This window comes from Benincasa hispida, chromosome 9 (assembly GCF_027475165.1).
Source record: "Benincasa hispida cultivar pf3 chromosome 9, pf3_genome.v1.1, whole genome shotgun sequence".
In the NCBI taxonomy this organism is placed as follows: domain Eukaryota; kingdom Viridiplantae; phylum Streptophyta; class Magnoliopsida; order Cucurbitales; family Cucurbitaceae; genus Benincasa; species Benincasa hispida.
The window spans coordinates 3,438,061-3,509,167 of record NC_143486.1 but is presented as its reverse complement, the minus strand read 5'-3'; the positions used below and the strand labels follow the sequence as shown (position 1 = coordinate 3,509,167).

The window sequence follows — 71,107 nt, the reverse complement described above, 5'->3', positions numbered from 1 at the left end:
CTATTTGGATCCAACAAACGGTTCTAAAGTTGGAGAATAACGGAGAAGACTCTAGCAGTAGTTCACAAACCGTTCGTGATCAGAATTGTTCGAGGGTTGAATCAATTTGAAGTTTCTTTGTTGTATTTCTAAAACCCTATTTTTCTTAGTTATAAACTTGCATTCTTTAATCCTAAAATTAATGTAGTTAGACGGTTTAGAATCCTAATTACTTTCGCATGCTTGTAGTTTACTCTTACAATTAGTATCAGAGCATATTTTAAGCATTCAATTTGCATTAATTTTGCATGTTACTCAGATTATGTTTTTTAAAATTGTTTTCAAATTTTGTGATTCAAACGACACGACACAGATTTTAAAAATATTTCTATGTTTTTATTAAATCTAAATTTTAAAAATTAGAATTATATTAAATAAAGATAAAAACATTTAGAAACATAGTATATCATATTATAAACTCAATTATTTTTTTTTAAAGTAAGATATGTAACATGTATTATAAATTATATAATATTATAAAATAATAATTATATAAATTTTTTTAAACATAAATCATATTCCTAAATTAATTAAAAATAATTTATTGTCAACTAAATATTAGTGAATAATTCTATAGTATCATGCCAACAAAAACGTAGCTCAATTGCATGGTGTTTATACTATTGACCTCAAGGTTTGAGGTTCAATTCTCCCACCCCACATTAATTACAATACTTTTAAAAAAAAAATCTATAGTATCAAAAACATTTTAAACAACTGTTTAAATTAAATATCAATTTATAAATCTGCTACCAAACACAATCTGAAAACGTGAAATCAACTTTTTTGTCATTGAATCTCTTATTCTCTAACAAACAAGCCCTTTAACACCTCGGATTTTCTTTACCCTATTCTTCCCTTCCTCCATTTGCTTTCTTAATTTTCTACCTTGGCGTCAAGTCCATTCCTGATTAGCCTGTGTATTTTGACTCACACTTCTTTGAATTCTCAACAAAATCGTATATCAAACCGAACCCATTGGATTTCCCACCACCATTGATGTGATGGCTAAGCTCATCACATCAATGGTGACTACTTTGTCCGCCATGGCTTAAGATGCTCCAAAGAGGATGGAAACCTTAGAGCTCGAAGAAGGCGAAGGTGCAGAGCAATGACGAATAATAACAATAAATGATGTCTCATTTAAAAACACTACTCCAACATCCTCAAAACCTAGAATTCAAGGACATAAGAACTAAGAATCAAAATAATAACAATAAGAATAAATAAGAAGATAATGCATTTGGAAACAAATGAAGATAACAATTTGGCTTCTCAAACTAAGAAGATAAATGCTTCTGAGGACAAATGAATAACAACAATTTCATCCCTCTTAAACTGATAAGACAATGTCACTATAGACAAATGTAGAGAACACTTACTGAGCATTCTAACCAAAGAATGCAGTTCATATAAGTAATCTTTTGAGGATCAGAACTCTGAGTAGTAAGCAACACAGTTTTTTCTTAATCCAACGATTGCAAGGGTGGGGGATTGAACCTCAGACCTTAAAGATCAGAGCACGTGCTAATACCATTGAGATAAGGCATAAGCAAAACAGATTTCAGCATACGGATGATACAATACTAAGAAAAATATAAAGAGTCAAATGATTTTTCAACTGTTTCCATGAACCCTACTCGATTGGGCCGGCTGCAAATTTATTTTGTGAAGAAGCTCAAACTTCATGGTTTGCAGATATTATTATTACTGAGAACCTGAAAAGCTTGGATCTCATCGGAACTATTGAGGTTGAGCCTCAAATTTCAAGCACTTTTCAGCTCACTAGTATAATTCATTAGGATTTTCTTTGCTTTGAATGAGAGGAACGCCATCTGCTCTCCAAATTATCCTTTCGTCACACAATGCTGCAACTACCTCGACATAAAGACGATGCTCCTCCTTAAGAATCCTAGCTGCTAAATCTTCTGCTGAATCATTTGCAAGCACAGGAACCACTCTTTGAGCAAGAATCCGTCCAGTGTCAAAGTGCTCATCAACCAAATGAATTGTTGCACCCGAAAATCGAGCTCCTGAGTCAATCACTGCCTTGTGCACCTTCATTCCATAGTACCCTTTGCCTCCAAAAGCAGGAAGAAGTGATGGGTGTATATTTACTATAGATTTGGAGTAAGCTTGGATCAATTCAGGGGGTATAAGTTTTAGGTATCCAGCAAGAAGAACGAAATCAATCTCAAAACTTCCGAGGGTAGCTACGAGGTCAGATGCAGATAAGCCATGGGGTTCATCTTTTGTTTTGGGAAACAAAATAACTGGAATACTCTTACTTCTTGCATATTCAGCACCGCCACAGCCACTTTTGTTAGTAACCACAACAACAATTTCTCCATGAATTGATCCTTCAAGAGAGGCCTCGTTTATTGAACGAAAATTGGAGCCTCCACCGGAAACAAAAACAGCAAGTTTCTTCTTCCTAATCACAGTTCTTGAAACTTCCCCTTCGAGACTGGCATTCACAATCATTTGACCATTCTTTCTACAGGTAATATTCTTCCTGAAACAAACACTATGCAAAGTGGAATGATGGGTTTGAACAAAGGAACGAGAATAACAAGGAGAAGGAAGCTTCGAAAGGAACGAATGATTGGGAAATCGGATCAACGAAACAGACGGAGTTGGGCAAACCCGATAGAGAGAATATTGAACTTCCATTTTACCTAAACCAACAACAGAGTCGTGAAGGAGTGAGTAATGCAAAACTAGGATCGATTTTGAGTGGGCTAGTGTCGAAACGCGCCGAAAAGGAAGAAAACGGCAATAGAAGCTGCTGGAACACAGAAAACAGAGAGTTGCTGGTCAGAATCACGTCGCCGACTGTGGAAGGTATTGCTCGCGGGTTTGGATGTCGCTGTGTCGCCGTGGTTTCGTCGGAGCTGCTTGATTCTGCCGGAGAAGAAAGTGAACAGGTGGGAAGGTTGTCCGGCTAGGAAGAAGATTGCTAGGGCTTTCTAATCATCTATTTTTCTTAATCCCTTTTAATTCTCTTTGCTTTATTCTTTTTCAATAAAAGAAAATGCTCCAATTTTGAGGATTTTTTTTTTTAAATAATGTTTTTTTAATAAATAATGACAAAAATAGGGTTAGGAGGAAAATATTTTAAAAAATAGGTGTTTTGGAGGGTAGTGAAATCGTGTACCCGGTACACGATTTCCATGTGACAAGTGCATTTTCCAGTCAGCTGACCACGTCAGCTGACTGGTTGACCGGTCAAACGAACTCATGTATCGGTACACGAGTTCGCTTATGAGTTTTACAATTAATAGTTCTTTTGAGTTTTAAAATGTTTGCATAATGAGTTTATGTTTATGTTTGTATTATTTTTTTGTTTGTATTAATAGTTCTTTTGTTTAAAGTATAAAAATTAGGTTCAACATCAGAATTTTATCAGAACATGCATAATTGAGCTTAGAACATTATATGATTCAAGGTTCAAAGTTCAAAGATTGAGAGAGCGAGATTGTGGGAGAGAGCAAGATTTGAGAGAGCGAGATTCTGAACAAGATTGTGAGAGAGAGCGAGATTGGAGAAAGCGAGATTCTAAGCGAGATTGTAAGAAAGAGCGAGATCTGAGCGAGATTGTAAGAGAGAGCGAGATTGTAGGAAAGAGCGAGATTCTGAGCAAGATTGTGGAAGAGAGCGAGAATCTGAGTGAGATTGTAAGAGAGAGCGAGATTCTTAGCGAGATTGTGGGAGAGATTCTGCCACACGATTTCACTACCCTAAATCTGTCCATACTTTTCCAAAACACCTATATTTGAAAATATTTCCCTCCCAACCTTATTTTTGGGACCTTTAATATTAATATTGTTGTTTTCAAAACTTATCATAGAAATATTGTTGTTTTGAAATTTATTAGAGAAATATTGTTGTTTTGGGAGTTCGAGGCTAGAAGTCGAAGGTTGAGGATTCGACTAATGTAGAGGTTGAACGTTGAGAACTCGACAAACAAACAAAAACTTGGAAACAATACGTAAATTAGGAGTTTCGACAAACAAAGAAACACTTTAGGGTTGTCGAGGGTAGAAGTTTCGACATACATGGAAATCTCGCTAATTTTGTGATGAGGATCTCGCTCTAGAAGGGAATCTCGCTAATTTTGTATAGTCTTGACATACATAAGTCGAAACTTCAACCCTCGACAAGGAAGATAAGTGGGTGAAACAGATTGTAAGAGAGAGCGAGATTGTAGGAGATAGCAAGATTGAAGGAGAGTGGTCATGACTAATGCTCTTTACACAATCAGGATAAGCTTAGTCTAATTAATCCTATGCAATCATCACATATCCTCAACATTCCTCATACATACGTTGTTAAAAGGTTTTAATTAATTTAACCATGAGAACTATCATAAGAACTATCATTAATAGATGTTATGTTATCATTAATTAGTACACTTTGAATTAACTCAAGATATTACATATCTGTAAGGTAAAATGTTCAAACTTCCATTTTTTATATAATTAAACTAAAAACAAAGGTTTAGTTATGCAAGTTACCACGCTCGAGAATGGACTTTCATCTAACATGATTTACATACAAACAAAATAACCAAAATTCTGATAAATTATCTCAGTAGGCAACGACTGAGATAAATTCAATGATCGAATATAACGGCGAAAGATTGATTCTCAGAGATGGGTTTGTATATTACTTCGATTAGAGTTTCCATTCTCAAAGATTGTAGGAAAGAGCGAGCTTGAGAGAGCGAGATTGTAGGAGAGAGCGAGATTGAGAGAGCAAGATTGAGAGTATCTCGCTGAACATCTCGCTCTCTCTGAACATCTCGCTCTCCTACAATCTCGCTGAACATCTCGCTCTCTCAATCTCGCTCTCTCCTATTGTATATTCAATTTTTTTATATTATAAAGTTGTACATTATTCTTTTAATTAAATTTTACATTATTATTTTAATTAAGTTGTATATTGTTCTTTTAATTAACTTGTACATTATTCTTTTAATTAACTTGTACATCATTCTTTTAATTAACTTATACATAACTTTTAATTAACTTGTCTTGTACGTTATTCTTCTAATTAAGTTGTACATTATTCTTCTAATTAAATTGTACATTATTCTTTTAATTAAGTTGTACATTATTCTTTTAATTAAGTTGTACATTATTCTTCTAATTGAGAAACAAATATTTTTTAAATTGAGAAATAAATATTTTTTATTTTCAGATCATGACTTTAAACCTAGGACCTGTTGATCCCAATGTTTTGTATGACTAATCCATTCATCGATCATCTGTTGTATGGTGAGATCGTACTACTAGAGAAATATCTTGCAGGCGTCGAGAGGTAGTTCTCCAGCGCACTATCCTGCTCCACCCTCGAATACTACCGCTACTGCGCACATATGGATTCTATGGGGTTGCTAGATTAGTATTTATTCAGTTGGACTGGCATCTGATCACATCTTTGGTCGAGAGATGGAGGCCCGAGACACATACATTCCATATGTCTGTTGGAGAGTGCACTATCACTTTATAAGACATAGAAGTGTTGTTGGGGTTACCTGTTGACGGTGAGCTGGTCACCAGAGTGATATACGATGACTGGTTAGAAGTTTGTCAATTGTACCTCGGTGTGACCCCACCTGCCGACAAGATTAAAGGATCGAGGTTAACTTTAATATGGTTAGAAACACAATTTCGTCAGCTCACAGATGATGCAGACGAGTAAACCGTCATAAGATATGCACGAGCATATATACTACAAATGATGGGTGAAAATCTGTTTTCAAATAAATTAAGTCATTTTGTTCACTTGATGTTCCTGCCACTGTTAGCTTATCTCCATGATGCGGGGCGGTATTCGTGGGGTGGAGCATGCTTGGCATGGTTGTATAGACAACTATGCAAAACAACAAGACTTGAGGTTCGAGAGATAGTTGGGCCTCTCATGCTTTTGCAACTATGGGCTTGGGAGCGATTTCCAACAATGGCTCCACAGCTACATGTTAATGACGCTCAGTTAGTTGGACAAGCCTACAGTTCTCGGTATGTTGTTTTAATTCAATTTAATTTTTATATCACTGATCTAGTTAATTTAAATTCTAAATTATCAATTTAAAAATTTAGGTGGAGAGACAAATTTTTTGTGACTAGGACAGCCACACATGTAGTCAGCCAGTATAGATACATGTTTGATATGCTTCAACCTGAACAGGTACATTACACTGAACCTAATTGATTATTTTATACACATTTTTATTGTATTTGTCTTTAATATACTCTAATATAATATTTTGTGTTTCAGGTTATTTGAGAGCCGTAAAAAATCATTATGCATACTTTACCTAATTTTTGTACGAATGGTCAAAACATATGGCGGACGATGAGTCCTCTCATGTGTTTTCACATTGATGAATGGCATATTCCTGACAAAGTGATGAGACAATTCGGTTTTCAGCAGGATGTCCCATCGCCTTGTAATACTGAACTTGTACGACATGATATTGACCTAAGGACTGGAGATTGGTCCAAAAATGTTGCACATTTGGTAGTGGATGGCACTATCATGCAAGGTTTATTGCAGTGGCGGTTTCTCTTAAACAGCTTGACACAGATATCACTCCATAATATGTTCATTAGTATAATAATATCACAAGGCGTTATGTCACTCATCCGGGAGCAGTTGTGGGTCATCTGGTAAATGAATATTATGTAATTATTTTTAATTTAAATTCATTTTAAATATTGTCTAATTATTTTATAATTCATAGAGATTGAACAACCGTAGACTCCGTGAGGTTGCGAATGATCCGAACCAGGTTCTTACTATATGTAGTGACAACCAAAGCTATATAGAGGAAATTCATTTTATGTACGATATACCTATTGTTCCTCCACCAGCTTCTAGACGTAGAGAACCTGTTCGGGAAGAGGATGAGTTTGATGAGGTTGCACATAATGTGGAAGAGTTGCCCCCTATGATGCAGACGTAGAGTCAAACTGATTATGTTAGTTCGATGATGATGATGCCAACATTTGGTTCAGGACATTATGACTCAAAGGCTGGTCCTTCGCCTTCATACTTGCATGGACATGGTTGGGGTCGTGGAGAGCATAATGAATATTTATATTATGAAGTGCCTGCAGAGATACCAGAGCAACATCAAGAAGAACCCGAGCAACCTCAAGTTCGAAGTCGACGACGACAACCAGCTCGAAATCGACAACGTCCGCCTTATAGGACACATTGATTTTTGTAATTATTTTTATATAAATGAGATATTTAATTTACATTTTTTTTATTTTTATGAGATATTATTTGTTTAATTTATTCTCTTTATATATTATGAATAGTAATTATTTTGATATAAAAGCTTTTAAATGTCACTGACATAAATAATAACATCGGATAGTCTAAAGCTAAAAAGTTAGGTAAAAAAAATTCAATATTCAAATTTATATATTTTAGATAATAATTTGGGGACATAATAAATCAAATCAACACTCAAGACCTTCACATGCAAGTCTATAAATAAGACTAATTGATATAAAGAACAGAAATTTTAATCACAGTAATGAGGTCAATAGTTTAAAAGATTTTACAATAATGATCTTGGATTCCTTTTGTACATTTGGTACCAAGATTTTGATGGAGTTTTTTTTTCTTTTTTTTTAAATTATAAATAATAAAAAAATATTTTTAGAAATTATTTTTATAAAATGAAAAATTAAAGAAAAAAATGAAGAAAGAAAGAAAAAGGTGGAATGGGGAATTAAATAAAAAAAAAGGGAAATTTGTACGGATATCTCACTCTTACTAACATCTCGCTCTCGCTCAAAATCTCGCTCTCGTTCTCAGGATCTCGCTCTCTCGAACTCTTGCTCTCTCTCAAAATCTCGCTCTCTCTCAAATCTCGCTCTCTCTCATAATCTTGCTCTCTCTTACTCTTCCCTCTATCGTTCTCTCCCAATACAAAATTATTTATAACACATTAAATAATTATGAGTGTTATGAGGAAGGTCTTTTGTTCTTTCCACATCAAATCACTTGAGATGAAAAAACTACCCTTCATAAAGTTTCCCAAAAAAAACGGACCAAAAAAGAAAAAAATTGGAAAATCCCAAGTTAAGAAGCTTCGTGCCAAATATGCATCAATGAATCGGTTAGAAAGAATAACATATCAAGCTGGAAACTCCCAAGTTAAAAAGAAAAAAACTGGAAACTCTCGCTCTCTCTCAAAATCTCGCTCTCTCAGATCTCGCTCTCTCTCTTACTCTTTCCTCTTTCGTTCTCTCCCAATACAAAATTATTTTTAACACATCAAATAATTATGAGTGTTATGAGGAAAGTTTCCGGAATGAGGAAGGTCTTTCGTTCTCTCCACATCAAATAATTATGAGGAAGGTCTCCGGAATGATAATTAAACAGACTCAATAATAATGTTAGGGAAAGGTCGAGGGTTCAAAGTTCAACATACAAAAAATACGAAAGGGGAAGGTCGAGGGACAATATTTTTACAAATAGTTTGAAAACAACAATATTTTCCTAAATAGTTTATAAAAGGACAATATCCTTTTAATTTTTCCTTATTTTTGTCATTATTTATTAAAAAAGCATTATTTAAAAAAAAATAGTTTAAAACCCGCCATTATCTTATTTTCCAATTTGAAAGCCCAAATTAAACTCCAAAAAATTTGGAAAATTTAAATGAATAAAAATAATAATTTCTTTTTCCTTTTTCGCATTAGGCCAAATTTGTATAATTAAACCATAGGTATTGGAATGAAAGATTATAATTAAAAATCTATTTTTACAATGTTTTAATAATTTAATTTAGCTAATTCAAGCGAAGCTCTAATTGTTCAAATTAGAATCAATGATAAAATAGTTAAAATGAATAAGTAATAAAAAATTAGTTTTTTTTTTCATGCAAGTGGTTATTTAAACCCATCCGATTGAAAAGCGGCAACATGCGTGTAGTAAAAGAGATATGCTTACACCACCAACACACTTTGGATTCTCATTTAGAACGTCTTGGTATTTATACCCTCTAGGAAAATCTAAATCTATTCATGTGGGACAAAACTTCCCACTTCCCTTGACTTTTCCTACGAGCCTAAGCTCAAAAAGTCATTTCCAACAATCCTCACAAATGATTGTTACAGAAAAGTTAACAAGTAAACAATATCAAAGATTATTTTGAAAAAAAATTGTTATGAGCAAATAAAGGAGATCAAACTTAAACATCAATATCTAACGATTTGAATTGATGCATAGTGAAGTAGGGCAATAACCTTATTAGAGAAAGTGAATTACCTTTTGAACTTTCAATAACACTAGTTGAGACCCCTAGAACACATTTTACTCCTGATCCTTTTCTTGATTAAGCGATATATAGTGTGCTTATTATGACCATACATATAAACCTCGGGTCACTGGGAAAGCTCAAGAAAGAGACCTTTAAACTCTTTCATAAAAGACGGTCAAACCTTCACTATCACGTTAGATGCTTCATCAAGTTTGTTAGAGACAAACCACTCAAATTGAGCTATGAGGACTTGGTCATCTAGCTTGTGTCAAGACCATCTTCATCAAGTCTGTGAAAGACAAACCACTCAAATACTGAGCTATGAAGATTTCATCATTATCCATCAACTTCATATCAGGACCACCCAAAGAAAGGCTACAGATCGTTAAAAGGTTATTATTATCTGTAAAGTTCATCCTAAGACCACCCACATAACGAATTATGGACCATCAAGTCTATCGAAACAGACCACCGAAAAATAAAGGGTTATGAACCATCAAGTCTATCACAATAGACCACCCAAAAAAAAGGTTATAGAATCCTATAAGGGTTTAAGCCTCATATTTACTGATGATTCTAAAATTATTTTCATTGTTAGGCCTTTGGTCAAAGGATCAACCAAATTTTTCTCAGACCTCACAAATTCCAAGGAAATAATTCCTCCTTTTAGCAATTTTTTTACAACTCCATGTCTAAGATGTATATGTCTCCTTTTCCCATTATATATAATATTTTTGGCAATACCTATGGCAGCCTGTGAATCACAGTGCACAAAGACTAGTATTGATGCCCTACACAATGGTACATTTCCTAGTAGACTTCTAAGCCATTCAACCTTCTGTCCTGCTAGTTCTAGAGCAATAAATTCAAATTCCATAATGGATCTAGCTATGCAAGTCTGTTTTGCAGACTTCCATGCTATTGCTTCTCCTCCGAGTAAGAATACATATCCACTTGTCGAATCGATCTCGTCATAATCAGATACCCAGTTTGCATCACAATAACCTTCTAATACAGCAGGGAGTTTGTTAAAATGCAAACAATAGTTCATAGTGCCCTTAAGATAATAGACGATGAAGAGCACTCCAATGGTCCTTTTCAGGATTATGTGTATATCTACTCAATCTACTCACAACATATGTAATATCAGGTCTAGTATAGTTCATTAAAAACATAACACTACCTATGATGTTTGCATATTCAGACTGAGATACATTATCTCATTTATTTTTCTTAAGACTTATACTAGCATCATATGGAGTTCTTGCAGGAGGATCATCAAAACAGTCAAATTTCTTTAGTAATATTTCAATGTAGTGTGATTGGCATAGAGAAAAATCATTTTTAGTTTTTCTTATCTTAACACCAAGTATTACATCAGCTTCCTCGAAATCTTTCATTTCAAAATGTGACGATAATACAATTTGGTATTACGTATCATCTCTATGTTTATTCCAAAGATAAGCATATCATCTACATACAAACATATAATCACATATTCAGCTCCAAACAACTTTGAATAAACACACGTATCTGAGGAGTTTAAATCCATTATTTATCAAAGTATCATTGAATTTTCCATACAATTGTTTGGGAGCTTATTTAAAACCGTAAAGAGATTTTTTCAATTTTACATACTTTGTTTTCCTGACCGACGACTATAAAAACTTCAGACTATACCATTTAGATTTCTTCTTCTATATCACGATTGAGGAATGTTGTTTTTACATCCATTTGGTGAATTAGAAGTCTGTGGATAGCAACTAGTTCAATCAAGGCTCTAATTGTAGCTATTTTTGTTACAAGGGAATATGCGTCAAAGTAGTCAATACCTTATTTTTATGTATACCCTACTACTACCAATCTAGCCTTGTATCTTTCAACTGAACCATCTGACCTCATTTTCCTTTTGAATATCCATTTACACTTAACAGGTTTACTTCCTTTTGGAAGATCTAATAAGTTTCAAGTTTGATTCATGATTAGAGAATCCAGTTCACTCTTAATGGTTTCCTTCCATAAACTAGAGTCTACAGAACTTAAGGCTTCTTGGTAAGTTTTAGGATCCTCATCTATTAAATACATATATGCAAACCGATAATCAATATAATTTGGCCTCTCAACTAAAAAAGTAGTTAAAAATTAGGACCAAAATTTTTCTCAGTTCTCTGGCTCTGATTTCTTTTAGGTTCTATATCATGCATTCTATCCATAGTACTAACATCTACAATTCAGACATACTACCAGAAAGCTATATTATTTCCTATTTCATGCATACTACTAAACGAGGAAGGTATGGAAACAAAACCATTCTCACAATTAGTCATTCTAATAGATTCAATGTTTCCCTTTTTCAATGGAAAAACATGCTAAAAAAATTATGCATCCCTATATTCACATACAAATCTATCATTCAAGCACATAAATTTGTATGCAGGACTATCTTGTGCATAACAAATAAACACACAATCAAAAGTTTTAGATCCTACTGTAGGTTTCTTGAATACAGGGTATGGTACCTTAGCTAAACATCTCCACACCCTCAAGTAAGAGAGATTAGGTGCATGTCATTTTCAAAGTTCGTAAGGTGTCTTATCTAGTTTCTTATGAGGTACTCTATTAAGAATAAAATAGGCAGAAAGCAAAACTTCTCCCTATATGTTATTAAACAATCCAAAACTTAACAACATAATATTCATCATCTCCTTAAGAGTTATATTTTTATGTTCTACTATACCATTTTGTTGTGGTGAATAAGGTGCAGTAAATTCATGAATAATGTCATTTGATTCACAAAATTATTTAAGTGCATTATCACCGTATTCACCACCTCTATTTGATTTTAACCTGTTAATCTTCTTATCTAATTGATTCTATTATATTTTTCGTCATTTTGTCATACCTACAATGGACTTGATAAACCCTTTCCCACCGTTGTAATCTAACCTCCTCAAGATAGGCCGTCACACCAGGATATTGATAGAGCTTAGCCCAATACATCTGAAATTCAGACATTCTATAAGCTTTCGTCACTAGATAGAAGTGTGGGATTATGTCCTTATTCTTGAATTTGTCCACCAAATTATTCCGAATATGGTATATACACAGGGCATGAAATGCATCAAGGAATATACTTGCAACAGCCTTTGCAATTGAGATGTGACGATTTGATATAATCACTAAATTGGGAATGTCTTCTATCGAAGCCTTCAAATAAATCATGGAGTCATGAACCAAGTCCATGATGCATCGTTCTCACCATCTACAATACTGAAGGCGATAGGATATATGTTGTTATTTCCATCGATAGGATATATGTTTTTATTTCCATCGATACACGTTGCTATTAACAACATACCTTTGTATTTCTTATGCAAATGGGTCCTATCAACAATGTTACTGGGTGGATGCAGTTTAGAAAACCCCTGATACACGGACGAAGTGCCATGAAGACATACTTAAAGTATTGTCTGTTCTCTACTTCAACTTCAAATATGGTACCCGGATTTGCAAGCTTAAGTGCCTCGCCATATGCCCTAACAATAGCATATGATTCTTCTGGCGACCCTCGCGCATACACCAATTCGTACTCTCTAGCGCGATAAGCCTGTCCGTAACTTATGTTCACTCCATAATCTCATCACCAAATCATACAAAGATGCGAAGTAGCATCATTGATCTACAATGAGATGAACAAATCATTGATAAGCGAACAATCGGTTTTACATTACTATGCGATCGTGTATAAATTACTATGTGATCATATATAAATTACTATGCCACCGTGAATAAATTACTACATGATCGTTTGTAATTTATTATACAATTGTGTAGTAAGCGATTGCAAAGTAATGTATAAACGATCGTATAGTAATGTATAAAGGATCGCATAGTAATGTATAAATGATCGTCTTGTAATTTAATTCTAAACGACACTTATATTGTAATGAACGATTGTGTATGTATTACTACACAATCGTTTATAATTTTCTAAACGACTGTGTATAAATTACTACACAATCGTTTATAATTTACTATACGATCGTGTAGTAATTTATACACGATCGCATAGTAAACGATTGCATAGTAATGTATAAATGATCGTATTGTAATTTAATGCTAAAAGACACTTATTATGAAAGCGATCTGGGAGAAGAAATCGTACTTTGAATGAACGGCTGAAGAAACTATTGAGGGAAGAAAAAATGTGGACTGAATCTGACGATGAAAGCGATCAACAAAGATGTAGGGCTGAACTCTGAGAGAAAGCTATAAGAGAATTGTTGGTATTGGTGTCCTAATTCTTCTACACAATCGTTTATAATTTACTATACGATCGTGTAGTAATTTATACACGATAGCATAGTAAACGATTGCATAGTAATGTATAAATGATCGTATTGTAATTTAATGCTAAAAGACACTTATTATGAAAGCGATATGGGAGAAGAAATCGTACTTTGAATGAACGGCTGAAGAAACTATTGAGAGGAGAAAAAATGTGGACTGAATCTGACGATGAAAGCGATCAACGAAGATGTAGGGCTGAACTCTGAGAGAAAGCTATAAGAGAATTGTTGGTATTGGTGTCCTAATTCTCCTAGAGTCTCGTTGTTTGTAAAGATACACATTATTTAATGAATAAAACATGTGTTATTTAATTCTTGCATTTACTCATATCCAATAAACAAAGCTCTTTGGTTATCTTATGTGAACTTAAGCATGTATATGTGATACATAAGTGGATTATGCCTTAAGTGATAACCTAAAAAAGTCTATAGTATAAGAATTAAAGTGGGATACCTGATCCTGGTGACACCACGGATACAGCCCACTTTGTAGAAGTTTGCAAGTGTTGTAAACTACTACAGATGGTAGATCCTAACCATTCATGTCGAGACGTGCGAGTGGGGGTGTCCTATACAAAGAGTTTGTATAAGACCTGAACCACGAGATGACTAGACTCTGTATATAACGTCGTTGATACTAGAGACTTGCATCTCACCTAAATGACCATAGGTGACACGACCTCAATCCTGAGTGTTTTGGGAACTCATGCCTTTGAGGGCGGTCCTTTGATTAGTATGGGTGAGAATGGCCAGATTGCCAACTCAACATGCCTACCTTTTTGGGGACTTGTCTGATCTAGGAGCTGGGAACTCAATCCACAAGATGGAATTCACTTCTTTCCCGAAGCAGGGATAAATAGAGAGATTTCTCCCTTAAGAACTGATTTCGGGGCTTGAACATAGTGGCCACATCTTCTCTTTGGAAGAGAGGACTCAGTCATAGTAGGACTATGACTTATGTTCATTAGATGAATTAATGGTATTTAAGGAGTTAGATGTAACTATAGGGGCATTAATGATTATTGGCCCAGCTGTACTTACGAGCGATTTGTGAAGGGTTGTCGCACTACTGATTGGTTAAGATGGTCACATAATATACATGATAAGTTGGTTATCATTTATAATTATAAAAATATTAATTATTGGATAATTAAATCTTTTTCTCTAATAACCAATTGAGTAGGAGTTTATTGGTGGTTCATGGTAATCATAAGTTAAAAGGAAAGTTGTTTTCCTAATTTTAATAAGTTCTTACAAAAGGTTGAAAATTTGTTTTGAGTTTTCTCTCACGCAAAAAGAAACTCACGGAGCTTATCAAGTAAATACAAATTTACTAAGCGACAGCTTGAGCGAAGTAAACGATCATGTAGTGTTTTGTAGGCTACAGACACTGAGCTAAACGATCGCTTAGCTTTAGCTAAATGATTGAGCATCGACCTATGCGATAGGTTTCTGTCTTCTCCCACTTGCCCAATCGTGTACACGATTGTTCATTCCTCCTTCGTTTGCCTCAATCCAAGTCTGAACAGAGTCCACCCTCCAGATTCTCACACCGAGAATACCAAGGTAACCTTCTTGGTGGTGTCATACTTAACTCGACATCGTTGAGGTTCTATAGAGGCCGTTCGTGTTTGTGACCGAGGCGATCGCTGAGTTCGAGTGTGAAGTGTTTGTGCGGTGTTGCGATCGTGTTGTTAGAGCGTTCGAGGTTGCTGTGTTCGAGCGTTCGTGAGTAAGGAGCGTGGAGACAAGTCTACAAATGTTCGTAGAGATATTTCTCCTTGTTCATTTGAGTTTTCATGCTGTAATTTCCGTAACGATTGCATAATTGTATGTTTTGTGTAAGACTGTAATTTGTAATGTTCATTTATGATTGTAATTTGGAATGGTCTATTTTTTGCTACTCATGGAAATCTCGAGTTCGATCTCCTTCAATTGGTATCAGAGCCAGGTTGTTCTGATATTCCAAATTACAACTCTGTTTTGAACTCATTTTTCAGTCGCGGTGGGTTTTTGCATTTATGGTTAATTGTTTTTTGCATTTGTGGATGAGTTGATGAATGTTTCGATTTAATTGCCTTTTGTTAAAGCTTTCTATAATTAAAAAGGGTTAATTGTAAGAACCCATGTGTTTTTAGGCTAATTAACTTTGCAATCGAGTCTGTAATTCAAAGTTTGAGTTTGTCGAGTCCTTCGTGATGAAGCTTCGAAGCATGGAGATGCGGTTCTCAACGAAGAAGAAGACTAAGCGTTGGTCGTATCGTGTAGCCTCAGGTAAACGATTATTGGGATTTAACTAAGCGATCGTTTAGATTTTTCTAGATGATCGTGTAATATTTTCTAAATGATCTTTTAGCTAATGCTAAGCGATGGGGTAAATCGTTTACTCTATCACATAACGTTGGTTACCCGATCGCGTAGGCGCTGGAGATAGACGATCGTAGTGGGAGCATGTGATGCTCGTCGTTTAGTAAAAGGCGCGCGCTAGACAATTGTGTAGTTAGCAAGCTTCATTACTTAGTTACTACCTACTCGATCGCGCGTATGCAATAGGGAGGCGCTAGCTAAGTGATCGCTTAAGCGATGGTGCTTCGTGGCATCATAGTCGTTTAGACGATCGCGGAAGGCGGGCATTGTGCGGAGCGCGCTAAGTGATCGTGTACCTCAAGCTTCATTGCTTAGTAAAGTTACACGATCGTTTAGATTTTTCTAAACGATCGTGTAGTATTTGCTCAACGATCGTTTAGCTTTGGGAGCACTGGTAAGCGATAGAGCAAAGTGTTTGTTTTATCGTGTAGACAATCACAGGGTACTTAGTACACGATGGTTGAAGATGCGATGCTTTGCTCGAGCGGTTTAAGACCCGATTCGCTTGTTTGAACCAGAGACTCTTTGTCTTTGTAATAGTTAGCTTTCTTTTTGTGATTTTAAGGCAATTTTCCCCGGTTCATCAACATTGGTTTATCATGCATGTGATGTATGGTGTTAATATGCCAAAATGTTTGTCATGTAGTTTAAAACTCACCTTAGATTGTGCAATTATTCATGCATCATGTATTATAAATGTTATAATATTGCATGAAAAAATTACTTGACAACATGCACATGCATCATGAAATATAAGAGTTATATTTTGCATGCAGTGCGCATTATCATGCATCATCCTTTTATTATAGTCTAAGGGTGAATGGAAGTATGTTTTGCTTGTTTCATTGTTGATTTGTATAAGTGTTATATAAAAAAGTAGCAATGAATGGACAATCCATTGAGCATGACACTTAGGCTGTTTATAATCGTTATGAATGCCTTACATGTGTTAGCTTCGCATTGTAGTGGTTGTTTTCGTTTATAAGTGTTATAAAGGAAATTAGACCTAAAATCAATAATTCAAAGTTACATGTGGACTTAGGGTGAACTCAAGTTTTTAAAAGGGTTTTAAAATTGGATTGAGATAGACCTAAGTTCAAGTGGTTCTAAAGAGTTTAGTAACCTAGATTAATCTTTTAAAATCAGTTTAATAGGATTAAATTGGTTGAAATAAAAGATTAAATTTGTTGTAAACCTATCTATAAGGGACCTTTTGTCTAAGGCGGGTTCTGGCTAGGTTGGGGTTCTTAAGTTGACGGAAACATAACACCCCTACCTGGGAACCTACCTAGAAAGGTGAATTAGATAGATTTTCAAAGACTCTGTTAAAGAGTTTAATGGATGATGATCAAAAGTTGTTTCACTATCCAAGGTAAAAGTTATTCTTAGGCAAACCTAAAAGTCACTTAGTTAAAATCCTTAGCCGTGTTTTTTCTAAGTAAACTAAACCGTAGGTTATAAAATACTCAGTGGGAGGAAGAGGCAGATCTGATATGTCTATGATTTCACTCATGTTTCTCCTTGTATGTTCACATTATGAGATTCATGCTTGGCCTCGTGATGCCCTGGATGAATCCCCCTTCGGATGGTGTTTGCATGAGTCAATATCAAGGTGAACGGAGAGAGTGTTTATAGTAAGTGGGTGAAGGGTGTGTGTCAACACATCCTATGGTCTCTATCATTGGTTCACACCGTGAGATCATTCTGTACTCCCTCGTGTTGCCTTTGAGCGTCCTCCTTCGGATGGGTTTTGTGCAGTTGGTCAAGATCAAGGTGAACTCCAGAAATGGATAGGGTCGCTTTAGGTTTTGCCCCAATCAGATTTTTCCCTTCGAATTGGCCTTTTGGGATGGACCTTTAGGGCCTAAAATGGCGGGTTACACTTATGGGAGATTGTTAAGTAAGTTAATGATCTCTTGGCTAAATCAATGATGGCTAGTCGTTATAGGATCAAGAGTTGTTCTGGTATTAATGACTAGTTGAGAACTTCTCAATTCAGAGGAGGGATAACTGACCTCCTTTCGGCGGCTTTTGTCCTAACCCTTTGAAGCGTCATTATGAAACTAGATATCACACGAGGTTCATGTTAGTTTTGCTAAAACCTTATTGGATGTTGTTTTGTTTTACAACGGGTATTTGCTTAAAACCTAACATAGGTCAATGTGTTTTTCTTTTCAGCAACTCGTTAGTATTTCCTTTTAAAGCTTTTAAAATGACCGATTACTTATAGTGGAAAGAATCGTGTGAAACGAGTTCCGTGGCAAACAACCTCGATCCCACTACTCTTCAAAAAAGAAGACACGACAGTAAATATGATTTATTGGTCTTTGAGACATGTTTGGTAGAAAATGATGATTCTGCCTGGATCCTTGATTCAAGTGCTACCAATCATGTTAGTTCCTCTTATCAAGGATTTAGTTCATGGCAAAAGTTTCCATAAGAAGAGTTGACTCTTCGAGTCATTACTGGTGAGGTTGTTTCAGCTGTTTTTGTAGGCAGGCTGAAGTTATTTGTTGACGAGAAATGTTATCTATTACTGGCTAATGTTTTTTTAGTTCCTCATATTAAGAGGAACTTAATCTTGGTTTCTTGTCTCGTTGAACAAGGCTACACCATCTCCTTTTCTGAGAATAAAATGTTTATTTTCAAGAATGAAATGGAGATTGGTTATGGTTCAATTGAAAATAACTTACATGTACTAAGGTCGTTAGTCATAAAAGCCTTGTTTAATATTAAAATCTTCAGTACGGCAACAACAGCTAAAGACCAAAGGTTTCTGCTATGGAAAATGCCCATCTTTGGCATTTGCGGTTAGGTCACATCAACCTCAATAGGATTGAGAAGTTGGTGCAAAGTGGACTTCTAAAGAGTTTAGAAGAAAACTCCTTGCCGGTATGTGAATCATGCCTCGAAGGCAAGATGCCCAAATGATCTTTTACTGGAAAAGGTTACAAAGACAAGGAAGCCTTGGAGCTTGTACATTCAGACCTCCGTGGTCCAATGAATGTTAGAGCTCGAGGTGGGTATGAATATTCCATCTCATTCACAGATGATTATTCAAGGTTTGGGTATATCTTCCTAATGCAATGTAAATCTGAAGCCCTTGACAAGTTTAAAGAGTATAAGGCTGAAGTTGAAAACTTGTTAGGTAAGAAGAGAAAAACACTACGATCTGATCATGGTGGAGAGTATATGGACCTCTAATTCCATAACTATATGATAGAACATGGGATTGCGTCTCAACTCTGGACCCCAAGTATACCTCAGTAGAATGGTGTATCAGAAAGGAGAACAGAACCTTGTTGGACATGGTTCGGTCTATGATGAGTTATGCTAACCTTCCAGACTCGTTTTGGGTTATGCAGTGCAGACTGTATGTTATATCCTGAACAACATTCCCTCAAAAAGTGTTTCTGAAACACCTTTTGAGTTATGGAGAGGTCGTAAAGGTAGTTTACACCACTTCAATATTTGGGGTTGTTCTACACATGTGCTAGTGACTAACCCAAAGAAGTTGGAACTGCGTTCGAAGATTTGCCTCGTTGTAGGCTACCGCAAGGAAACGAGAGGTGGTTACTTCTATGATCCAAGTAAAAACAAAGTGTTTGTCTCTATAAATGCTATCTTCTTGGAAGAAAACCACATGAGGGATCATAAGCCACGGAGTAAGCTCATTTTGCGTTAGATCTCTAGTGAGACTGAGACTACGAGGGTTCAACAAGAGTTATTGAACAGACCGACAGATTAACAAGAGTTGTTGAGGTCGGAACGTCTAGTCAACCAGCTCAAGAGTTGAGATTGCCTTGACATAGTGGGGGGGTTATGAACCCACCAGATCACTACATGGGTTTGATTGAAGCCCAAAACGTCATTACGAATGATGAGGTTGAGGATCTGTTGTCTTTTAAGAAAGCAATGGAGGATGTTGACAAAGATGAATGGGTTAAGGCCATGAACCAGGAAATGGAGTCTATGTACGTCAATAACATCTGGGAGCTTGTTGATCCACCTGATGGGGTAAGACCTATTAGTTGTAACTGGATCTATAAGCGAAAGAAAGGTGTAGATGGAAATGTGCAAACTTTTAAGGCTAGACTTATGGCAAAGGGTTATACCCAGGTTAAGGGAGTTGATGATGAGGAAACTTTCTCACCTGTTGTCATGCTTAAATCTATCAGGACTCTATTGTCCATAGCCACATTTTATGATTATGAAATATGGAAAATGGATGTCAAGACTGCCTTTCTTAATGGTAATCTTGAGAAGACCATCTATATGACTCAACCAGAGGGGTTCGTAGTTCCAGATCAAGAGCAAAGGGTTTGCAAGCTTAATAGGTCATCAGATCATCTTGAGAAGACCATTTATGGGCTGAAACAAGCCTTAGATCTTGGAACATCAGATTTTACACTACTGTCAAGTCGTTTGGCTTTGAACAGAACGTTGATAAGCCTTGTGTTTACAAGAAGATCATCAATAGTTCAGTAACTTTCCTGGTACTGTATGTGGATGATATCCTGCTCATTGGGAATGATGTAGGGTATCTGACTGAAATTAAGAATTGGCTAGCTGCCTAGTTCCAAATGAAAGATTTTGGTGAGGCTTAGTATGTTCTAGGGATTCAGATCATTCAGGATCGTAAGAACAAACCGTTAGCCCTGTCTCAGGCATCGTTTATTGATCAAATGTTGATCAGGTACAAGATGCAGGATTCCAAGAGGGGTTTATTACCCTTCAGGCATGGAATCGTTCTGTCTAAGGATCAATGTCCTAAAACACCTCAAGAAATTGAAGAAATGAGATGGATTCCCTATGCTTTTGTTATAGGAAGCTTAATGTATGCAATGTTGTGTACTAGACCCGACATTTGCTATAAAATAGGGATTGTCAGTCGGTATCAGTCCAATCCAGGATTTGATCACAGAACGACGGTCAAGAAAATCCTCAAGTATCTTCGGAGAACGAGAGACTACATGCTTGTATATGGAGAAAAAGATCTGATTTTTATAGGATACACAGACTTTGACTTTTAAACCGATAGAGTTCTCGTAAATCGACATCGGGGTCAATGTTTACTCTGAATGGAGAGGTTGTAGTCTGGCAAAACATCAAGCAAGGATACATCGCGAACTCCACTATGGAAGCCGAATACGTAGTCGCTTGTGAAGCAACTAAAGAGGCTGTTTGGCTGAGGAAATTCCTTATAGATTTGGAAGTTGTTCCAAATATGGATTTGCCTAACACACAGTATTGTGATAACAAAGAAGCTGTGACAAATTCGAAGGAGCCTTGGAGTCATCATCGGGGTAAGCACATCGAACGGAAATATCACCTGATTAGGGAGATTATGCATCGCGGTGATGTGATAGTCACGAAGATCGCATCAGAGCACAACGTTGCTAATCCCTTTACAAAGGTCTACACGGCTAAAGTGTTCGACGATCACCAAAAGAGTCTGGGTCTGCAGGACATGCGGCATCTTGTCTAGGGTAAGTGGGAGATGATATTGGGGTATGCCCTAGTTTATTGTATATTGTACATTAGTCTCCCGAGTCATTAGAACAAGTGGGAGATTGTTGAGATTGGTGTCCTAATTCTCCCGGAGTCTCGTTGTTTTACAAAGATACACATTGTTTAATGAATAAAATAAATGTTATTTAATTCTGGCATTTACTCATATCCAATAAACAAAGCTCCTTGGTTATCTTATGTGAACTTAAGCATGTATATGTGTTATGCAAGTAGATCATGCCTTAAGTGATAACCTAAATAGGTCTGTAGTATAAGGATTAAGGTGGGATACCTAATCCTGGAGACACTACGGATACGATCTGCTTTGTAGAAGTTTGCAAGTGTTGTAAACTACTACAGATGGTAGATCCTAACCATTCATGTGGAGACGTGCGAGTGGGGGTGTTCTATACAAAGAGTTTGTATGAGACCTGGACCACGAGATGACTAGACTCTGTATATAACGTCGTTGATACTAGAGACTTGCATCTCACTCAAACGACCATAGGTGACACGACCTCAATCCTGAGTGTTTTGGGAAATCCTGCCTTTGAGGGTGGTCCTTTGATTAGTATGGGTGAGAGTGGCCAGATTGCCAACTCAACATGCCTACCTTTTTGGGAACTTATCTGATCTGGGAGCTGGGAACTCAATCCATAAGATGGAATTCACTTCTTTCTCGAAACAGGGATAAGTAGAAAGATTGTTCCCTTAAGGGCCGATTTCGGGGCTTGAACATAGTGGCCACAACTTCTCTTTGGAAGAGAGGACTCAGTCATAGTAGGACTATGACTTATGTTCAATGGTACTTAAGGAGTTAGATGTAACAACAGGGGCATAACGATTATTGGCCCAGCTGTACTTACGAGCGATTTGTGAAGGATTGTCACACTGCTGATTGGTTAAGATGGACACATAATATATCTATGGTAAGGAGAGTTCAGTTGTCGGTCTTTAGTGGAGTGCCTGGGAGTTAATGGATAGTGGATCCCTTGACTAAAGAGTTTAGTTAGTTATTCACGTATCGTTGGAGCTTCGAGTTACAGGTCCATAAGGTCCCCTTGGTAGCTCAATGGATTCAGTTGAGAATTAGTTATTGGTGTTGATTTGAATTGTTCAAATTGACAAGAGATTTTTTTATTATATATGATATAATCAGTATGATGTATGAGATACATCTAGTGGAGGGTTGATGTAAATGAGATTTACATTAAGTACCGTGGAATAGAAAAAGAGCTATGGTTTATATGTTTCACGAGATGAAATATTAAAACTATAGGTTATAAATATAATATGATAAGTTGATTGTCATTTATATTTATAATAATACTAATTATTGGATAATTAAATCTTTTTCTCTAATAACCAATTGAGTGGGAGGTTATTGGTGGTTCATGGTAACCGTGAGTTAAAAGAAAAAATATTTTCCCAATTTTAGTAAGTTTTTACAAAAAGTTGAAAAATTGTTTTGAGTTTTCTCTCTCGCAAAAGAAACTCACGGAGCTTGTCAAGTAAATACAGATTTACTAAACGACAGCTTGAGCGAAGTAAACGATCATGTAGTGTTTTGTAGGCGACAGACACTAGCTTTTGCTAGACGATCGTTTAGCTTTTACTAGACGATCGCTTAGCTTTAGCTAAACGATTGGGCATCGACCTATGCGATAGGTTTCTGTCTTCTCCCACTTGCCCAAGAGTATACACGATTGTTCATTCCTCCTTCGTTTGCCTCAATCCAAGTCTGAACAGAGCCTGCTCTCTAGATTCTCACATCGAGAATACTAAGGTAACCCTCTTGGTGGTGTCATACTCAACTCGACACCGTTAAGGTTCTGTGGAGGCCGTTCGTATTCTTACTAGAGTGTTCATGACTGAGGCAATCATTGAGTTCGAGTGCAAAGTGTTCGTGCGGTGTTGCGGTCGTGTTGTTCGAGCGTTCGAAATTTCTGTGTTCGAGCGTTCGTGAGCAAGGAGTGTGGAGACGAGTCTACAAATGTTCGTAGAGATATTTCTCCTTGTTCATTTGAGTTTTCATGTTGTAATTTCTGTAACGATTGCATAACTCTATGTTTTGTGTACGACTGTAATTTGTAATGTTCATTCATGATTGTAATTTGGAATGATCTATTTTCCACTGCTCATGAAAATCTCGAGTTCGATTTCCTTCAAGAACAATGAGAGAATTTCAAGGGGAGTTCAACGACAGAAAGTGAATAATAAAAGTGATGTTCCATTCTCTTCACTGCTATTTGAAGAATATTAGTTGGGAATAAATATTTTGGTGGAATGTTGGTGGTGTATTGAATGCACATTGAATGAAAAGTTGGAAAAATCGTTGAAGGAAGAAGAAATGTGGTGCGGTCTGAAGGCTTTTTAAAAACTGGGGGTAATTTTGGAATTTCGCATGGGCAAAAGGTCAGTGGTAGAAAATTTTTTGGGTTTTGGGTCATTTTGTGAAATTTTCCACTCCCCAAGATTTTTTTCTCCTTCAACAACCAACGCCACCGCTGTTAGTCGCCAATCAAATGCCGCCTCTCCGCTGCAAACCATTGCCATTCGCAGATGTGTCACTGGTCGTTTGCTTCAGTCAACCTTCATCATGCATCGATGGACGGGATCCCAACGATCTCGCGTTTCAGGGATATTGCACGTTCGTCTCTAAGCGGTTCCAACATTGCCTCAACCTTACTTGTCGTCGTGGATCTCACTGGAATGGGTGGTGTTGGTGAGGATTTAGTTATTTAGGTAAAGTTTTGAGATTTTCTTGAGGATCTTGTTTACCCATTGAAGGTTTGGCCTATTATTTGGTTTGGTTTTGTTGTTTTTTTTCCTTTTTTTTCTTTTTTTTTTTATTTGAAATCGAAGTGTAGAGGTAGTAGAGTTGCTATCCAATAGGTGTTAAAGGTTGATTTTGGCAAGATTCGGTAAAATTTAAGCCTAGATGGCCCTTTTGTGGATTAATTTTAGTTGCTAAAAATTTTGGGTAAATTTATTTGGAATGATTTAGGTAAGTTCCTAAAGGTTTAACTTTTGTTGTTGTTGTTGTTCATGGCCTAGAGTTGAGTTCAAGATTGTGAAGTTAGATAGAGAGGTTGTTTGCTTGAAGAATTATTATTCTAGCTTCATATTGAGGTAAGTGACTTTAATATCGGAACGCCTTTGTGTGCCACACTCTAGTTCCTTAGTTTCAATTGGATTAAGTAAATTTGAAGCATGTTTTAGACCTTAAAAATATGTTATATGTATGAATGATTGAGTTATGTGCATGTTAGAACTATGAGATTGTACTAATGATTATGTTGTGGGACCCATAAAAAATGTTATATGATTCATGTTCGGTAGGTAACAATTGCCCTTATAACATTAGCCATGTTTTCTTGATCCTTCGAGTTCACTACTATGTTACCGAGAGTTGACGATTTCCCTACCACATTACCGTGATCCTTTGGGTTCACTACCATGATCAACACCGTGATCCTCCAGGTTCACTACCATATTCAGCTTCAGGGATTGACAGGTTCCCTACCATGTTTGTGTGTCTTCAGCTCATCAGATACATGTTAGAATGTTCACTAGATGGTCATCCATGTTTTCATGTTCTCATGTTTCTTTGATGAATTACAATATGTTTATCCCACCAGTATGCATGTATCTGAAGATATGCATAGCATGACCTCGGTAGTGAGGTTACTTACTGAGTATTTTATACTCATTTTTTATTATGTTATGATTTTCAGGTAAGGGTAAGGACATATCGGCAAATGACAAAAGAAATCTGTGACCATGCCATCGGAACCCAACAGATGCTTTTGCTCATGTTTTCATGTTTTAAATTTCACTTTTACTATTTGAATTCAGAGCTTTTTGCACTGTTAGATGTTTTAGAATAAATTTCCAATGTTGTTTATAATCTTAAGGGTACCTCGATCAAATATTTCCAGTTATAATTTCGAAAATGGATATCCTTTCCCACAAAGCGGTAAGCTTTTTGGAACCCTAGTTTTGGAGTATAGATTTAATAAAAGTTATTTATTTTATGAAATTCATTTAATTTTAGTCAGTTCATAAGCATAGTCGTTTTGAGATGTATGCATATATGTAGTAACTACCTAGTACAAGTCCGAGGGAGTCAAGTAGTTATATATGGATTTCACTATGAAGAGTAAAATAATAAAATGAGCAACATAATAGGTTAAGGATTATATCATACAACCAATCTTTTTAAAAATCAAATGATTATCAAACGAATGGAGTCCTACTCATTAAAACATCTATCTCTGAATTTGGAGTAAAATCAGTTAGAAAATGAGAGGTTGAAGGATATGGCTTGACTCACGCTGCGGACGATAGCACTTAGACAAGGTAAATGATAGCTCAATCAAGTAGATGATAGGTAGCAAATGACAGTGGCAAGCCAAGTTTTCCTTTATGATTTCTTGTATTTGAAATGTACATAGGTGATGTGTTTATACAATATGGAATCCTTAATTTGGGAATATAAAAATAACTCAACAAATACAAATGGTTAGAGATTTTGTTGTAACCAACTTATTCCTTTGGTAAGTCCTATTCTTTTGGTAGATAAACAAGACTTACCGAGTTTGGAACGAAAATGGAAGAACTGTGAGTGTGTTAAGGGCTTAGTGAGGCAGTCAGCGATTTGGTGGAGGATGGGACATAACGAACGAAGTGAATATCGATCTCAATGTGCTTGGTCCGCACATGAAACATCAGATTGACGGCTAAAGCACTAGCGCTGAGGTTGTCACACCACAGAACTGAAGCTGACTTATGTTTGACACCAATCTCAAACAGTAGTTGTTGCACCCGGATGATTTCTCCAGAGGCATGAGTGAGCGCTCTATATTCAGACTCTGTACTGGACCGAGCGACAACAAATTGTTTCTTGGAGGACCAGGAGATAAGATCCAAGGAAGATGCAATAAGCAGTAACTGATTTTCGATCGTCTATGTTGGCCGCCCAATCGACATCGGAGAAGTCCGAAACAGAGAGGTCGGGCCCATGTTGAATATAGAGGCCAAAGTGTCGAGTGCTACTGACATATCTTAGAACTCTCTTCATCGCTTGCCAGTGAACGTCCGTAGGTTGCTTTAAGTACTGGCTTAGATGATTAACCGCATATGTAATGTCAGGTCTCGTGGTGGTTAAGTACTGTAGGGCGTCAATCATGCTCCGATAGATATAGGAATTGTCAAGAGGAGTGACATCGGAGATAGAAAGTTGCTTATTTAGAACACTTGGAGAGGATGCCGGTTTTAGATCTCTAAGGTTAAAGTGGTGAAGTAGGTCCTCAACATACTTTTCCTGATTCAGTAGAGCTCCATTGGGGACATTGTGCAGTTGGACTCCAAGGAAGTAATAGAGTTGGCCAAGATCTTTTAAAGCAAACTTGGAGTCCAAGGTTGTTACAAGCTTGTTGATTGCCTGCTAATTAGTGCCGGTGATAATTACATCATCAATATATACTAGTAAGAGTATCAAGGCAAAAGTGCTCTAATATATGAAGAGAGAGATGTATTAGACTTAGCATTCTGAAAGCCCCAGCTACATAGTGTTGTTTTCAATGTGTTGTTCCAGGCCCTTGACGCTTGTTTGAGGCCATATATGGCCTTGTGTAAGCGACAGACATGATTTGGTAGTTGAGGATAAAAAAATCCTTGTGGTTGGCGCATGTAAACTTCTTCATCGAGGACGCCATTAAGAAAGGTGTTATTGAAATCTAACTGTCTCAACTGCCACCCTTTGGATACCGCAAGGCTAATGACGATCCGGATGGTAGATGCCTTGACCATCAGACTAAACCTCTCAAAAAAATCGATGCCCGAGTTTTGATGGAAGCCTTTTGCTACGAGGCGTGCCTTATAGCATAGAATGAAGCCATTAGGACTCTGTTTGATTCTAAATACCCATTTATTGCCAACAACGTTCATTGATGGTGGTGGAGGAACCAAAGTCCAGGTCTGATTGTTCACTAGTGCTTGAAATTCATCACTCATTGCTTTGTTCCACTACATGGTTTTGAGCGTATCACTGACTCGGGTAGGTTCGGTTAGGGACCAGTCTTTTTGGGTTTAGGAGGATAGTATTTTGGGTTTGAAGATGCCTACTTTTCCTCGGGTAATCATGGGATGAGTAGACATGGACATAGTATGTGGGACAATATCGGGTGAAGACTGGGTAGGGGACGATGAAGGTGAACTATCGGTGGGTTGGGCGGTAGGCGATGGTGAGTTAACGATCGCTGGGTAAATTATCGGTAGGTGAATAATTGTTGGGTGAGCGATCGCTGGGTAAGCAACTGGTGGGTAGACGATCAATGGGCTGGTCACTAGACGATGAGGGTAAACGATCGTCGGGTACACAATTGGTGGGTAGACGATCAGATGAAGGAGTGGGAAGGTTGGGCTGTCTGTAGAGGTATTAGCTTGTGATTGGGTGTGGGTTGCAATTGGTGAGAGGGCATGGAGTCACTGTGCGGTGTGACCTGACTGAGGGGCAGCCAGGAAAGTGGGTGGACTGCAACTGCTTGCTTGGCTAGTCTGCAAGCTGAATGAGACACCTGACAAGGAAAGTCCATTTCATCAAACACAACATGCCGAGAGATGAATAGCCTGCCATTAGGGTTGAGGTTTTTAGCATTTGTGATTCATAGCCGGACTGAGATAGATCCACTTCTCTGTGTGATAGCTCAACTTATGTGAATTATACAGTCTCAAGTAGGGGAAACATGCACACCCAAATATTCGAAGCTCTTCAAACCTAAGCTTCTTTTAAAACATCACTTCCATTGGAGACTGTCCATTTAGGATAGGGGTAGGAAGGCCATTAATCAGTAGGGTTGAGTATAAGAATGCATCCCACCAATGATGTGAGGGAAGATATGTTTGGGCTAGTAAAGTTAGCCCTGTCTCAACTATGTGTCTGTGCTTCCTCTCAGCCCTTTCATTTTGTGCTGATGTATATGGACAGGTGTATTTGGAATCAATGCCAAGCTGATAACAGACTTTGTGTATCTTGACAAATTCTCCGCCATTATCTGACTGTAGAGACTTGATCAGTGTACTGAACTAAGTTTGTACCATGGTGAGAAAGTGTTGAAAAGCTGCCAGTGTGCCACTTTTTAACCTCAGAGGATAGATCCATGTGTATCTGTTGTGATCGTCAACAAAGATAGCATAATATTTGTACCCATATGTTAATAAGAGAGGAGCTGGACCCCACAAATCAGTGTGTATAAGTTCAAAGGTTGTAGATGCTCTTGAGTTAGAGTTAGGGAAGGCTAAAGAATGCGATTTTCCATAGCTACAAGAATCACAAAAGTTAAGCTCTTCATTAGATAACATAGGGAGATTACAACTTTTGATAATAAACTCTAGTGTTTTTGACGAAGGATGGCCAAGCCTTCTATGCCACGTAATCTTAGACACCCTATGTTTCGAAGATATGCTAAGAGCAGACAGATCTTTATTCTTGTGCACTGGTTGCGATGGTACTCTGTTTTCTACTGACTTTGAGTTGATTTCTGCACCCTCTAACTAATACAATCCATCTTTAAGCATTCTTTTCATTATCGTTTGTCTCATACCCTTGTCCTTAACAAGATAGTAATCCGTGTGAAATTCAATAAACACGTTATTGTCTTTTGTTAGCTTAGATATACTGACCAAATTTTTTGCTATGGCAGGCACACATAACATATCATTCAGTTTCAAAGTGCAGGCATCACTAGACAGACATGCAGTTCCAACATGAGAAATTTCTAGAGTATTACCATTAGCTACAGTGACTGCTTCAGTACCTGAGTGTTCAGTCGGATTGCCAAGATTGTTGAATTCTGAGGTAACATGATTAGAGGCACCACTGTCAGTATACCAATTTGCATCAGTCATGTTTTCTTGTCTTGTCAGAAAGGGTTACTCCCATAAGTAGCGGCTAGGGTTGTTGGGTGAGGTTGTGTGTTTTTGGTCTGATTGTTGGGGAAGAGTTGTCCCTTGTTTTGAGGAGAATTGGGAACAAAATCTCTGTTATACCTGTTGAAGCTGTAGAACGCTATGTGCCCCACCTTCCCACAGACTTGACACACAGATTTATTGTTGTTTCTTCCCCTGCCTCGACCTCTGCCATGGCCACCACCACCTCGTTGTCCTCCCCCAGTAGACTGATTGCTGCTATTAGACTTGTTGTTTTGGTTGACATGTTTAATGTTTGTCAGCATACCAATTTGCATCAGTCATGTTTTCTTATCTTGTCAGAAAGGGGTTACTCCCATAAGTAGTGGCTAGGATTGTTGGGTGAGGTTGTGTGTTTTTGGTCTGATTGTTGGGGAAGGGTGTCCCTTGTTTTGAGGAGAGTTGGGAACAAAATCTCTATTATACCTGTTGAAGGAGTAGAACGCTATGTGTCCCACCTTCCCACAGACTTGACACACAGGTTTGTTGTTGTTTCTTCCCGTGCCTCGACCTCTGCCATGGCCACCACCACCTCGTTGTCCTCCCCCAGTAGACTAATTGCTGCTATTGGACTTGTTGTTTTGGTTGACATGTCTAGTGTTTGTCAGCATACCAATTTTTATCAGTCATGTTTTCTTGTCTTGTCAGAAAGGGGTTACTCCCATAAGCAATGGCTAGGGCTGTTGGGTGAGGTTGTGTGTTTTTGGTCTGATTGTTGGGGAAGGGTTGTCCCTTGTTTTGAGGAGAATTGGGAACAAAATCTCTGTTATACCTGTTGAAGGAGTAGAATGCTATGTGTCCTACCTTCCCACAGACTTGACACACAGGTTTGTTGTTGTTTCTTCCCCTACTTCGACCTCTGCCATGGCCACCACCACCTCGTTGTCCTCCCCCAGTAGACTGATTGCTGCCATTGGACTTGTTGTTTTGGTTTACATGTCTAGTGTTTGTCATATTCACTGATGCATTACTGACTTGGTTGAAGCCTACTATCGTCTTTTTGTTTGACTGATGTTCCAATCTCTTTTCATACAGGAGAAGTTCTGACTGCATATCAAGCCACAACATGTCCGCTCTCCCTTAGATCGTGGCCACGATGGCATTGTATTCTACATCAAGTTCTAATAGTACCTGTGAAACAAGAGCTCTTGGTGGCATAGGACTATCAGCTTGCTCGAGATTGTCAGCATTCATTTTCATAGTTCGAAGGTACTCCTCCATTTTCAAATTACCTTTTCTGGTTGTTTGAAACACATGTCTCAGATAATCTTCTTCAGCCCTAGACTGAACACCAAAGAATTGTTGAATGCTGGTCCATAGATCCTTTATATATTCACATCCCATCACTTGAATGGCAACCTCTGGTGTCATGGAGTTATACAGCCAGCCGAGGAGATGTTGATCTACAGCCATCCACACTTCATATTGAGGATTTACCTCAAGTGCTGTCGACGAGCTGGAAGTACCATCGCGAGAACTTCCTTCTGTGCTGGGTGGAGCAGTTTCTGCTCCAGTCAATCCAGTCGGTATGCTCTCACGGACTGCAGGTTGCAGAAACATTGAGGGACACACTTTTTGTCTGGTCAGATGTCCTTCGAGTCGATAACTTCGAAGGATTGGAAGCGCTAAGTTTTTCCATAGGAAGAAATTGTTACGATCAAGTTTAATGGAGGTTATGTAATTGAGGAGTTGGTTCAAAGGTGGGCCGTTGAAGTTGGTTGTGCCGAGGGTGGCTCCCAGGTTTCCTTGATTGACGTTGGTCATTATGCGCTCTGATACCAAGTTAGAAATGAGAGGTTGAAGGATATGGCTTGACTCACGCTGCGGACAATGGCACTTAGACAAGGTAAACGATAGCTCAATCAAGTAGACGATAGGTAGCAAACGATAGTGGCAAGCCAAGTTTTCCTTTATAATTTCTTGTATTTGAAATGTACATAGGCGATGTATTTATACAATATGGAATCCCTAATTTGGGAATGCAAAAATGACTCAACAAATATAAATGGTTAGAGATTTGGTTGTAATGAACCTATTCCTTTGGTAAGTCCTATTCTTTTGATAGATAGGCAAGACTTTATGTGTTGGCATCCTTAATATCCTTAACAAAATCTACACTTATTAGATTTGTTATTGTAAATAAAACCAAACTAGAATTATTGCGTATACTTATTAGATTTCGGAAAGAAGGAATAATGTGTATTTTTAGTTTGAGTATTGTGGAGAAAACCATATAAGGTAAAGAGAGCATTTTTGCATGTACATACGAGCATAATTCCAAGTCAATATAATTTTATTTTTAAAACATAGAGAAAAACATTGGAAATTTCAAAAACTTAAAAAGCAAGTATGATACTTTTTAATGGAAATATATAAACATCGTTGATTCCATTCATAATTGTTTTTATAATATATTCACATTCATACCATTAGAATACGAGTAAACTTTCTCAAAAAAGTTGTAAAGGAAATTTATAAAAAATTAATAATAATATTAATAATATTAATAATAAAGTAAACGAGCCAATCGGACTTCCCACCACTTTTTAAATATTTATTTACTTAAATTTATGAATGGATTCAAATGAGATAATTATAAATACGATAATAGACCCTAATAGATGTTTACCATGTCTACTACTATATAAGTAAAGTATATATCATTGTCTATTATCAAATATTTTTGAGTATCTATCACTAATAGATGGTGACATTTTGCTATATTTAAAAATACTTAAGTTTTACCATTTCAAATAATTACCATATATTTAAATGCTATTTGTATTTGGTTGCTTTTAGTTTATCAACTTTCGATTTAATTCATTATAGTCTCTGTAATTTTAAAAGGTATTTGTTCTTATTTACCTTTTTAATAGATAAAAAAATGTTTATTTTTCATAACTTTCTAAATAGTTCTTAAATTGGACAAATTTCTCATAATAATCCTTATTAGGAGTGCTACAAAATCAGATCAACCCAATCCAGGTCGTTATTCAAATAAATGAAAATTTAATAAGTTTGATTGATTTATTGGTTCACCTAAAATAACCGACACCAACTCAAACTTATTATTGATTTTTAAAAGAATTTATTTATTTATTTTACTTATGATACATTTATATATACACATAATTTCATGAATTTTTTGGATAATTTATCCACGAAACGTTTTAATTTAATATTAAATAAATTAAATAAATTTTGTATATATTAAATTTTACTTATTTTTAAAATAAATATTTAAATAAATCATCCGAATATTTCAAATTTATTGCAAGAATGATGGATTGGATGAATCTAAAGAGTGTTTCAATCCAACCTAATCCAACTCATAAACACTCTAATCCTATTCTATCGTAAAAAATATTTACGAGAATTTTATCAAAATGTATAAACTAAATATGAATTATAAACTACTGGGATTGGATTCCAAATTAAACTATGGTATAAAATCAACCTGTTAAATTCTTTCCCCCAAAAGAAAAAAATCAACCTGTTAAAAGTACAATATTAAACGAACGAAAATTATATTTTTTTTTCTGGATCGAAATTTGATATATATAAATACATAAGTAATATAAGTAGCCACAGCCACAGGGACGGATTGTTTGATGAAAAATTCGCTCACTACGCTACCAATTTCCCAATTTCTGCCGTTCTCTTCCGTATTAGCCTGCGTTATCACTAGCCATACACCGCGAAAACCGCCGCCATAACTGCCGCCGCGGCGTTTCTTCACTGGCTTGGCGGTTGTGCCGGTCGCTGTCTCCACCGCATTCAAGGGGGAACTGTTTTCACCGTCACAGAGACACGGAATTCTCTCATGTCCACATCGGAGCAAGCCCTCGTCACTTTACTCTCCCGCTTTGCTTTATCGTTTGATGGAGCCGTTTTGGGTGCTGCCCTAGCTTATGCTGCCGTTCGTACCGTCCTCAAACTCACTGCTTCCTGCTCCGCTCTCAATGAGCTCCGTAAAGCTCCTTATGTTGGAGTTTCTGATCTTCGTCATATCATTCCCGACGGAGATTCGGGGCAATCCGAGTCCGATCGAAAGCTTGTTGTTGTTCGTGGCACCGTGGAGGCCAGGTCGTCGGTGGAAGGTAATTGGAAGAGTTTACAGCCTAATATATTGATTTCTCAAGAGTCCGGAGATAGAGCGGTGATTATTCAGCGAACTCAAGTGGTAACTCCTCCTTTGGTATTTCTGTTAAGCGCGACTGTGTTGAGATTTTGTTTTGTTTTGTGTTGTTTTTTTTGGGTTAGCTGAGGTTTGCAGTTTAGCCGTTTGTTAGTACGTTATGCTTGGAGAGTATTGCGACAGTATTCGAGTAGTTTGATAGCTCCACTAAAATTGTCAACAAAGTTTAACCAATTAATCAACTATTGTGCATCTCTTAGATTTTTTCACATTACAAGGTCTCTCGTCTAGGTACTCGCTTTCAGAGGTGGTTATGATACGATTCTATCCTGGATGATCCACGAAAGAGAAGGATCACCGGTGAAATAACTGTTGAATTTATCTGTACATGTCTTCTGGCTTGCCTGAAGTTGGTCTGTCATCGTGTGTATAGAACTACGATGTGAGGATTAAGTATTTGGGAAATCTCGAACTATTTAATTAAAATAATTTCTTTATGAATTTAATCATGGGGAAAATGGATTTCTCTTTTTTCAGGATTAACTATTGTATCCCCTCACTGATTCTGCAAGTGTTTGTTTTTGTTCCCATTGGTTATTCAGTGTTGGACATGTGTATATAATAATCTAGTTCTATAATCTAAAGCTTTTTTTGGTTTTGTTGTGGTAGTGCATATTCAACGAATGGAAAGGCTTTTTTGGATGGACATCCGACTTACGGGCAATTTTTGGAAGAACCTTTAGAAAGCAAGAGTCAACATCATTTAGAACGGTAAAATCAAGGCTTATATCTGTTATTGTCATGTTTGAATGATATGGGACCTTTTTTATCCTATCTGTGAATAAAGAACTAACTAATTGAGTTGAGTGATTCTGTGAGGGCATCTCTCGAATATGGGGCCATAAAGTTGTGTCCTTTTCCTGTGATTCTCTATTTGGTCTTTTTTGTTTCTCTCGCTCATTGCATGTGCAAGTAGGTTTTGTAAGTGCTACCTCTTAAGACATGGATCCAACAGAGCAGGCTTGAAGAAATACCCCTTAAGAGTCAAGACATAAGGATTTTATGGTAGCTTACTCATTGTCTATAAAAAAAAATCTTCAAAATATGAGATTGATGTGTGGTCATTGTGATTTGTGAAGGTAAAATATATATTTTAGATATCTGGTTGAGCAGCAGGGATCTATATTCCAGTGGTCATTGTACCAGAATTCAATGCAGTGTCCGTATGAAGTCTTATGTGATGCTGATATTTGAGAAAATTTTAACAGGTTCCTTTTGTTCTTGTTGAGGGTCATTCACCATACTCTGATTTTGTTGTTGTTAACATGGATGGCTCAAGACATCCCTTGCCTCTTACAACTGTGTATCATCAACTGCAGCCCGTTTGTGCTACTCCTTATACCTTCCTTCAAGCAGTTTTTGGTCATGAGTACCCTGTGAGTTAGGCAATCTGTATTGAAGTCGAACACCACTTTTTTCTTAATAGATTTTAGCTGAAATATTTTTGTCGTGTTCTACTTTTGAAGGTTGGGGTGCTTGATGAGGAGAAAATACTTCCATTAGGAAAAAATATCAGTGCTGTTGGCATATGCAGTTTTGAAAATGGAGTTCCTGTGATAAAGTCGTGCAGTGATTTTCCCCATTTCCTGTAAGTTGCATATCATATATTATTTCCCTCGACTCATGGACATAAAATTGATAATAAATGTGTTGTCTGCCAATGGTGAACCCCGTTGATTGGGTTTGGGGATCTGAATGGGACTTCAACTAGGTCTTTGGATTAAGCCTCCGGGCTCCGAGCAAAGAGCTTTTGTTGTCTTTTGGAGCTAAAATGGATTTGTGTGTATTTGTTGTCTGGGTTCCAATATTCTCTCCCTTTCTAAATGTGTGCGCGTGCACTCCCATTACCAGTAGAAGTGTGGATTTTGGTTTGTACCTAAATTAGTCGACACATCTTGTCTCGTCAGTGATGCTAGCTATTGGCTTGCCTCTGCTCTCCCAGACAATCACAGTGAAAGAGAGAGAGAGCTTTATGCAACAAACATAAGTCATGCGTGATGTGACATGCAGTGCAACTTCTTCTTAGTTGAATACGTGGAATAATATCTAATTGGACCAAAAAAATTGTTTCCTTTATGATTTCCATGGTTTCCTTGCATTTGGCGTCTTGTGTCTTAGTTTGTTTTCATTTATTCAATAAAAAGATTTGTTTCCGTTTCAAAAAATCTGTCTAATTGGACAAAAGTTATTCCTGTTTGCGCTTTGAGATAATCTTCATTGAAATAATGGATATTATGATGCTGTAATCTTCTTTGCAGATGTGAAATGACTAAGGATCAGATGATTTTAGATCTAGTCTTCAAAACAAAATTTCTATTCTGGAGTAGTATTGTCCTTGGTTCATTGTCAGTTGGCATTCTTGGTTATTCTGTCGTGAGGTATGTTCTCTTTCTTTATTTCTTTTATTTTATTTTGCGAGGTATCTTTGTGTTGATATCTTTCTTTAGGCAAAGCAGTGTCTTCTTAATATACCTTCCATGAATTGTTTATTTCTACCTTCGATTCACTCCATTCTTCGGTCTTTACATCTCTTATCTTACAGTGGAATTGTATTATGTAATCATCATTTTGTTCCAAAGTATACTCCACTTGTCTGGTTGCTTCCTGCTTTATATATAATCGCATTTTAAATGTTTAACGAATATCAATATCCATTCTCTTCAGAAATTGGAATAGATGGAAACAATGGAGGCAACATAGACGGTTACAGAATTCAGGGAATGATTCCACCACGTCACAACTGGATTCAAGCAATGACATTCCCATTTATGGTGATTTTGGAACTGCATCAGATGACGAGGTAGCAACCGTTCCAGATGGACAGTTGTGTGTGATCTGTCTCACGAGGAGAAAGCGATCTGCTTTCATTCCATGTGGTCATTTTGTTTGCTGCGAACGTTGTGCTGTGTCAATCGAACGTGATTCAGCTCCCAAATGTCCTGTTTGCCGCCAGCAAATCCGTAGTTCTGTACGGATTTATGATTCATGAAGAGAAACAAATTATCTTTTCAGGTTCTAAGATCTAACCACGACACATCTCATTCATCTGGGTGACCCTTTATGTTGATACTGTTTGAGATTTCATATCAATGACAATCCTTCGACGGGGCAGCAGATCTGAAGTTTGTTTTTCCACATCTGTTGTAACTATTCATCCCCATAGTCTTTATTTTGATGGCAGAGCTTGTTGTTCAGAGTGTCTTTATAAAGCCAAATTTGAAGTGATGGCTCTTGTAGATATCAGATAATATACTCTTTTACATTGTAACTTGCTGACAATATGAAAAAGAGACTTCAATATTGGCTCTGTTGTCTGATATGAATGGATGTTTAATATTCTGTTTGGATTAATGTTTTAAATTTTTTTAATACTTAAAAACACTTATCTAAATAGATCATTTCTCTCTTGAGTTTGACTAATCTGATTGTAAACATCTATTCTTGACAAAAAGTGAATGGTTTGAATCCTTCCAATAAAGTTTCATCGATTTAGTGAACTTGTGTTTAAGAGTATAAAATTAATTCAAAGAGGTTTCGATAGATTTGATACCTTAAAAATATATTTTTTTTCAATAGCTCACACTTGATAACAATTTTTTCTAAGTTTAAAAACATTTATGCAAGCATTTATAAAGTTAATCTAATCCAATACTAAAACTCAATCAAGAAGATATATGAATTTAGCTAGATAGATTAAGATAAATTCTCAACTAAAATGTGGAGGTTTTGAATCCTTCTAATTTCACATGTTGAACTTAAATCAATATTCTCTCGATTTAGTGAACTTGCATTCAAGAGTATAAAACAAAAAATACAAAATATAGTTGGAAGAAGTTTCGAAAGCTTGCAAAAGAAGAGACATGAGAGGAGTTTGAAACCTTAAAAACATCACTTTAAAAATGCTTAAAATCTAAACATACTCAAAACTCAATCAACAAATTGTTTGAGAGCTTGACAGACTAATGTTCGAATCATCCAATCTCACAAGTTGAACTCAAATCAAAGTTCAAAATAGTCTGAAAAAACTTCAAGAAGCAAAACGAAAGGGGAGCTGCATTCAAACACAAAGCCATCGTCTATTTTTTTTTATTTGAAAATTAGGTTTGTTTTGAACTTTGAAGCTGTTGGCAAGAAAAGGAAAAGGTTTCAAAGAGCATTGGATTTGATCCCCAACTTCCAAAACGAACAAAAGGAAACGGGTTGGCCTTTCCACCATAACCCTAAGCATCCATCTTTCTCTTCAATTCTCATCTCCCAGTTGTTATCATACCTTCTCATTGAAGCTCGAGCCGTATCAATGGTGTCTTCTGCAAATAATTTTCTCTCAAAACCCGCATTTCTCATTCTTTCACACCATTTTCCCTTTTCCTCGTTCATTTCCCCATCGTTCGTCAGTGCTTTTGCCGCTTCACCTTCCATCACTCTTCTTTCTTCGCTTTCTCTTCCTTTGAATGCCGCGCTTGTTGAATCCAGAAATCTCCATAGGTATTCAACTCGTCGTGTGAATCTGGTGTCGAAATTTCCGCAGTTGCTACAGCTACATCCCATGTTGTTTTCACTCAGAATCACTGCCTTTGGTTCCATTTTTCGAAGATTTTGTAAGAACTCGAATCTTTCGTCAGGATCACAGTGTTTCAACTGGTGGAGTCTGAACTGTGCGCAAACGATCAGGATTTCGTCTGGGAATTTGTTGATTACTTGCGAATTTAAGCTCTGGAGTGAGTGATTGTTGAGACGGTTGATTTGTAAATTGATGTTCAAGGATTTGGCGAAACTGAGAAGCCGAGAGGAGATGTTGTCTCCGGGTGGACCAATTGAAAACGGTGTCTCGGTATTTTGGTCATGTTCGATGGTTGGACCGATAACTGTAAGACGAATTAGCGACGGAGGTCCACCGGAACGCCGAGTCAAGGCCTCGAGCAGTGTTGGCCATTGCACACCATGAGAAACCCCAATGTCAAGAATGTGAAGATTTCGCGGGCGATTAGGTTCTTCAGAGAGAATGTGGAGGATTGAAGAATTTGCGATGTTGTTCGGGAATGCAAACCATGGACTCACCTCGTGGAATTTGATTAAAGACCTCTGGAAGAATCGAGGATCCGTCGAAGCGAAAGTAACCGGGGCAACTGTGGAGGAATAAGAAGAAAAAGAAGAAGACGAAGAATTGGAGGACAGGTGATGAGCCAAAGCTCGGAGACCGTGGTCGGCGAGCCGGTGGTTGGCGTCGCCGGTGGGTGAGGCGAGCTCTTGAAGAACACAAAGAAGGTGATGTACCCTTGTCGCATCCCCTTTAATGATAGCACTAGCACAGGGATTTAGCAATTGCTCTGCCCACCTTCCTTCCCTGTTGCTTCCGTTATTACAGTTATTTCCTGTGAATTTTGATGAATTTTTCTTGTTCCCTACTGATTTCTTCATCACAGTCACTCCCTCAACAGCTCCACCGCCACCATTTTTGCTCTGATTGTTCTGATTCTTCCTTCGGTTCTGATGGGTTTGTGATTTCTTATGAACTGAATCATCTGGAGCTTTTCTTTTCTTGGTCAAGTCAGATGGTGTCAAGTGGTGGGAAGTGGGTATGTTTTGTAGTTTAGTACTAACAGTAGTGGGGGAGTTGCTGAGAAAGCCATTAATCAGATCTTCACCTGTGTCCTGATTCGCATCCCACCATTGATAGCAGTTTATAGAGCTGGAGTTGTTAGTTTCGTCCAGGAATGGGGAAAAGAAAGGAACCGAGTCCTCTAACCAGTCCAATATGTGATCTGAAGGGTGGTTTGGCCCTGTTTCTTCAATGGTCATTTTTGCTTGGTGAAATAACAATAGTTCAGATTGAAAGAGAGAGATATAGAGGAGACCTTTTGATTAGGGAGGGAGAAGATGGAGTTTTTTAGGGTTGCTGGTTTGAGGGTGGGGACGCTACAGTTTAATCATTGACCAAAGATTGGGATAAAGCCAATTATGTTTTCGTAGACAGCAGTAAAATATTGCAAGGGGTCACTTAGAACCTCCATAAACGGACAATGGTGAGGTATTTTCTAAGCTATCTGTGCTGTTCTTTTGGAGGATTTGATGTTTGGTTCAAATGTTTTAAAGCCCATATAAAAGTCACTCATTGTCTTCTTCCTCAGCCTGGGTTGTTAACTCATCATTCTTTTGTATTGTGAAAAAAATACATGCAGTGGGGATTGGTGAAGGAATCTTTGAAACTTTTAGCCATGGTTTTGAGCTTTTATTTGGATTGTAAAGAGGGACAGCTGAGACAGCGTTCACCTTTTTCTCTTTCTTATTAAAATATTCAAAGTCTTTTGCTTTCTACAGTCCTTAGGGCCGTTGAGGGGAGAGGTTAAAACATTTTAGTTTTCTTGTCCTTAAAAATACGAAACATCTCTCCCAATTCCTTTTTATATGCCCCAAATTCTGAAAAAAAAAATATTTGTAGTTCCATCATATTTTATTTCCAATTGTTGTTGACCTAGTATCATGATTGGGTGTCCAAGAAACTAAAAGTTGACTTCAGCCTGGATCTAATTCACAGTTTGTTCATCGGTTCCTTTCATCGAATTCTGTCAGTTCATCGATTCCGTTTTATGGTTTGCGACAAAATTGCGAAATTTCTGCCCTTTAAAGATTTTTTAACCATCTCCCCAAACATCCATTTTTAAATCATTCCTAGTCAAGATATCTATGGAATCTGTTCTATGGTTATGATCTTAACAATGTAGATTTCAAACTATTGACCTAAAAAGTTGGAGGTTGAAGCCGAATCAATCTGATTATTGAAGTGGATGAAACTGATATCTTCTCAAAAGAAAATCAAGCCCATGAATGTCGACAATAGAGGAGGAGAGGGGAACACACAGCTAGTCAACGAATTTAAATGGCATCAATGAACAAATAGCAAAGGAAAAAAAGAACATCAATCCATTTCGTTACTTGGAAATGCAGAATGGCTAAAGCAAACACATGGCTGGGCAATTCTAACCACTCCCACCAAGAACAGCCTTTAACTTCTTGATCAGAGCTGGATCCAGGAAAGTGGTCTTGGACACCAAATCAGTACTCAGGTCGTTGGCAAATAGTGCAAAGTCAAGGATTTGGAGACCAGGGCTTGGGCTACTAAATATAGGAAAACCAACCGCAGTTACGCCACCACCATTAATCTGAAAATGTAGCAATCCTTGTGGGAATATCATGAGGTCTCCCTTTTTCAGAGTCTTCACATAGACAGCATTAGCAGAAGAGATAAAACCAGCCTGAATGATACCCTGGGTCACAAGTAGCAATTCTGAAGCTCCTGGGTGGGTGTGGAGTGGTATAACACCACCCGGTGCCAAGTCTAACCGAGCGGCTGAGAGACCAAGGCCATTCACACCTGGATACTGCTCCACAAATGCTGGGGTGACTGCAGCTTTGATTAGACTTGATATGTTTCCAGCACCACTTAAGCCTGAATACACGAAGTCGTCTGCAGTGACGACACCAGCGCTCTTGCAGGAGTAACCTGCTGGCCCTTGTGGACCTTTCAGATCGGCAACGCAGAAGTCTTGGACAGCTGCATTGCAAAGAGAGAAGAGGAGGGAAATGATAAGTAATGAGTGAAACATTCTTTGGGAGAATGTGGTTCACAATGGTTTGGTTTCCTTTTTGGGATGGTGTAGTTTCTTGATGAGTTTCATAGGGTTTATATAGAAAAGTACCAATTGGCTTCCTGCAAGTTGGAGTAACATTTCGCTCAAATGGCAGGATAGGAAGATTGATGAATGAATGAATGAGGGCCACACAGCATTTGATTTTGTGATGCATGTGGCCGTCAATGAACTCTCAAGAAGATCAGATTCTCAGAGAAAGAAATAAAATCTCCCTTTTTTTGCAGTTAATGACCTCATGGTAGGACAATTCTTTTGCTTGTCTTGTACAGTTGGCAAGTAGAATAAAAAGAGGGAGATGAAGCAAACAATATAGGATTAATTAGCAATAATATGCTTATCATTTAGGATTAACACAAGGATATATGATGAAAGTGGAGTGGACCAGATGCACATGGGCAAAGGAAAATCAGAGCATAAGAAGCCAATTTTTAGATAGCTAAGGACCAAGATGAAGAGGTTCCATCAAGTCTCTCTGTATTCACATGCGCACCATGAATGGCTTAGGCCTTTGTGGCCTAGAAGAAACCCCTGCCATCACGTTCAAGTTATCTTCTTTTATCACCATTGACGAATTTTCTGTTCTAGACAAGTAGGCCCTTTTCCTCATCTGGAAAATCAACAGTTAACAAGTAATGTAATAGTTAAAGTTAAAACAGTTAAGATGGGAAATGGAAATGGAGAAGGGGTGAAAAATCATATCTTCTATTCCATTTGTAATAATTGTGCTATGATCCTGATCAACAAACTTCAGATGACTTGAGATTGTAAAGACTATCAATCATAAATTGAAAATGTACTTTATATGGTAGACACAACAATAACTTGAGGCCTATACTAATATGACAGCCAAATATTTTGTACAATTAACATTACGCCCGAGTTCCAGATAATGCATCTTCATATTATACAGCCTAAAAAAATTGATTTCAAAAGACGTATCACTAAGAATCGCCACACTCCACTCCACACAGAAGTCAAGTCCAGGTCTTCTCTGATATGGCATCCTCTAAATCTCATTTTATTGATGTATCCCTGAACTGACACTGGGGTTGGTTATTCACCAAGTAGTTGGGATCTACCAAGCATTAGTTTCAAACATAGTTAATACATTAAAACCTCATCATTTGCTGCAGCAGCTGTGAACCGGCCGTTTGTGACAATAGTTGTTCTGAACTTGGTGAAGGCCTTGTTAGAGTGTTGGTACCAATGGACATTCCAACCCCTTGTCGTACCATTTCTTTAGGGCTGTTTATGTTTGTTTCGACACGGGAGGCTTCCTTCAATATGCGTATCTGATGAAATCCCAGAAGAGAAAAATTGAGATAAATGATAAAAACAAGAAATGGATCGAATACTTGAACAGATATGTCCAACTTACCATGTCCAGACGTTTCTTGTGAACATCACTTGATGATAACTACAATATTAAAAAAAAAAAAAAAACCATATGGTTAAACGAAAATGAAAATTTGAAAGCTAAATTAAACAGAGTGCTTCTTTTGAGAGGAGGGGAAGATTTTCTTACATTTTTGTTGTGGTTCTTCCACTCGTCACTTGAATATCCAGGAACGTTCAACTGCCAATTCTTCTCTGCACGTCCACAATTTATGATTGGTAAAGCTTTGTCTAATACTATAAGATTCAATATCATTACTACCAAACACGATGAATCAAGAAATTAGTAATCTAGAGCACTTTAGGTTGAATTATCACTAATGATAAAAACTTGGACAATCAAGTAGAATATAAACAATTAAATTAACAAACAAAGCCTCACCAGATTTTTTTTTCCCTTTTTTGTTTTGAAAACCATATGTTATGGCCAGTAAATAATAATCATGTGATGGTAAGAAAGTGACAAGTCAAGAAATCTAATCAAGGATCATTTGCTCTAAAGAGTCTGCAACTTTTTTTTAAAAAAAGAAAAATGGTTGTCGGGTAAGAGCTTCCCATGAATAGCTTGATCAAATAATTAAATAATGCAGAAATAAAATACTGTCATTTCACTTTGTTGGCAATAATTAAGGTGGCATTTTTCCCACTTCCTTCCCTGTATCTAGAATAGAATAGCTGAACATTTTTTCACTTTACCAATTAGCATATTCGCATTCAGAATTTTTTTCATTACCTCATAAATATCATGAATGAATTGACACTCGCTAAAATCTAAATTTGAAATCACAAAAGGGGAACATATGCTGCTGATGCATGGTATTCAAGAAATCAAGTGTAAAAAAAAAGGACCTTGAGGAAAGTAGTACACACCTAAGTGCAGCAATAGATCTTTGGATTCTAAAGTTGAGGATTTTCGGTGTTTAGCCAGATTGCTTGAAAAGGTAGTAACCTGTATTGCAATAAAGAAAAAAAAAATGTTTCAGAAGATAAACCATCCAATCACTGAGATGATAGTAGCTGATGAATGAGCCATGATCTTAACATGAATTATTAGGTACCCGTACCTCTATATAAATAATATTGCAATAGAAGAAACATAATAATCAATCCACACAACTATGAAAATTATCCACCAAAAGGACCCCAAGCCATTCGACTTGATTTATTTGCATCATCAAAATGGTGAGATGGGCGCAATAATGAGAAATATTTCGATAAGAACGCGTGGATTTTAGAAAGACCTAAAAGTGTCCACGTCAGTGTCATAGTGGCAAGGTAATCTTTTTCTAATGTTCTCATGAGGGTTGATTCACAGGTTTTTTTTTTGGTGAGAAAGAAGGGAGAATAATAAGCACAAGGGAGTATAGGCATTTCTATTAAACAGATAAATGACAGAGGAATAGACTGATCAGTCCAAACGAAGGCATACACCACTTCGTCCATTCATGGCTGACCACCTTGTTAAATAGGAAAAAGAATCCCAAAAATAGGGCCCTAAAAAGTTAATCAGGAGAAGAGGCATAGTAATTTATCATAATAACAAAATATCAAGCCACTGCCAGTGAAAATATAATCTGCACCATGAGTGAGAAGGTGCTCTTATTCTGGACTTGTGGGGCTGTACTGGCTCATAACAGAGCGTGTTGCTCCATGATCGGGACAACATGTGTAATAATGAACAATACTCAAGGGTAAGGCTAAAGGCATGGAATATCAAACTACTACCGTCAGACGACTTGAGTTTTTTTTTTATTTGAGTTTAATTATAATCTTTCCTTTAACAACAATGATCAGAGAAATAGTTGAATAGTTTCAGATATAAGGAAGATGACAAATCATGCTGCACCAGAATCACTAAGTCAACAGAATGAATAAATACAGCAGCCTAAAATGAAATAGAATCAGAATGAACAAGAATTTGGACTTAGACGGATTACAAGAGAATAATGACCTATATACATATACACATACACATGTACAAGTTTTTCATCCCAAAGTTTATCTCTGTAAAAGAAACTTCATACCAAAATCCAGATTATATATTCCAAAAAAACATAGCTTTCTGGCGATTAATGTATCATAGAATAGCATACTATTTTTGGGAAATGCTCATATATATACACACACATACAAACAAACACATGGAAGCTTTTTCATCCCAAAGTAAAAGAAACTTCATACCAAAATTCAGATTATATATTCCAAAAAAACATAGTTTTCTGGTGATTAATGTCATAGAATAGCATACTATTTTTGGGAAATGCTCCAACATGATCCTCTATGACGTTATGCAGATTTTTTTTAACTGACTTTCCATTGTAAATGTTTTGATATAATAGAACATAGTTCTTCAATAGTGAAGGACTGATTTCTTATGTGTACTGATATTGAATATTGCTTATGGCACATATGCACTTACTATCTTATGTGTAAGAAATTGGATGGAAACGTACAAAGAAGTATAAAAAAATAGTCATAGTACTAGGAGGTCTCACCGAATCAATAAAATCATCGGCAATCTCCAAGAGAAGATCTTCAACTTCAGGTTCCAGCTTTCCATGTGGGTCTACCTGTAGATATTCAAATTCAACTAAAGTGAGAACAGAATAAAAAAAGCATAGAAGCACATTGAAAACATACAGTATAAGAGATGTGATAAGTCTAGGCAGAACCTGTGAAACCAGATCTTGTATCTTTCTCTTCCCAAGGACTTGAGTGGCAGCCTCTGTCCCTTGGCTTGAACTTCCCCCAGGTGTACTAGCGCCAGATGCTGTGGCATCTGGATGTGATCCAGTCAAACTGAGAGATTTCTGGCCCGCAAGTGCAGCTATCCTAGGAGAATGCTGCTGATGCTGATGCAATACTGGTTGCAGTGATTGCTGTGGTGATGCTTGTTGAAGTAGCTGCTGTTGTTGATGAAGTGGCTGCTGTTGTAGCTGTTGCTGTGGTTGCTGTTGTTGTGACTGAGGTTGCTGCTGTTGCTGTTGATGCTGTTGATGCAGCTGTTGATGTCCCATGGACGACTGTTGCTGTACAAGCTGAGGAAACTGTTGAGGGTTCAAGGACATGTTGTTTGGATGCAATTGACTAGATGAAGCCAGTTGCTGCTGTAACAGGGCTTGTTGCCTCTGTTGAAGACGAAATGAAGGTGAGCCAGGGGTAGACATTGATGGCATTTGCTTCAGCCACTGTTGCTGTTGCAAAGAGTTCTGCATCATGGTTGGCTGCCCATTCTGAGCCAAATTGGTCAATTGTTGATTCATAAAAGCAAGATTTGCCATTCTCGGTAAGTTCTGAACCTGCAATTTAATAAAATTGACTGGATGTCACAATCATGCCTACAATTTTACAGTTACTAGTAGCTACACAAAAAACAAAATAGCAAGATTGCAGATTAAGATTATCAAATCAAATTAGCATATTAACCTATCCATTAAAGTAATAAAGTGATACTGCAGTTACTGCTATACCAAAGTTGAGCGGATTGAGTTAGAGAACATGACAGACAAATCAGCAATGATGACAATAAATAGATTTATACCATGTACCAAAATCAAAAAGGAAAGTGAGCACCACTTGAAATTAGAGACGCGTACTGATAAATATGTTTGTATGTCCTATGGGTATTATTTGTAATGCAATGAATGTTCAGCATTACAAAAATAAGTTCTATAAGATAAAAGCCAGAGTACTACACTTCTATTAGAGATAATAAACTAATATCTTTGATGAATTGCATAAATGATATCCAACCAATCACCAAAGAAACCAAACAAAGCATTAATCTTCCCTGGTTCAAATTTGGCATCTAACAATTCTAATATAGAAAGAAAAGCCCAGAGCCATTATTGTAATAATGAACATTAGATACAGAGCAAAGATGCATTGCCAATAACCTGTGGAGACGTGAGCGAACTTTGTTGAGATAATTGCTGCCTTATTTGACCTTGGTTTATTCTCTGTTGGGTATATGACGAAGCAAGGCCATTAGCTCTTAGCTGTGAGGTCAAATTCATTGACCCAATCATCCCCATTGCTTGAATTCCTTGCAAAGCTTGCCCATGAGAGTTACTCGACTGAAATTGCGGACCCTGGACTAACCCAGCTTTCTGCTTCGACTATCAAAATGTTCGGTTTCAGTGAAAATGAAAAAACAAAATATATTTAACTTGATTTCTAATGTCAACAAATTAAGAACTTAGAATTGTAATTAAACAATAGAAGGCAACTACTGAGGCATAACCCATCACCAAAGTGCCAACGTCATGCCTAGAAAGTTCCTCAATTCCACTTCAAATATACAAAAAACGAATTCACAATACTGTCTAACAACATCCCAACACCAAAGTTGCATCAATACCAATTTTAAACCAGCAAGTGCCAAGAATTCAGTACATACCGAAGCCAGTAATTGTGACTGCAAATTATACTGAGCCGTTCCAGACAACATGGGCAAATGGTTTCCCTGACCAATTAATGCAGACCGCGACAGATTCCCAGTTCCCATTTGCTGTTGTTGGTTCGGCTGTTGCTGCTGTTGCTGCTGCTGGTTTGTAGAAGGCCCACCAAAATTCATCTGACCGTAAAGTGCTGATTGCTGTCTCATCATCCCAAACTGCTGCTGCTGCTGCTGTGGTTGCATTTGGTTCAACCGAGACATTGATGGGGACCGCTGTAAAGCCTGCTGGATTTGGAAATTCGTCATCGCACTCGCATTCTGAGGTTGTTGCACCAATTGCTGTGAATGTTGCTGTTGCTGTTGTTGTTGTTGTTGCTGCTGCTGCTGCTGCTGCTGCAGAGGTTTTTGCTGGTAATCCAATCCAACCGCAGGACTCAGCTGTTGTTGTTGCTGTTGATTTTGCGGGAGAGAGATGTGCGAAAGAGGAGGAGAAGAGATTTGAGATAGCGAATGTAAGTGGTCAATCGAAGGAGATTGAGCAAGCGCAGAAGGCGATGGAATGGGAGGATTTACAGAGGAATTTGATGGATTTGATGAATTTTGTGGAATAGCGGTGGTTGAAGGTTGAACTTGCGGTTGTTGCTGCGGCGGCGGTGGGGAAGGGTCCATCGGATTCGGTTGAACCGGTCTTGGCGACGAAGTACTGTCTGCCATTGAAATTGAAGGCTGAACAAAGATGAAGATACTAATTCATGGTAGAAATTGTATCAGAAATTGCAGAGAAACAGGTGAATCCGGAGGGGAGAAGGAAAGAGGAACGGGGAAGAGAGGGCGGAGGAAGAACAAAGTGTTCGAAGAACGATCAGTAGGATTTGTACACGTCATCTGATGGACCGCTTTACGGGTGGGTCATATATAATTTTTTGTGCAAATGGGTTCAGTCAATACACGTGGATTGCTCCTTTACGTTCGATGGGAGCGTACGATTGATTACTGTGAGTGCTCCCGCATGGGATCATGTAATTAATTGATTTCCTAATTCACCTACCTGATCAAAGATTAAAAATATCGATATGGAAATTTTAATTTTACGGACATATTGATAAAATATACAAATCAACAAATATTTTGTAAGTCACGAAATTTATAAAATTTATTAAGATTAGTAATTAAGTTATTTTACTCCAAAACTAAATTATGGATATTATTATTAGTAGTCATATTCATATTGAACGAAATAGAAGACATTTTTATACTTTATTAGCATGTATGAAAGATATTAGAGATATTCATAGATATTTAATATCGATCTTGAATCATTCTATTTATGGATATATCGACATATCTACGGATATTTTCATCCTTGATCCTAATGAATGATATTTTCGTATATATTGAATATATTTTTTCTTCCCCTATCTTTTAAAAAATAAGGGTAATAATAGTTTCTTTTCTTTTTAGTTTTCTTACGACTAAAACGAGTATAATTCAATTGCCCTAAAAAAATTCTCAATTATCTTAAAAATTGTACTATTGCTTTGAGGTCAAATATTTGATTTTTTCATGTTACATATATTGGAGAATAAATAAATAAAAAGAGAGAAGATGAGTTTATGGTTAAATAACACTTCGATCCCATCTAATTGTTTAGCCATTTACTTAAGTTTGTAATAGGTCAAAGTGAACATAATTAATTGTATTTGGCATATACTCCTCTCATTGAGTTTGGAAGTACTCATTTCTATACCTCTACTGGTTGTTTAAAAAGAAACCAACCGATTAGTATCCCTAAACTTTTGGGAATGAACGTGAATAAATTTAGTTCTTAAATTGACATTTTAGTCTAGTAATTTGATTTAAGATAGGTTAATCCATTTAAAGATATTTTATGAAAATCAAGCATTAATAGCTTTAAAGTAAAATCCTAATGGAGAGTTTAAGTGCATATAGTGATTTTGAAAAGATTGAAATCACTTTTGTTATATATATATATATAAAAAAAAAAAATTGAAACACATATTTAGTCACCTAAATTTAATTCAGTATTTAATTTTACATTTTTAAATGTAATTCTCATATCATCAAATTTGGTTTTGAATGATTAAAAACATATTTAAAAGTAGTTTTGAAATGACAAATGATTTTAACTATTTAGAATCACTCCCAAACATGTTGTGAAAGTTTAAGCTTTCATTGTATTAAATGAGGTAATAGGAAATTTAGGAATATGAATTGATTTTCCTTCAAAACAATTGTATGGTTGATTTTAGTATGTAGCAATTTAGTCAATATACTTTAAATTTTGTAACAATTTAGTCGAACAACAAGACAACAAGTAGAAGTAGTGATCCAGAAATTTTATTGACGGACGACTTTATATAATTTAGTAAAATAAATGTAATGAGTGAGACTTGAACCTAGGTTTAAAGGGGGGCGAAAGACAGAGTTATCACGGGCTAATTAGTGGTTTTGATACTATGCCAAAGCATAAAGTTGAAGGGGCTGAGCTGATACTAAATCCTCCCCTATAGGGAAGAGGAGTGATGACAGTCAACAGTTGAAGCAAGGGTGAAGGTGAAGCAAGGATTTTGGCTGGCTAATGAAAGAACGGAATTCTTGCTTGCAAGATCTTTATAGCTATTTCTTAAGCTTAATCACAAATTAAAAAGAATGGCAATATCAAGAAACAATAGCAGATGGTAAAAGGCATTCATACATCTTAAGAATGGTCATTGACGCTGCTCTGTTTTCTCCAGTAATCTTGTCAAGCATCCTTTCCAATCTGAAACTTGTTCATTTCCATTGGCTACCTGTTGTGATATACAAGGAACACAAAATTTGAGATTACAATATAGTCAGGAGAGATGCAGCAGAAGAAAAGAAACTATTCAAACCATTAGATGTGGTCAAGGTCAATATCCTGCAGGACCCCATTTTAGATTTCTATTTCTATTTCAATGCGAGTGAGTTTGGAATGACTTTTGAAAATAGTATTTTTTTCAAACTTCTCATTGTATATTTTTTGACTTAGTATTCTAAATAGCTTTAGAATTTTCAAAAACATTTTTAGTTATCCCAAATGCTATCCTTTTTTTTCATTGATGTATGTAAGCTTTTAAGTAAGCACACTTCATAACTATCTCGCCGAATACTTGCTTGACTCTACTACATTTGGTAGTAAAGTACCTGACAGAATACTAAATCCTAAGTAGATGACCGATATGGTTTGCAATCATTCCCTCCAAACCTATTAATTTTGACCTATAAGAACTTTAAAAAGTGATTTTATAAGATTCGAAATACTTTTCATCGTTGCAAAAATCCTCTCAAATTTACCCTTGATCTATTCTATCTCACGAGTACTGGATGCCTTACCTCAGATTTTCAAGTGTAATGAAATTTATCAAAAATAATCCTAGGCGTTCGGCATAAAGATCAAGTTTACCAACCTCAAATGCGAACCCTCCTTTAGGAATCACATCAGTAGCTTCTACACAAATGAAGGCGGCATCCTCCTTGCTGAGAGTTCCCGTAGTTGCACAACCCTGAAGATTAGCACCGAATACGCAATACAACGATTTATTATATGTAAAAATTAATAAGGTGTCCTATCTCAAGTCTCAATCAAGTTCCATACATTCCCTTAAATAAATAAACCAGTCGTGTTTGAATCAGTTATTGACTATATCAGTTGGCTGTTAATAGAGGAACTTTTTTCTGGAGCCAAATAGAGGAGCATTTAAGACAGAAGAATAACCTCTTCAAAGCTGAATCCTTGATTCCCACCAGGTATATCTTTCAACAAGCCAGCTCGTATGATGGTATAAGGAATTTCTGATGCCACTAGAACTGCTTCGTCTTGCTCAGCCAGTTTTTTTGCATTGCCTTTAAGAAGGGCTTGGACACCGCTAGCACTTCTATAATTGGATAACTGCAACCTTATTAAGTCGAGACAATGAATATAGATTGAAGGATTGGTTCTGGTCAGGTTCATACAAACACAATATTTGTTTCGACGAATTTATGTATGTTCAAAGAGATGGGGGAAGGACAGGGAGCTGGAAGTATACCCGAGATAAGAGAACTATATGTTGCACCCCTTTCAGGCTTGCAGCATTGGATAAGAAACCTTCCTGGTGATATGATTATTAACAAACCTGATGAGTTAATAACCATCACACCTCCCTTTTATAAGGCTCAATATATTTACATGAAAGTTTGAACTCAAGGAGTTCAAATATATGCTCATCATGCTCCTAACCTGAGATTAAATATGAACTTATATCCATATCATTAATTCTCCTGATAGTGGAAAATCCAGGAAGGAATTAATCCAGCAACGTAAGATGACCCAGAATTTTCGTTCTTATCTTTCACATATTTATAATGGAATCTCTATGAAATGGTTGATATTTTCATTCACACGTCTTACATCTTATATCCATGTCCAGCGCTAAGTTGATTTTTATATCTATGCCACTTGTTCCCTCTAAATATTATTTCAAGAAAACTAAGATTGAATGCGATGAAGTCAGAAATCTAAAGGTGCATTATAGTTGATGGGGAAATGATATATCATGTTGTCTCGAGCATTTTCAAATAAAAACTAGAGGGAAATTTTAGGGGAAAATAATAACAGATTGAAATTGAATGTCCATACTTTTGGGCATATTATAGTGCGAACTTCTCTTAGAGCTTTCTTCAACAATGGCTCATCTTTGATATCACCGGCTACTGGCTTTGCACATGAATTCAGAACCAAAATAACCAATAGTTCATTTGAGATGGGGAAGAAAAAAAACGCAAAAAACATGGAATTAACAGCAAATGTGGCATACTATCTAGATTCTGCAAGCAGTATTCCTATAATTTGAATCAACCCACCTCAACATATAATCCAAAAGCTTCAAGGGCAGCTTGCTTATCCTTCACCAACGCCTTGACTCTGGCTTTTTTCACTATCAACGATAATATCACCATCTGCATTGGGTAGATGTCACTTGGTTGGATACAAAATTCAGTAATTGATCACATGTCACACCTAATGGTTTCAAGAGGCAGCTACCAAGCAGTTACTTACAGAAACGAAAGGGAAGTTCTATTGGACTAGCCATAAATCACATTGTTCGTATCTTCATTTTCATTCCAATCGAGTTCAATGGAAAAATTATAATGCAAAAAAACACACCTGACCCATCTCAGTATCCCCATCAGTCACCAAAATTGCATCCCTGATCGTACCTTCCTCTGTACTAAAGAAACGAACTCAACCCCAGAACAATAATAATAATAATACGTACAAAACAATCAGTTCCTATACACATTACCAGAATATTCATCCTCGTCTTTAAGAGCGGATTCATCTTTAGAAACAAGGTCAGGCGCCCCATACCATTTCCTTAACTTCGGACCGCCTAAAATCAAACAAGAAAGCGAACAAAAATCAAAAGATAACAGTAAGAGTAACTAAAAAAATAATATCCTAATCTAACAAAATCGTGAAACAGAAGATTTTTCCGCCTGCGAATTTGTTTGTGGGGAATTTGAAGAGCACCTTCAATATAGTCAAGAATTTGATCCATGAAACCGATCTTCTTCTTGGCCAAGCAACGAAACCGTTCGTGCCTTCTGGAGATGAGGATGAGTGGAGAGGAATTTCGCCATTTGAGAATTGGATTCAGTTCAGTGAAGGGGATGGGAACAATGGAATGAAGAAGGGGATTGCTGAGCATTTGGCAGAAGCTTTTTTTCACTCTCTCTGCTCTCAACCAACCACTTCCGTTTCCCGCTATTTGGAGGGGATAACAATGTGAAATTCCAATACCACCCTTCTCTCTTTCGCCATTTTGACAACTTGAGCCCTAATTTGAGCGAAAATAGTCTTTTTCACAATTATTTTGCCTTGTGAAGTATTCTTGTTTCAAAATGAGGTAAATTAATATTAAAAATAGTAAAACATACAACTATTTGCAAATATGGCAAAATTAATGTGAAAAGTTTAAAAATCCCTCGGACTCACTAATACACAATTTTAAACCATATCACTAATATACAAATTTAGTCCAAATCGATTTCTTTCCAACTATTTGCATATATTTTTTTATTATTATTCTTTATAGCTTTTTCTTCAACGTTTTCATCTGTATACTTTCATTTTTTGTTCTTTGAAATAAATTCAGTGTTTTTTTGTTAGTTTCTTTTTTTGAGTATTTTTCTTCAATGCATTTTTACTCCATTGAGTTTTTATAACCAAACAAGTTTATGATTAGTTCACATCTTTATTCAAAGGATGGTTGTTCGCACGAGATTTATAGAGAAACTTATTTCATGTTATTTTAACAGTGATTGTTCGCAGGAGGTTTATGAAAAAACTTGTTTCGTGTTATTCTAATAGTGGTTGTTCGCACGAGATTTATGGAGAAACTTGTTTCATGAAGTTGAACTTATGTTGATTTAGATTTAATGTAGATATGGTTCGATCTCTAGTAATTGATTTTCTGATTCTCTCCTGGTTGAATGTGTATGCTTGACTCGAGAAAGTGGAAGGCATGTTGTTCTTAAAGTCAAAGTATTGGAAGAAACTTTGTATCTTCGAGTGACTTGTGTCTTAGGACTACGTGGCTTAAGAAGTTTGGGAGTCTTCTGATTGTTGGAAAATTTTGTATATATTTGACACACATTCTTTTAAGTCAACTTACCAAAATGTAAATTTAGGTCGAAGTTTTGATTTTATTTTTTGACACAAAATTTTGATTTGAATTTAAGTAGAATTTATGTTCTACATAATTCAAAGTTGAACTTAGTGTAAAATTGAACTTCTACCCAAGATGTTTGGGATAGAACGTGCAGATGAGATTTGAACTCCACTCAATTTTATTCGGGATAAAATTTCGGATTATGTCCTAATTTAAATTTAAGATAAATTAGAGGTATTAGCCACAATATAATTTGACTTGAGGATAAAAGCCTTCGATAATTTAAATTTGGGATAAATTTTGAAATATGGTCAAACTTTAATTTGAGATAAATTTGAGGTTTTATCCACAACTTTATTAGACTTGAAGATAAAAAGCCTAGCATGACTTGAATTTGTGATAAATTTTAGAATATGACCAAATTTTAATTTGAGATGAACTTGAGAATTATCTAAAAAAATTAATTTGACCTAGGATAAAAGTTACACCTAAATTGAATTTGGGATAAAATTTAGAATATAGTCAAATTTTAACTTGAGGTAAATTTGAGATTTTGTCCACATTTTTAATTTGACATGAGAATAAAACCTAAGTTTAAATCATGTGGACTAGGAATAAATTTTGGGATATTCTCCCAATTTAAATTTGATGCAAATGGATTTTGATATTTTCAACATTTGATTCAAGGCTAATTCATTTAAATCTATCAAAATCTTAAGTTCAAATTTAAAAGATAAGATATTTTAATTCATATCTTATCAAAATCTTCCAAAGAGACGTGATTTTAGTAGAAAATCTAAATTAAATTAGAAATTCGAATTCAATCTTGATCTCGATAAATGGGCTCACCACACAGATTCTTCTCATCTTCCACTCCTACTCTCATCTTTTTTCTTTTTTCCTTCATCTTTCATTCCTACGTTTTATTCCTCTTTTTTTTTTTCCTTTTTTTTTTTCCTTTTTTTTTCTCGTTTTTTTCCTCTCTTTCTTTTTTTCTTTTTCTCTTTTCTTTTTTTTTTTCCTTTATTTTCCTTCCCGGTTACCCTTTTTTTTCCCTTTTCCCTCTTTTTTCTTGATTTCTTCCCTTTTTTGCTTTCTTTTCTTCTTCTTCTTCTTTTTTTTAAAAAATGTTTTTTCAAATCCTTTCTTTTTTTTTCTTTATTACTATTTTTTATTTCCTTTGTCCATCATTTGAAACTAATTTTTTTTATTAACTTTCTTCCATTGTTTTTTTTTCAAGCATTAAAACTATCGGTGACTTACATTTGAGGGAGTAACTTTTTGCTTTGTCAATTTCCACATATTTTGTAGAGGTAGGTTTTTTCTTCTTCTTTTCTGTAACAAAGAATGAACTGGGAGGTGGTTCAAGGTTTCAATTTTAGTGTCCCTTTTGTTTCTTTCTTAGTATTACATTGACTTCGATCTCAATGTTCCATTGACTTTGATTTCAGCGTTTTATTAACCTTGACCTCAGTGTTCTGTTAACTTTGATCTTAGTGCGTGACCTAAGTGTTCCGTCAACTTTGATCTCATTATTCTACCAATTTGATCTCGATGTTTCGTTGCTCTCGATCTTGGTGCTCCGTTGGCTTTGATCTCAGTGTTTCGTTGACTTTGATCTTAGTGTGCAACTTGAGTGTTCCATCGGTTTTGGCCTCAGTCTTTGACTTGAGCATTCCGTCTACTTTAATATATGTGTTCTACTGGCTTTGATCTCAATGTTCCATTGCCCTTGATCTTGATGTTTTGTTGGCTTTGATTTCAATGTTTCGTTGACTTTGATTTTAGTGCGTGACCTGAGTGTTCCTTAATTTCGGCCTCAGTTTTTGACTTGAGTGTTTTGTCGACTTTGATCTTAGTTCCATTGGCCTCGATCTTAGTGCTTTGTTGGTCTCGATACCAATGTTCTGTTGATTTTGATCTTAGTGCGCGACCTAAGCATTCCATCGATTTCAGCCTTAGCGAGTGTTTTGATCTCAGTGTTTTACCGACTTTGATCTCAGTGTTTCTTTGGCCTCGATCTTGGTGCTCTATTGGCTTTGATCTTAGTGTTTTGTTGACTTTGATCTCAGTGTGAGACTTGAGTGTTTCATCGATTTCGACCTCAGTCTTTGACTTAAGTGTTCCATCGACTTTGATCTCGGTGTTCTACCGACTTTGATCTCACTGTTCCCTTGGCCTCGATCTTGGTGCTCTATTAGTTTTGATCTTAGTGTTTCGTTGACTTTGATCTTAGTGCATAACCTGAGCGTTCCATCAACTTTGATCTTAGTGTTCAACCGACTTTGATCTCATTGTTCTATTGTCTTTGATCTTGGTGCTCTATTGACTTCGATCTCAGTGTTCCATTGACTTTGATCTTAATGTGGGACCTGTGCGTTCCACCAGTTCCACCCTCAGTTTTTTACTTTAGAATTTCATCGACTTTGATCTCAGTGTTCTACCAACTTTGATCTTAGTGTTCCATTGGCCTCGATCTTGGAGCTCTGTTGGGTTCGATCTTAGTTCGCGATCTGAGGATTTCGTCGACTTCGGTCTCATAGATGATACGGAGCTAGGTAAACTAGACTTAATCTTGCAAATGAAGCAGAGCTATAAAGACTAAACTTGATCTCACATATGAGGTGGAACCAGGCAACCAAGGCTTGATCTCGTAGATGAGACAGAGCCAGGAAGACTTGACTTAATCTCATATATGAGGCAGAGTCAAACAGACCACATGTGATCTCACATATAAGGCGGAACCAAGCAGCCCGGACATGATCTCGTAGATGAGGAAGAGCCAGGTGGACTAGACTCCATCTTCGTATATGAGGCAGAACCAGACGGACCAAACTTGATATTACATATGAGATAGAACCAGGCAAACCAGACTCGATCTCGCAAATGAGGCAAAACCAGGTGGACCAGACTTGATTTTGCATATAAGGCGGAGCTAGGTAGATCAAACGTAATCTCGCAGATAAAGTGGGAGCCATGCAAACTGAACTTGATCTCGCATATGAAGATGCATCGTCGAAGCCTCCAATCTTGAGCAAGTGAAGTGAAGTGAGCCATACTAGACTTTGTAGATGAAATGCCACTTTAGACGAACGATGCCCTAATATTAAAGATAAAGGGATACCTTAAACTTGAAGATGAAGAAGTAACAATGAAGCCCCTGAGCTTAAATTTTATGAAGCATTGAAAAATCCTTCGAACTTGACTTTGAAGAAGCATAGACAAAGCCTCCGATGCTGAAATTAAAGAAGCATGGAAAAAACCTCTGAACTTGATTTTGAAGAGCATCTATAGTTGAGGTGAAGAGTCAAACTATAGACGCGTGTTGCCTTAAACTTGAAGCAAGCAACGCCAACACTGCTTCTTTATTTAAATGAGTGGAAAGATGATTGAATTTTCCAGCAAAGACCTTATTATATGCATCCAAACTATATGGTATCGTGTAGACGACATGCGCCTTCAATTTGTTGTGTCACATCTTTACTAGGGATCACTACTACAAAATCAACATTATTTGACACTTGTAGTTTTCAACTACTTGATGTTTCTTTGGAAAAAAATGTTAAGTAATGGCCTTTTCGAAAAGAAAATGTCAAATAAAATAGTTAAAAAAGCCAGAGATTGACAGAATATTTTGGATATTTTCACGCTAACCATTACTTGACACGTTTTTCATGTCAAGTAATATAAGGTTTTACTTGACACATTTTTCGTATCAAATATAAGAAGCTCTTACTTGACACGTTTTTCGTGTCAAGTAAAATATAAAACTAGTAAAAGGGTTAAATGCCCTAGATTGAAACCTCCACTTCCTCGTTTTCTCTCTTACAAACCCCCTCCCTCTATCCTCTCCCCCCCCCCCCCCCCCCCCCAAAACCCTCTCTCTGCAGCACCCTACCAGCCCCAGTCGACTCTCGCTCTCCCCACCGCCGGCAGCCGACCAACTCCTCCCTCAGCCACCACCTCCAGCTGAAGCTGTCTGTCGCCGTCGAGCCCAACCGCTTGTGTGACCAGATGTCGCCACTCATCTCCTTCGCTGAAGCCAGAAGGAGCATTCGTCGCCCGCAGTTCGTGCTGACTAGATGCTGTTGCTCATGCCCCAGCCACCGTGATGCCGTCGCACGCCGTTTGGAATCACCCATCCTCGCGCCAAACGTCGTTCGCCATACAGCCGCACTGCCCCTGTTCTAGATTCAGTCAATTCTCCACGGGATCCACCATTATTATCCTCAACGGTCGCCGTTCCTTGGGATTTTTGCCAGATCGTGGAGTTGGGTGAAATTTTGGGTAAGTTGGGTTCCTCTTGGTGAGGTTAGTGGGTTCTTATTATTTTGTTATACCCATTGGTCTTACGTGGGTTTAATGTTTGGTTGGGTTGAGACCCCTCAAATTGGCTTGTATCTGCATTAAATTTCGTGTTCGAGACTCGAGTGAAGCGTCGATTTGAGCAAACACTTCGGGTAAGTCTATTTTTCATGAATCTGAGGGCTTGTTAGTCTATGAGTTAGCCATGAAGAATTGTAACATCTTCTGTAATAATTTTCTTGTTTGAATGTTTGATGATAAGATTGATTTTGAAGTGTTGGAAGGAGTTGAGTTGCTGTCCAATAGGTTTTAGACCGATCTTGGCAAGGTTTTGGTATGTTTGAAGTTTAATATTAATAGTTCTTTGTTACCCATTGATGTATTGCTCTAATAATTGAGTTATTTTCAATTGTTGATATTCAATTCAAAGATTTCAAGGGATTGAAGCCACTGTCCAACAAAGTTAACGATATTTGGACGTTTTGATAGGTATTAAGGCCTTGAAACTCTTTTGGAATTGTTACATAGTTGCTGGAATTTGGGTTTGTAACCATTATTATTGAACTTTTCGTAGGTTGGATTACTTAATTGTAGTTTTGAAGTGCATTCGAATCAAGCCACACTTTGGGTAACCTATTTGGAGTTAATTGGTTATTTTGGTGAATGAAATTTTGAAGAAATTTTTTATTGCTTGTAGATAAGATTGGGCTTCTAATATTCTCTTCTACTAATTGATTCCTGTATTAGTTTTCTATTAAAGATGCACTTTGATTTCCTTTATAGAGGGATTACAATTGTGTCAAATCACTTTCGCTTGAAAGTTGTGAAAGTTGGGGAAAAGGTATCTGCATTCTTCTATTTTAAATTTTAGCATATGCTTGATTTGTTGATAATCTTCTTCCTCTTCATTATATTTTCTCAAAACTCTCCCATCTTCCTTCATTTTGCAGCGAAAGGTAATTGTGTCCTCCTGAGGCTGGATATGGTCAAAAGAGAATGAATGAAATCTCAGTAAGTCCCTAACTTTAAGTGGTAGATATTTTTAAAATTTCGAGTATGATATTTTTCTATTGCATAAAGTAAGCCAATCATGTATATTTTTCTTTGTGCGTGTCTTTTTGTCATTGTTGTATCTTAACACTTATTTTTATTTTTTGAAATTTGATGTTATCACCATTTATTCTATTTTGCAGGTTGACTTGCTTAAACATGGCTTGCCTTACCCTTATTTCTCGATCTTAGACTTCAAAGCTCAATGTATAGATTAAATAATGTACTTTGTTGAAAGGTTACTTATTAAACAATTTGTCACTTTTGTGTTGTTGAAAGTTGAGTTTTGTATACAAAAGCAATTTTTAGTGAATATATTGAGTTGATAGATCTTAAATGTATAATGTTTATTTAGTTGATGTAATTGTATTGTTGGAATACAAGGTGGAAAATGAGAATCTCAATTGAGGCATTTAATTTGAAGAAAAAAAAAAGACATATACTTGAAAAATGAAAAACAACAAGAGTATTATCTTGAGGCATTTAATTTGAAGAAAAAAAAAAGACATATAATCAATGTTAAGAATCAATAAACATGACATACCACCAATTTCAAGTGTATTATCTTTCTTGACACGAAAATTGTATCAAGAAACATTTGTCTTGGCATTTTTTTGGAGTCAAGTTATCACATTATACTTGACAGTCGAATACTCGATGCTTTTATAAGCATCAAGTATACCCTCTACTTGACATAGGAAAAATGTCACGTAATCCAATTTTTGTAGTAGTGGATAAACGTCTTCAATTTGTTGTGTTGTCCCCAGTAGGGATGAACATCTTCAATTTGTTGTATTGTCCTTAGTAGAAATGAACAACATCAATTTTTGTAGTGCATACGTAGGGTGATTATGCCACTTTCTTTCTTTCTTTCTTTCTTTCTTTCTTTCTTTTTTTTTTTGAAAGTGTTTGATAGACTAAACTTAAATTTATTTAAGTTTCCTACGTACCCTTAAAGAAAGGGATCAAGTCATAATATAGTTCAAAATTGTATTTTTTTTATAATGCAATTGAACTTAAATCTCTTTAAGCTATCTACGTACCCTTTATAATGAATAGGGATCAAGTTATAGCATAGTTCAAAAGTGTTTTTTTATAATGCGATTGAACTTAAATCTCTTTAACCTGTCTATGTACCTTTTATAATGAATATGGATCAAGTCATAATGTAGTTCAAAAGTTTTTTTTTCCATTCACCTTACAAGCTCATACGGACCAAGAGCACCATGCAGTTTATATTCTTAAAATAAGGATTTTTTTTTTACATATTTATCAAGCATAAAATTTCTTAAGAAACTTCCATTGACTGGGCCATTTCTTAATCCATCTTGATCAACTATCTTGTTGCTCTATTTATGTAGACTTCTTTGACGATGTAGAATCCATTCCATTTAGACGTGAACTTATTTCCTGTATGTCTCGTCATGATAATGTGCCTTTTTACAGCAAGTATCAGATCACCAACTTGAAAAGATCGAGGTTTCACGTGCTTATCAAAGGCTCTAGACATTCGTGCTTGGTAACATTCCAACGCCTGTTAAGCATACAACCCCTTTTTCGTCAAGTGCTTCTAACTCTTGAAGACATAACTTGGCATTGTCTTTATGGTCAACCCCTCTTGCACTGCCATTCTCAGTGATGGGATCTCTCTTTCTAGAGGGAGACGACTACACTCCATAAACAAGAGAATATAGTGTGACTCCTGTAGGGGTAAGATGAGTTTTCAATAAGCCCATAATGCTTCCCCAATCTTATTTTGTCAATCCCTTTTCGACTTAAAGACAATTTTCTTCAGTAGATTGCACAACATCTTGTTGAATGCCTCTGCCAACCCGTTGTAGCTACGTTGTATATGAATGACTTGTATTGTTTGTGTTGGGATTGGTGTCCTAATTCTCCCAGAGTCTCGTAGTTTGTAATCTATATACATTGTTACAAATAAAATAAGAGTTATTTTATCTGACATTACTCATATCCAATAAACAAAGCTCTATGGTTATTGTATGTAAACTTAAGCATGTATATGAGATATACAAGTGGATCATGCCTTAAGTGATAACTTAAATAGGTCTGTAGCATAAGGATTAATGAGGGATACCTGATCCTGGTGACACTACAGATACGACCCGCTTTGAAAAGGTTTGCAAGTGTTGTGAACTACTACAAATGGTAGATCCTAACCATTCATGTGGAGACTGCGAACGAGAGTGTCTTATACAAAGAGTTTGTATAAGACAGGACCATAAGATGACTAGTCTCTGTATACAACACCGTTGATACTGGAGACTTACATCTCACCTAAACGACCATAGGTGACATGACCTCATTCCTGAATGTTTCGGGAACTCTTGCCTTTGAGGGTGGTCCTTTGATTAGTATGGGTGAAAGTGGCCAGATTGCCAATTCAACATGCCTACCTTTTTGGGGATTTGTCTGATTTGGGAGCTAGAAACTCAGTTACACGAGATGGAATTCACTCCTTCCCCGAAGTAGGGGTAAGTAGATAGATTGCTCCCTTAAGGGCTGATTCCGGGGCTTGAACATAGTGGCCACAACTTCTCTTTGGAAGAGAGGACTGATAACGGGCAGAAATGCACTTTATCATAGTGCTAAGTTCTTAAACAATGTTGGATTAGGTTGATGAAATATGTTAATTTGCGTCCATTAAGCATCAATTTCATAATATTGCGGTCGCATGCGTTCATCGCATTAGAATAGTTGATTTTTGTATTTTTGTGCAGAATATGCGTTGACGCAATGCAAAAATTGCGATCATAGGAAATCATTAGTCGAGCGCAACTTCACCACAAGGATTTGCGATGATTGTGTTCACAAACATTCACCCGAGAAGAATCACCGCAACTTGATCAGCGCAACATGGTGGGCGTATCTGGGTGAAAGGCTAATTAATCGCGATGGTACAGAAAGCTGATGACAGTCGAATCCGAATTAAGTTAACAGTCGATGACGATCACAAGTACATTAAGCTTTTCAGTGACAAATAATCGGTGCATTAGTCAGGAATTAAAAGTCGTCCCATCTGAACAATCATGAGAGAGAAGTCGTCGTTCACCTTGGATGTCTATAAATACCAGAGGCAACCTTCAGAGAAGGGGTTCACCATTCTTTAGTTTGAAGTTTATACGCACGTCTTTGTTCATAGTTTTCTTTCATTTTAAGGCGGACGCGAAGGAGGAGGTTATGCCGGCAGATCGTTCCGGTAAGCTTGGGAGAGCGCCGGAAACTTCAAGGACAGAGAGAGGGTCGACGCCTGTGGAAGCAGGAACATTTTTAGAACTGAATAGAGATTTCAGTGTAAAAGCCTCGGTCAGCAAGGAATTGCTACTAGGCTCTCTACCTTTAACTTTCATTGTTATTTTGTACTCAACTCATTTATAAAAATGGAATTTCCTTCTCTATATTTGTTCACTCTCTGTTATTTACGCATGAGTAGCTAAATCCATTGAATAGGTTGAGAAGCATTTAGCTAGCACGACTAGGGAATCTCATGCTATGCGATTATCTTGTATTATGTATGCTTCATTCATCCATTAGAGATACTCGGGAGGGTAGTCTAAGGACAGGATCTAGACTTGGGAAGGTCAGGTTAGAATCTAGGCTCGGAAAAGCCAGATTAGAACACATAATCAAGAGATAGAAGCTTAGAAATGAGCACTATTTGTTATCAATGCATTGCATACATCCTAAAGATAGGATATGATTGTATGCGGTCACCTTGCTTTTATGCATTTTATATCATTGCATAGGACAAGAGTAGAGACTTAGGGATAAGCTTTATGGACACTTTTGCATTCAACACATGCGTCCTAGACTTAGAAGCATCGCATTTGCATTGGAAAATGACTTGCTGTGCATGGTTGTAACATGATCGCATAGTCTGACGCATTCCCAAGTAACGCTAGCTAAAGATCTTCTCAACCCGTTCATCGCATACTCATTGCATCTATCACACAATTGACTTTTCTCAAATCTGCCGCATTTGTTTATTTTCTCATTAACTCAATCAACAACAAACCAACAATTTATTTACTTGGTTACCGCAAGGTTTTCATAAAAATTATCAACGCATCCTGTTTTCACAAGTCCCTGTGTTCGACCCTGGACTTACCAGGAAACTCAGTGGAATTTACACTTGGATTCCACTGAGGAAACTTGAGTGCACAATGCAATTTCATTAACGCATATCATCCACATTTCCACTTCATAAAATAAAGCATCAAGGACTCAGTCATAGTAGGACTATGACTTATGTTCATTAGAGGGATCAATGGTACTTAACGAGTTAGATGTAACTACAGGGGCATAACGGTTATTGGCCCAGCTGTACTTACGGACGATCTGTGAAGGGTTATCGCACTGTTGATTGGTTGATATGGACACACAATATACCTTTGGTAAGGAGAGTTTAACTGTCGGTCTTTAGTGGAGTACCTGACAGTTAACGGATGGTGGATCTCTTGACTAAAGAGTTCAGTTATTCACGTACCGTTGGAGCTTCGAGCTATAGGTTCATAAGGTCCCCTTGGTAGCTCAATGGATTCAAGTCGAGAATCAGTTCTTGGTGTTGATTTGAAATGTTCAAATTGACAAGAGGTAATTCGATTATATATGATATGATCCGTATGGTGTATAAGATACATCAAGGGGAGGATTAATGTAAATGAGATTTACATTAAGTATCATGAAATAGAAAAAGAGCTATGGTTTATATGTTTCATGAGATGAAATATTAAAACTATAAGTTATAAATATAGTATGGTAAATTGGTTATCATATATATTTATAATAATAATAATTATTGGATAATTATCTCTTTTTCTGTAATAACTAATTGAGTAAGAGGTTATTGGTGGTTTCATGGTAGTCTGAGATAAAAGGAAAAATATTTTCCTAAATTTAGTAGATTTGAGAAAGTTGTTATTCTCGAAAATTACTTGTGGTTGACTGTCAAGTGAATGAGATTCACTAAACGATAGTTGAAGAGAGACTAAACGATCGTGGAGTGACACTACACAAAAGTCACTCAGCTGGTCGGTAGCTAAATGATGCGGAGCTTCTTCTAAACGATTGGGCATCGTCTATACGATAGACCATGTCATCTCCCACTTGCTCAATCGTTTATACGATTTTTCCTCCAGTCTTGTCCTCTAACCAAGTCCACACAGAGCTCACACTTCTGGATTCTCAGACCAAGAATACCAAGGTAGCCATTGTGGTGGTGTCGTACTCAACTCGACATAGTCAAGGTTATTGGAGGTCGTTCGCTGTGTTCGTGATCTTGGAGATCGCTATGTTTGTTGTCGCTGTAATCGTGCTGTGTTATGGTCGTAGTGTTCGAGCGCTCGGGGTTGCAGTCTTGTTGATTGTTCGAGCATTCATGATCGAGGGGATTTGAAGACGAGTCTTCAAAGGTATGTTAATCTTTCATTTGATCTTATTAAAAGCATGTTGTAATTTCGTTTTATGCATAACCTATAGTTTCTGTTTCTTGACTGTAATTGTGTGTGTTCAAATACGTATGGAATTTGGAACAATCATTCTGCTACTCATGGAAATCCTCATGTCTGATTTCCTTCAATTGGTATCAGAGTCAAGTTATTCTGATATTCCAAATTTCACTTCTGTTTTAAACTTCTTTTACAATCGTGGTGGGTTTTCTGCATTGCGTTTAATTCTTAAATGCGTTTGTGGATGGTGTTGATGAATGTTTACAGGTTTAATTGTCTCTGATTAAAGCTTTCTTTAAATTACAAAGTGTTAATTTGTAAGGGCCCCTGTGTTTTTTAGCATAATTAACATGCAATCGAGTCTGTAATTCAAAGTGTTTGAGTTTTTCGAGTCATTCGTGATGAAGTTTCGAAGCATGGAGATGCGGTTCTCAGCGAAGAAGAAAACCAAGAGTTGGCGTGTCGTGTAGCCTCAGGTAAACGATCGTTGGGATTTAACTAAACAATCGTGTAGATTTTTCTATGTGATTTTGTAGTATTTACTAAACGATCTTTTAGCTAATGCTAAACGATGGGGTAAATCGTTTACTCTATCGTGTAGCGTTTATTGCCCGATCGTGGAGATGATGGAGGTAGATGATCGTAGTGGGAGCATACGATGCTCATCGTTTAGAAAAAGGTGCGCGCTAAACGATCATGTAGTTAGCATGCTCATCGCATAGTCACTGCCTACACGATCACGCGGTATACAATATGAAGGCGCTCGCTCAGTGATTGTTTAGACAATAGTGCTTCACCGCATGTTGTCATTAAGATGATCGTATAAGGCTTACGTTGCAGAGCGCACTGTACAATCGCATACCTCATGCTTCATTGCATAGTAAAAGGTACACAATCGTTGCTAAATGATCGTTTAGCTCTGGGAGCGTTGGTAAACGATTGAGTAAAGCGTTTGCTCTTTCGTGTAGATGATTGTGGGGAAGTTTGGTACACGATTAGTGGAGACACGAACTTCGACCGGACGGTTCAAGACCCGGTTCTCCTGTTTGAACCGGTGGCTTGTTTTTTTTGTAATAGTTAGCTTTAGTTTTTGAGGATTCTGAGGCAATTTTACTCGATTCATCAACATTTTGTTTAATATACATGAGATGTATGTGGTTTATATGGCATAATGTATGACATATAGATTTGAAACCTACCTTAGGTTGTGCAATTATTCATGAATCATGTATTATAAGTGTTATAATATAGCATGATGAAATTACAAGAAAGCATGCACATGCATCATGAAACATAAGAATTATATTTGTGCATGCAGTAAGCATATTCATGCATCATCTTTATATTATAAGCATTATAGTATAAAGGTGAATGGAAGCATGTTTTGCTTAATTCGTTGCTTGTTTGTATAAGTATATAAAAAGGTAGCAATGAATGAACAATGCATGGAGCATGACAGTTAGGATGTTTATAAAAGTTATGAATGCCTTGTATGTGTTAGCTTTACGTTTTGAATGGTTTTGGTTGTTTTTGTTAAAATATTATAATAGAAATTAGAACTAAAATTGATAAGAAAGAGTTACATGTGGACTTAGGGTGAACTCATGTTTTAAAAGGGTTTTAAAATTGGATTGAGATAGACCTAAGTTCAAGGTTCTAATGGGATTAGCAACCTAGTTTAATGTTTCTAAATCGGTTTAATAGTATTAAACTGATTTGCATAAAAGATTAAAATTGTATTAAATATATCTATAAGGAACCTTTTGTCTAAGGCAGGTTTTGTCTAGGCTGGGGTACTTAAGCTGACGGAAACGGAACACCCCTACCTGGGAAACTACTTGGAAAGTTGAATTAGATAGATTTTCTGCAAGCATGCGACAGTTGGTCAAAGACTCCATTAAAGAGTTTAATGGATGATGATCGAAAGTTGTTTCAACTATCCAAGGTAAAAGTTACTCTTGGGCAAACCTAAAAAGTGACTTAGTTAAAATTCTTAGCCGTGTTTTTTTCTAAGTAAACTAAACCCTAGATTATAAAATACTCAGTGGGAGGAAGCGATGTATCATATATGTCAATGATTCCACTCACGTTTCTCCTTGAATGTTCATGCCGTGAGATTCATGCTTAGCTTCGTGGTGCCATGGGAGCATCCTCTTTCAGATGGTGTTTGCATGAGTTAATATCAAGGTGGACGCGGAGAGTATTTATAGTAAGTGGGTGAAGGGTGGGTGTCAACACGTTCTATAGTCTCTGTCATTAGTTCATACCGTGAGATCATTCTGTACTCCCTCGTGGCGCCCTGGAAGTGTCCCCCTTCAGATGGGTTTTGTGCAGTTGGTCAAGATCAAGGTGAACTCCAGAAATGGATAGGGTCGCTTTAGGTTTTGCCCCAATTGGATTTTCCCCTTCGGATTGGTTGCTTGGGACAGATCTCTAGGGCCTAAAATGACGGGTCACACTTACGGGAAATTGTTAAGTAAGTTAACGATTTCTTGACCAAATCAATGATGGCTCGTCGTTATAGAAACAAGAGTTGTTATGTTATTAATGGTTGGTTGAGAATTTCTCAATTCAGAGAAGGGATAATTGACCTCCCTTCGGCGGCTTTTGTCCCAAACCTTTGAAGCTTCATTGCAAAACTAGATGTCACACGGGGTATCATGTTAGTTTTACTATTATTGGATGTTGTATGTTTTTTCAACGGGTATTTGCTTAAAACCTAACATAGGTCAATGTGTTTTTGTTTTCAGCAACGTGTTTGTATTTTCGTTTAATGCCTCTAATTTAACTGATTACATACAGTGGAAAGAGTCTTGTAAAACGTATTTCGTTATAACCAACCTCGAATTTGTCATGGTTGATGAATGTCTTCAAGTCTCGACCCTTAATGCACCATGAAGTGTTCGTAATGCATATGAGGTGTGGATGAAGGCTAATTCATTGGTCCAACTTCACATTTTGGCTAGCATACCTGATATTCTGGCCAAAAGAGTTGAAAACATAGTCATTGCAGCGAGATCATGGACTCGTTGCAAGATTTGTTTGAACGTCAGTTTTTACTTTTCAAGCACAAAGGGATGGATGACAAAACTAGTAGTGTCAGTTCCTAAGTTAAACTCCAGGAAGAGAAAGCCAGTGTTTCTGACTCTATTACAGTTCATAGAAGAGAAGTGTTTTCTGGCATTGAACTTGGAGCTTATTTAGGTTCTGATACTGATCCCACTACTCTTCAAAAAAGAAGAATGTCTAAAGATAGTAAATCTGATTTATTGGTCTTGGAGACATGTTTGGTAGAGAATGATGATTTTACCTGGATCCTTGATTCGAGTACTACTAATAACGTTAGTTCCTCTTACCAAGGATTTAGTTTCTGGCAAACGTTGCCACAGGGAGAGATGACTCTTCGAGTCGGTACTGGTGAGGTTGTTTCAGCTATTGCTATAGGCCGGCTGAAGTTATTTTTGGACAAGAAACATTATCTGTTACTGGATAATGTTTTCGTAGTTCCTCATATCAAGAGGAACTTAATCTCGGTTTCTTGTCTCATTGAATGAGGTTATACCGTCTTCTTTTCTGAGAGTAAAGTGTTTATTTTCAACAATGGGATGGAGATTGGTTTTGGTTAAATGGAAGGTAACTTATATGTACTAAGGCCATTAGCCATAAAAGCCTTGTTTAATATTGAAATGTTCAGTACAGTGACAACAACTAAAAGACCAAAGGTTTCTCCTAAGGAAAACGCCCATCTTTGGCATCTAAGATTAGGTCACATAAACCTCAATAGGATTGAGCAGTTGGTGAAAAGTGGACTTCTAAAGAGTTTTGAAGAAAACTCATTGTCAATGTGTGAATCATGCCTCAAAGGAAACATGGCCAAACGACCTTTTACTGGAAAAGGTTATAGAGTCGAGGAAGCCTTGGAGCTTGTACATTTTAACCTTTGTGGTCCGATGAGTGTTAAGGCTCGATGTGGGCATGAATATTTCATCTCTTTCATAGATGATTATTCAAGGTATGGGTATCTCTACCTAATGCAACGTAAGTCTGAAGCCCTTGATAAGTTCAAGGAGTATAAGGCAGAAATTGAAAACTTGTTAGGTAAGAAGATAAAAACACTACAATCTGATCATGGTGGAGAGTATATGAACCTCCAATTCCAGAAATATATGATAGAACATGGGATTGCATCCCGACTCTCGACCCCAGGTACACCTCAGTGGAATGGTGTATCTGAAAGGAGAAACATAACCTTGTTGGACATGGTTCGGCCTATGATGAGTTATGCTCATCTTCCAGACTTGTTTTGGGGTTTTGCAGTGGAGACTGCATGTTACATTTTGAATAACGTTCCCTTGAAAAGTGTTTCTGAAACACCTTTTGAGTTGTGAAGAAGCCATAAAGGTTGTTTACACCACTTCAAGATTTGGGGGTGTCCAACGTGCTTGTGACTAACCCAAAGAAGTTGGAACCGTGTTCAAAAGCTTACCTTTTTGTAGGCTACCCCAGGGAAATGAGGGATGGATACTTCTATGATCCGAGTGAGAACAAAGTGTTTGTTTCTACAAATGCTATCTTCTTGGAAGAAGACCATATCAGGGATCATAAACCACGAAGTAAGCTTGTTTTACGTGAGATTTCTAGTGAGACTAATACTACTAAGGGTTCAACAAGAGTTGTTGAACAGACTGACAGATCAACAAAAGTTGTTAAGGTTGGTGCATCTAGTCAACCAGCTTAAGAGTTGAGACTGCCTCGAAATAGTGGGAGGGCTATGAACCCACCGAATCGCTACATGGGTTTGATAAAACCCAGAACGTCATTTCTAATGATGGGGTCAATGATCCATTGTTTTTTAATAAAGCAATGGAGGATGTTGACAAGGATGAATGGATTAAAGCCATGAACCAGGAAATGGAGTCTATGTATTTCAATAACGTCTGGGAGCTTGTGGATTCGCCTAATGGGGCAAGACCTATTAGGTGTAAGTGGATCTATAAGTGAAAGCGAGGTGTAGATGGAAAGATGCAAACCTTTAAGGCTAGACTCGTGGTAAAGGGTTATCCCAGGTTGAGGGAGTTGACTATGAGGAAACTTTCTCACCTGTTGTCATGCTCAAGTCTATTAGGATACTTATTTTCATAGCCACATTTTATGATTATAAGATATGGTAAATGGACGTCAATATTGCCTTTGTTAATGGTAATCTTGAGGAGACCATCTACATGACTCAACCAGAGGGGTTCGTAGTTTCAGATCAAGAGCAAAGAGTTTGTAAGCTTAATAGGTCCATTTATGGGCTGAAACAAGCGTCTAGATCTTGAAACATTAGATTTGACAGTGCTATCAAGTCATTTGGCTTTGATCAGAACGTTGATGAGCATTGTGTTTACAAGAAGATCATCAACAACTCGGTAGCTTTCCCGGTACTGTATGTGGATGGTATCCTACTCATTGGGAATGATATAGGGTTTCTGATTGACATTAAAAAGTGGCTAGCTGCCTAGTTCCAAATGAAAGATTTGGGTGAGGCACAGTATGTTCTAGGGATCCAGATCATTCGGGTTCGTAAGAACAAAAGGTTAGCCTTGTCTCAGGCATCGTACGTCGATCAAATGTTGATCAGGTACATGATGCAGGATTCCAAGAGGGGTTTATTACCCTTCAGGCATAGACACATTTTGTCTAAGAATCAATGTCCTAAGACACCTCAAAAGGTTGAGGAGATGAAATATATTCCCTATGCTTCAGCTGTAAGAAGCTTAATGTATGCAATGTTGTGTACCAGACCCGACATTTTCTATGCAGTAGGGATTGTCAGACGTTATCAGTCCAATCCAAGATTTGATCACTGGACAGCGGTCAAAACGATCCTCAAGTATCTTCAGAGAACGAGGAACTACATGCTTGTGTATGGAGATAAGGATCTGATAATTACAGGATACACAGACTCTGACATTCAGACTGATAAAGATTCTCGTAAGTCGACATTGGGGTCAATGTTCACTTTGAATTGAGGGGTTATAGTGTGGCGAAGCATCAAACAAGGATGAGCATGCTAACTACAAAGGTGTTCCACTAACTCTTTCGGATGAAACAAAGTTCAAAATATAGGTTGCAATATGTACTGCATAACCCCAAAACAAGTCAGGTGGAAGCATAACTCATCATAGACCGAACCATATCTAACAGGATTCAATTTCTCTTTTCTGATACACCATTATGCTGAGGTGTACTAGGTGTTGAAAGTTGGGATACAATTCCATGTTCTATTAAATAGTCTTGGAATTTCAAATCCATATACTCTCCACCTTGACCAGATCGAAATGTTTTTATTTTTTTACTTAATGCATTTTCAACTTCAACCTTGTACTCCTTGAATTTTTCAAGAGCTTCAGACTTATGTTGTATTAAATAAATGTACTCAT

General features: G+C 36.9%; 6 protein-coding genes across 11 annotated transcripts; 1 reads left to right on the top strand and 5 right to left on the bottom strand.

The window, feature by feature from the left end:
- Positions 1-1,262: 1,262 nt before the first annotated feature.
- On the bottom strand, positions 1,263-3,050 carry LOC120084569 (Formyl transferase). Its single transcript, XM_039040373.2, has one exon. It carries the CDS (start codon positions 2,710-2,712, stop codon positions 1,825-1,827), a length of 888 nt encoding a protein of 295 aa, XP_038896301.1. The 5' UTR covers positions 2,713-3,050; the 3' UTR covers positions 1,263-1,824.
- Positions 3,051-33,060: 30,010 nt separating this feature from the next.
- Positions 33,061-37,021, top strand: SPL2 (E3 Ubiquitin ligase family protein). 2 transcript variants are annotated; one of them, XM_090317007.1, is made up of 6 exons: positions 33,061-33,623; positions 34,331-34,432; positions 34,930-35,097; positions 35,188-35,309; positions 35,980-36,099; positions 36,386-37,021. In XM_090317007.1, the coding sequence occupies exons 1-6, from the start codon at positions 33,435-33,437 to the stop codon at positions 36,708-36,710; spliced, it is 1,026 nt and encodes a 341-aa protein (XP_090173133.1). In that variant the 5' UTR covers positions 33,061-33,434; the 3' UTR covers positions 36,711-37,021. The 2 variants fall into 2 exon arrangements, with proteins under 2 accessions (XP_090173133.1, XP_038897215.1); XM_039041287.2 differs by having other exon boundaries at positions 33,061-33,706.
- Positions 37,022-37,591: 570 nt separating this feature from the next.
- On the bottom strand, positions 37,592-39,520 carry LOC120085343 (GRAS family transcription factor). The gene has a single exon (XM_039041286.2). It carries the CDS (start codon positions 39,518-39,520, stop codon positions 37,868-37,870), a length of 1,653 nt encoding a protein of 550 aa, XP_038897214.1. The 3' UTR covers positions 37,592-37,867.
- A 954-nt stretch (positions 39,521-40,474) lies between these two features.
- GER1 (germin-like protein 1) lies at positions 40,475-41,325 on the bottom strand. Its single transcript, XM_039041288.2, has one exon. The coding sequence runs from the start codon at positions 41,323-41,325 to the stop codon at positions 40,699-40,701; it is 627 nt and encodes a 208-aa protein (XP_038897216.1). The 3' UTR covers positions 40,475-40,698.
- Positions 40,475-49,176, bottom strand: EER4 (Transcription initiation factor TFIID subunit A). Of its 2 annotated transcripts, none has more exons than XM_039041285.2 (8): positions 47,165-49,176; positions 46,662-46,883; positions 45,438-46,064; positions 45,261-45,335; positions 43,636-43,714; positions 42,896-42,960; positions 42,749-42,787; positions 40,475-42,662 (listed from the first exon to the last, which is right to left on the bottom strand). In XM_039041285.2, exons 1-8 carry the CDS (start codon positions 47,876-47,878, stop codon positions 42,480-42,482), a joined length of 2,004 nt encoding a protein of 667 aa, XP_038897213.1. In that variant the 5' UTR covers positions 47,879-49,176; the 3' UTR covers positions 40,475-42,479. The 2 variants fall into 2 exon arrangements, with proteins under 2 accessions (XP_038897213.1, XP_090173132.1); XM_090317006.1 differs by having other exon boundaries at positions 42,057-42,662; positions 46,662-46,874; positions 47,165-48,051.
- A 324-nt stretch (positions 49,177-49,500) lies between these two features.
- On the bottom strand, positions 49,501-53,020 carry LOC120084693 (NAD(P)-binding Rossmann-fold superfamily protein). 4 transcript variants are annotated; one of them, XM_039040499.2, is made up of 9 exons: positions 52,719-53,020; positions 52,492-52,578; positions 52,353-52,411; positions 52,049-52,144; positions 51,825-51,902; positions 51,235-51,297; positions 50,922-51,095; positions 50,614-50,709; positions 49,501-49,974 (listed from the first exon to the last, which is right to left on the bottom strand). In XM_039040499.2, the coding sequence occupies exons 1-9, from the start codon at positions 52,894-52,896 to the stop codon at positions 49,894-49,896; spliced, it is 912 nt and encodes a 303-aa protein (XP_038896427.1). In that variant the 5' UTR covers positions 52,897-53,020; the 3' UTR covers positions 49,501-49,893. The 4 variants fall into 4 exon arrangements, with proteins under 4 accessions (XP_038896427.1, XP_038896429.1, XP_038896428.1 ...); XM_039040501.2 differs by lacking the exon at positions 51,825-51,902 and having other exon boundaries at positions 52,719-52,984; XM_039040500.2 differs by lacking the exon at positions 51,235-51,297 and having other exon boundaries at positions 52,719-52,978.
- Positions 53,021-71,107: the final 18,087 nt, after the last annotated feature.

What these genes read in the sequence shown, in the direction of transcription:
- SPL2 (XM_039041287.2), top strand. Translation starts at nt 33,347, where the DNA reads ATGTCCACATCGGAGCAAGCCCTCGTCACTTTACTCTCCCGCTTTGCT. An exon ending in AGTGATTTTCCCCATTTCCT is followed by an intron (nt 35,310 to 35,979) that starts GTAAGTTGCATA and finishes TCTTCTTTGCAG; the next exon opens with ATGTGAAATGACTAAGGATC. An exon ending in CTTGGTTATTCTGTCGTGAG is followed by an intron (nt 36,100 to 36,385) that starts GTATGTTCTCTT and finishes CATTCTCTTCAG; the next exon opens with AAATTGGAATAGATGGAAAC.
- GER1 (XM_039041288.2), bottom strand. Translation starts at nt 41,325, where the DNA reads ATGTTTCACTCATTACTTATCATTTCCCTCCTCTTCTCTCTTTGCAAT.
- LOC120084569 (XM_039040373.2), bottom strand. Translation starts at nt 2,712, where the DNA reads ATGGAAGTTCAATATTCTCTCTATCGGGTTTGCCCAACTCCGTCTGTT.
- LOC120085343 (XM_039041286.2), bottom strand. Translation starts at nt 39,520, where the DNA reads ATGACCATTGAAGAAACAGGGCCAAACCACCCTTCAGATCACATATTG.
- EER4 (XM_039041285.2), bottom strand. Translation starts at nt 47,878, where the DNA reads ATGGCAGACAGTACTTCGTCGCCAAGACCGGTTCAACCGAATCCGATG. An exon ending in AGTCACAATTACTGGCTTCG is followed by an intron (nt 46,884 to 47,164) that starts GTATGTACTGAA and finishes ACATTTTGATAG; the next exon opens with TCGAAGCAGAAAGCTGGGTT. An exon ending in AGATCTATTGCTGCACTTAG is followed by an intron (nt 42,961 to 43,635) that starts GTGTGTACTACT and finishes GTGGACGTGCAG; the next exon opens with AGAAGAATTGGCAGTTGAAC.
- LOC120084693 (XM_039040499.2), bottom strand. Translation starts at nt 52,896, where the DNA reads ATGCTCAGCAATCCCCTTCTTCATTCCATTGTTCCCATCCCCTTCACT. An exon ending in GGGATACTGAGATGGGTCAG is followed by an intron (nt 52,145 to 52,352) that starts GTGTGTTTTTTT and finishes TACCCAATGCAG; the next exon opens with ATGGTGATATTATCGTTGAT. An exon ending in ATATAGTTCTCTTATCTCGG is followed by an intron (nt 51,096 to 51,234) that starts GTATACTTCCAG and finishes ATAAGGTTGCAG; the next exon opens with TTATCCAATTATAGAAGTGC.